The 72089-nt window shown below is 43.7% G+C and overlaps 1 protein-coding gene across 1 annotated transcript; it reads right to left on the bottom strand.

Moving 5' to 3' along the window:
• Positions 1-13103: 13103 nt before the first annotated feature.
• On the bottom strand, positions 13104-39649 carry ISX (intestine specific homeobox). Its single transcript, XM_050900058.1, has 5 exons — positions 39478-39649; positions 31473-31715; positions 18731-18882; positions 14021-14137; positions 13104-13340 (listed from the first exon to the last, which is right to left on the bottom strand). Exons 1-5 carry the CDS (start codon positions 39647-39649, stop codon positions 13104-13106), a joined length of 921 nt encoding a protein of 306 aa, XP_050756015.1.
• Positions 39650-72089: the final 32440 nt, after the last annotated feature.

Below are 72089 nucleotides of genomic sequence, written 5' to 3'. Positions count from 1 at the left end.
GCTGAAGCAGTGCTGTGTAAGAAGGCACAGGGGAGTGAGTGGTAGTCCACGGCCGATGTGCCGTGCATCTCTGGGGAGCCCAGGCGCTTGGAAAACGCTGTCTCCCATTTTCAAGGATCCTTGCCCGTGTAGTGGTGCCAGAGTGAGATCACTGGGAAGGGAACCCAGCATCCAGATTGTGTAAAATGCTTCCAAGTTTGTGTAGGTGGTTGGCTTTCTTGGTGAACGTGGACTTCCTTTCTGTAGGAAAGAGCTGGTGCAGGGAAACTCCTCCCAACATCCCCACCATTCCCTCTCCCAGCCTGGAGCTTGGCTCTCTGGTGAAAGGCTTCCTTGAACAGGGGGATGATGTCCCATGAAAGTGAATACAAACCTGTTACGAAGAAGAAGTTAATAGACCAGAGTACAGCCGGTTACTTCTCCTTGGAGCACATGCAGAGTAACTTGTAACCCTGTAGTATCTGTATACCAGCTACTCATCTCTTGAGCACGGTGGTTGCTGGCGTTCCTTTTCCTAAGCTTATCTAGATGATTTCTTCTGAATCTTCACCTATGAGCAGGATGCAGGTGACCAGCCTGGGGGTTGAGAAACAAGATCCTTTGTTTCTCAAGGAAAAGGACTTTGGTTTCTGTTCAGAAGTTGGTGTAGTCTGGACACCACCAGAAGATTTTCTGCTTGCGTTGTATTTAGGCAGCAAAACTCATAATTGTCAACAGAGAAACTCTGAGGCCTGCCTGACCTTCCCAGAGTTTTTTCAAGTCGATCTTTATTGGCCCATACGTAGATCTCAAAATTGATGGCCTGTGCAGGGAGAGATTTTATTCAGTTCAAGTACAGGCAAGAGGGGAGTAAGAAAGGATGTATGTGTGACATAGGCACGCACAGGCAGTGTCCAGGGAGCCGTCTGTGGGCCACCTGAGCCAAGGGGAGGATACTTTTGCTCAGGTGCAGCTCCTGGGCGAGTGTGCCCAAGTAGCTTGCAGGCTGAACCTGGCTGGTGTCTCGCCAGGTTATTGCTCTGCATTGGCCAAAACTAAGCGTACCTCGACTGTCACGCTAGCTTACCGTGAGGTGACATTCAGCACGACCGGTGCCTGTGCTCCATGCTGCGTAAAAATGTCGGCATGCCATTTGGCTATTTCGGAGCTGCAGGAACAGGTCCTGTCCCTGGGAGATGTAATCTATTTGATTTATTTAGCACCTGTGCTCCTGCTTTTAATTTTTTTACACTGGAAACTTGTAATGAGTTTAGTGAGTTAAAATCAGATTTTCAAGGGTGGCTCTTCACTGCCAGCAAAAGAGAAAAAAATTCATCAAGAGTTTCTTGTCTACTGCTAGAAAATACTTTCCATCACCCCTAGGGAACTGTGCCTACTGGAAACTGTGAGTGATTCTGGAAGCAGCAGGCAGGCAAATCACTTATTTTATTAGCTATATTTTGCAGCCCAGTATGTTTGCACAGTAAATAATATTTTGCATAAAGTCAATGGCTGATGTTGTGCTTTTTATCATGGACTGCTGCTTTTTACAGCTGCTCTTTTAAGTGTCAGCACCGAGCATTTGTTGGTGTCATCATCTGCACTTTACATTGCTATGTGCGGCGATATAACTGTTCCAAAGCTTTGTACTGTGACAGGGGTGTCACAGTTATTTGGTAGAGATCGAACCACACTTTGAACATTTTTCACTCTTTGCTTGGCCACATTTATGGCGTTTGTAAATTCTGTGTGATTTTATGGCATTTGCAAAATAGCGTCATTTTATGGCAGTTGGGAAGTGCTGTGGACTACACTGGTTTCAGTGGGAGAGTTTTCCAGTGCCACCAAGGGATAAAAACCACACCCAAAGTTTCTAAGCATAGCAGAAAACTCTTTTGAGGACAGCAGCAATTTAAGTGTTTTCTGCCTTTGGCATGTAAGTGATTATTCTTTTTGTGGTAAACAGTATTTGCTGCTTTGCATGATATGTATAAGAAAAGAGTGCAGCAAGAAAACCCCCGTAGTTAAGAATTTTAATAAAGCAGAACCTCAAGGAAATTATATATTTATAATCACACACATATGTAAAGGAGTAATCATGTTCCAAGGCTGCCAAGTCCCTTACGTCAATAATGGTACAATTTAGCTCTGTGCGAAGGGCCAGAGAAGGGGCTTTGAGGCTTGTCTCTGCTTAGTACCCACCACGTTAATTTGTCCCGCTTTGCAGGATGTTAATGCTCCTGTTTGTCAGAATTAAACAGGAGTGTCATTAAATACTGCAGTCATTTTTATTCTTTGCAGCTGTGTAACCTTCAATAACTATGGACAACTCCCCCCACCTCACCTCCCCTTCTTGCAGGCTGCACGCTTAGCTGTAATTGGAGAAAAATCCGGAGAGGGGATGGCGGTGAGGTTTGTTAGAGCTGCTAATTAGCTGATGCCATCACATCAGAATTACAATCCAATTCCTTGGAGGACTCCAGAACCTCTCCTCCCCAGCTCTGAGACACTTGCCAAATTTACCCTCAGAAAACAGGGGCAGATGATTAGTGCTGACACCCTCCAGGTCTCTCACTGAACAGCCTGGCACAGGGTGGTTGGTTGAAGGGCCTTGGCTGGAATGAAAGAGTTTTCTTTCAAGGTTGGTTTTTTTTTTTTTATTAAAAAGATTCCCAGACTAATTCAACTGAATGTGAAATTTGATGAGGGAAATTTCCTCTCCAGAGCTTCTCATTTTGGGAGGAAGGGAAAAACAACAGCAGCTCTGCTGATGATAAAATTCAATTAGAGTTGAACTACCATTGATTGTTTTGATTTCATTTGTGTTTATCTTTTAATTAAGCTATCCTCATCTGATTTTTAATTTTTTTAAAAATATTTTTTTGTCCTCTTTCTTTACGTGTGATTCAGGAGCAGGTGTTCTGTGAGCCTGAATGAAAAGGTATAGTGCTACATCCCTTATTTACCATGCTGGATGGTGAAGACAGCCTTCTAAGAAGAGAAGTATTGTTAAGATATATATGTTATACTGAGGACAGTATCCAGACCATGCCTGATATGGGCATTGCAGAGCCATAGCTTTGTGGCCACATCTGGGCTGCCTGAATTAGGTAGTCTCCCTATAGACTCTATGCAGAGATTTAGGCATGCTTGAAGTCCAAAAGTCCCTGCCACTTAAACACGGTACATAATCCGTCTCAGAGGTGGGAGCAGCCGACATTGCTGAGGGTATCTGCTACCACCAGCACTGAGGGTGTGATCTTTGCCACCGCTGCAACTCCCAGGCAAAAAGCCACAGCTGGACCTCAGACCTATTGGTTATAGCTTTTATTCACCAGGATGTGCGCCCTAAGTTTTCTCTGCCTGGAGGAAGGTGGGATGCACAGCTCTGGTATGGGGGAAGAGGGTAATCCCTTTTCAGGCTGGGTCATGGTGCAGGCAGGAATGCAAAGGCTGTGGGGCCAGAAGGACAGCAAACATCAAAGAGCCCAACCAGGACCAAGTGGTCAGGGTAGTCTGCTGGGAGAAGCAGGACCGGCGTTTGTCTCCCTGATCAGCATCCTCCCCATGGAAAACGAAGGCACAAGATTAATTTTGTTTCTAGTAAATACTTATCCTGAGTAAGAACCAGTTATTGCATAACAGTGCGATAAAACATTTCCTGGGCTAGTGCTGTGTGCTGCAACAGATCCTGCAAAAGCTGAGAAGACCTGGCTTCCCAGAAGAGGAGGAACTTATTTTCATAACCCCTTCAGCATTATCGTTCATTGTAACATGAGTACAAATTTAACTTTATTAAAGCAGCATTTCTAAGGTAGCTCAGCTAAACACAGAAAATATGAGACGTCACCACGCGCTGTTGTTTTCATAAGGATAGCAGCTTTAATATTAGAGAGCAATAAATTGCCTGGAATTATATTAAGTCCTGGAACGCTCTGCTAATGCTGGTCTGCACTTGAGTAACCCCCAGTGCAACATCGACGGGCTGTAGTTTTGTTCAGTGAGTAGGTGTTAGAGGTTTTTTCGCAGCATATACCAATCTCTGGTTCTGCCAGAGACGATGGATGTTTTCCTGTTTTCCTGTTGATAACAACAGGGACTGAACCAGACTCCCACAGCCAGACTCACCATCCTTCCTGGAGCCATCCTTAGCACCCAGTTACAATGAGCTGAACAAAGGATTTTTACAAGGTATAGATCAGAAGGCAGTGTTTGCCACGTAGCACGCTACTTGTTTTGTGACTGGTCATAGGAGATTACTTGTTTTATGTGTAGTTTGTGGGTTTCAAGAGCCAGCAAAGGCTCGTGACACCTGGGGACCATTTTGGATATTTGGGGGTTGAAGATGGATTTGCTTTTTGCATAAGACACCTTGCATCCACTTCAGACTTCAGCCAGTCCTCAAAGAGTCTGGGTGAAAAGTGGGTGGACTGTGACTACCCAGGGAGGCAGGTGCTTGTGCAGGATGAGGAGATATTCTGATTTTCTGTTCTGAAATAGGCATAGGGAGGAGGCTGTGACTGAGTGTTTTGCACAGAGGAGGAGAAGAATAGTCTCGGTCATGGAGAGATGGGTGGGGTGGGTGGGTCACCGTTCTGGTGGCTGGGGAGACACCACAACAGTCTCACTGGACACAACTCTCACAATTTGACATCTCAAGATGATGCCAAGGACAGAGAGGCTGCCATTGAGAAATGACAGCGTGTCGGGTTGTTTGCTTGAGCTGGATGAATGCACAGGAATAACTTGATGCACACAACACAACGTGGAATAGCACATGCTGAAAACATCCAGTGCTGATCATCTGAGCACTCTCTGGTACTGGGCTGGGTGTTCATTTGGGGTTTGATCCAGTGTGGCTGTTTTTGTGTTCTTTCACTCCCAGTTTCTATAAAATAAGCAGTTTTATCAGTGGAATTTATCTTTTGGCCCAGTAGACTCTAAACAGTTTCATTCAAGAAATGCACATATACATATACACCCACATTTAAAGACACACATAAACTCATCAGATATAGCTATCTATATATTATTCTATTGCTGCCTTTTAGTAATGTATGATATAATTAGATAATATACCTCCTAGTCTGGTCAAGTTTTTTCCATCAGTCAATGAGAGTTTATAGCTCTCTGCTCTGCATGGCACAAAGGATTCTTACCCTCCTCATCACTCACGCCTCTCCAGTGATGCTCCGCACAACACCACAGGCAAAAGCTGAGTAAAGAAAAAGCTATCAAGGTAGCTAAATCAGGCACTGAAAAGGGTAGGAAACCCCAAAAGGGTGGAGTGAATCCTCAGCTCTGCCCCCTTTTGTGCTTGCATTGTGACAGAGTTCTCAATTAAACCATTGCACAATGCTTTTTTCCCTGCGGGATCAGACTTCATTGAATGCACAGGATGGAAAGACTTACTGAAAAACAGGCCTTAGGTAGGACGTGTTTTATTCTCTTTATTATTAATCGTGAGCTTTCAGGCCTTAGCTGCTGCCTGCTCTGGTGTTAGAAGTATTCCCAGCCCACCAGGCTTTCTGCAGTGCTCCACCTTGGGGGTGTCTGAGCCCCACAGACTCAGGTCTTGCAAGGGTATGCCATCCCTATATTGCAGACAGGAACTAGGGCACAGGCTGGCAAAGGCTGGGAGCACTCCTGAGCTTGGCATGCCACTGTCAGATTTTGGGGATCTTATTTTTGCAGGCAGGCAGTGCCAAATAGTGCTGTAGTGTGATCCAGCCAAGCCAGGCATGTGGAAAAGGAGCCTTGCATGAGTGACACCTGCAGTTCAAGCCATTAGTTGAGCATCCCATAGGAACAGGTAAGGCCAAACCTGCCCCTCACCCCACCTCAGATCAGCTCTTTGTCCCTGTGCAGTCCACTGCTACCCACCCATCCTGGCTCCATGAACCTGCTGGCATCACCTCCGGTCACACCTCCCTGGCTCCCCAGCAGAGTCTCCTCACCTGGCCAGCCTCTTCTGCCTATGCCAGTCCTTGTCCTATTTTCCCTTTCCAGCCACAACCCCTCCGTGCCATCCCACTTTCCCTGGGGAACGTGCTCCTGCTATTAGGCTTGAGGAGGTTGCTCCACTGTCCTGATCCTGCGATTGAGGTGGTGGGGCATTCAGAAACCAGGGGGAAAGGGTCTGGTGGCTATCATGAGAGTCTGGGCCACGTGTTGTTCACAGCCAGCCAAGAACTGAGCTTGTGAGGGAAGTCGTGCTGAGACGTCAGAATAAGCATTGCTAGGGAGCACCAACTCCACAAGGAATGTAATTGCTATAATCTGAAGGACACAGAATAAACCTGTGCAAACTGATACTTTTCAAAGACTGATACTTTGGCCATATGACAGTAGTTGGTAACAATGATGGCAAAGAGCACGATTAACAGAAAAGGCCACCTCCATGCCAGATTTCAAGCTCCTGCTCCAAGTGCTGTTCTCAAAACGGTACCAGAATTTTGCCACCATGAGCAAAAGAGCACACTTTCCCCAGCCTCAAGGACTGAATTGCTTAGATTTAAGACATCGGCTGAGGCAGACAGATAACACAGAAAAATGTTAAATTTTGAAAGTTAAAATTTGTTAAAATTCAAAGTGTCTGAGAGCAGGGGAATTGCACTGAGGAGTGCTGTAAAATGCCATCAATAAAAGATTGCCCAAACACCTGTGACACAGGCTGAGATTTAAGACCCCCTGGTGGGGACCTGCTTTTCCTGAAGTATAAGAAGGATAACCCTGCGAATCATATGGTAGACCCTGAACACCAGATGCCTATCCACTGCTCCTCCAGGCAAACGAAGGAGAAAGACTCTCCTGAGTAGCTCCCTACACCATCAACCATTTCATGGCAGTGAGGAGGTGCTTTGCACTGTCTGGTGCCCCTAAAAGAGTGCACACCTATTCCTGCCTGGGAAATCCTGGCAGCATTGTACAGGACAGCCGTAAGTTCAGAGCAGCAAAAAGAGATTAGCCAAGGGAATAAAGCAAAAGTAGCAGAAGCATTTGTTCTGTTAATGCGTGGGGGAGACAAAAGAAAGGAGAGGGGGAATAGCAAGGCTTCAGAGAGTGGAAAATCAGTGGCAGGCAAGGTTGATATTGCTGAGAGCCCTAAACGTTTTCCTAGCTTCAGCAGTCACAAACAAAGCAAAGGGTACCGTCCCAGAGTCAGGAACGTGCTTCCTGCAGAGAAAGAAAGAAAAGTGTTAAATTGGCTTTTCCTGTTGTTGAAGAGCAGACGAAATGGCTCTTTTCTGCTATTGGAAGCGTTCAAAACCATTAAAAGCTGACAAGGCCTGGGGTCTGTAAGGCTGTAAATAGCTGCATCTATATTTAATTGAAGATGATGAAGGATTCAGTGAATTTCTGTCCTGTAAGCTCGACATCAGCCGTGTGACAAAGACGAGGAACGCAATGGCAAAGAATGTGACTATGAGAGTTTTGAAATACAGAAAAAGGGGCAGCTGCTATGAATTCCTGGCTGCTATGAATTCCTGGCACGCAGTTGCTGGCTGGTACTCTTTAATTCTTTAACAGGCTGCAGATCGTTCAGGTGGCCAACACGTACCGCTTGATATGCTGGTCCCAGAAAGGGTCGCAGCGCCAATGCAAGCTACCCCTTGAGGGGACATCCTCTCCTTGAAATGCCTATGAAAATGGCTGTCAGAGTAATGAATCATTTGCTACTTTGAGACACAGATTTTTTTTTCTTTGAGCTGATTAAAAAAACAATCTGTTTGGATTTCCTTTTAAAGCATTTTACCTAAACCCACCTTGTGGCTTTGACATCAGTTTCATTTTTGATCAAACTCCAGAGTCCTTTCAGAAGGTCCAGCTCTGAAGAGCTGGAATGAAAGGCGTTTTCCCTTCCCGCCCTCTCCATTCTGCTGGGCTTCAGGAGGTCAGAGTGTGAGTTTTTATTGCTAGCCACTTGAAAAGAAAATTCGTCTGTGCAGGTATCTTTGGATAGACACTGTAAATGATGGATTTCAGCAAAAGCAAGAACATGTCATGGAAGTGGGTAAAAACTGGCCCAGGAACAGAGCGGGTTTGCATGAAGACACAAGCAAGGACTAAGTGCTACAAGAGGCCTTCTTGGAAGAGCCAAGCTCTCCTGGTTGAATAAAAGCCCACCTGAATTATTTCACTGACCATTATATTTTGAATTAAGCCCTTATTTACACCCAATCTTTTTGGTTGATCTCTCTGAGATGCACATATGTGGGCTCATTTGGTCCCTGAGCTAGAAAGGATAGCATTTTCTCATAACACAAAAATACACCAAACTACCAAGGGGCAAAAAGGGGCCAGAGCAAGAAAATAGAAGTAGGCACTTAGGTGAGACCTGTAGTCCAGGCTAAGGGGAGACGTGAGATAACAGAGGAAGTGCAGTCACTTAGAAAAGTCAGGTCAGAGCACAGAGCGGAAAAAGGACTGAGAGCTTGGTCAACAAGCATGAAGAACCAGATGTTTGGCTGCTTTAAATCACAGCTTTTTTTGACCTGAGGTCTAGTGTGTACCTGTTTGGAATTGTAGAGCAGGCAGCACCCTCTCTGCACGTTCTCTTTCTGACTGTGATCAGAGCGTGTAGTAATCGCAGGGAAAAAAAAAAAAAGAAAAAAGAAACCTTTAAAAGTAAACAACCCCCTCCAAACCCCAGCTCTCTTTTCTGGCCACCCCCACAAAACAACAGCAGCAAAAATAACAGAAAAGCTTTCTAGAGGCCCCTGGGCTCTCTTACTGTGGTACAGTTAAAAGCCATCCAATCTGGAAACTCCAGTTAAGAGTAAAAAATACCCCCCAAATGAGCTTTTGGTCAGAAGAGCAATCATTGCACACATGTCTTCTTGCTCTGCCCACTGGTGTACATTTCAGTCTGATATGCAGCAAGTTTTCCACATTAAATTGTCTAAATAAGAGTCAGGTAGCCTCATCATCCATTTTTCCTGTGGGATCCTTTTTAAGCCCAGATTTCCTCCTGTACAGGCGTGCCCTCTTCCCCTTCGGCAGCACAGGGCCCGTTCTCCCAGGTAGCTGATATGTGGGCAAAGCTGGTCCCAACCCTGCCAACTTGCTGCGCTCCCCATCCCCTTCTCCCCGATGTGTATTTACCACCCCCTTTGGACTTTGTCCCAGTCTCCGCCCTCTTGATTGGTGCTAATTTACGTCGGTTCTCGGACCTTGGTCGTCCATCTAATTGTTTTTAATCCAATTGAGAATTTTGCCCTCAATATCAGTGTCCCAGAGAGATTTACAGGGAAAGATTAAGGACACCAGATAGCTAGGTGAGCTAAAGAACAAGCCAGGGCGGTCTGAGGGCTCAGAGGTGTCTGCGATGTGCAAACATCATCGGCAGGATCGTGCCTTACTCGTGCCAAAGAGGACTAATTTCCCTGAAATCGGTGGCCTGCCTCACTAAGAAAAGTCAGTGTGAAAATGGAAATCAGGGCCATAAGCCGGAGGGAGGAATTGTTCAGGTTACAACGGGGTTTATGGGGGATTAAAGGATGAAACTGTCATATAGAAAAAGTAAGCAGAGTGTCACAGAGAGCTGTGAGACTGCAGAGGGGTCTCCCCTGAGGGGGCTGTAAGCCCTGTCATTTGAGTCACTAGAAATCAGGTGAGGCAAAACCTCTAAGCATCTACCATAAATAATGACCCTTCATTTTTGTCAGGGACTAGGACAAGATGGGGCTCTCCCGTCACTTGTTTCCGAGATGCTATTAGGCTAATGTGACCTGATCCAGTGGACTGCGGCAACAGCCTTTCATGATGTCCATTGATGGGGAGCACATAGCTCCACGCTGTCGCCTCTCATTGCCGCTGCCTTGGAGAAGTGATTCAGATCCGCCGAGGGAACAAAATGTTACCATGACCGGATTTGAGCCTGAGCTCTCTGCCAGGCCCTTTGGATAGAGATGACAACCACACGTTTTTGTTTGAGAAGTGGGATGAGTCTGCTGAGAGGTGGTCAGGGTGTTTCTGGCTGGGACAAGTGTAGCACATGTGCTGGGAGATCAGATGGACTGGTTCATTCCGAGGCAGCATAGCCGGAGCCATACACCGGTGGTGAGAAATCGGATTCCTTTTTTTCCCAGCCACCTGCTCAGGGAATACCAAAGACTATTACTCTGAAGTTAGGATGAAACTACGACTGCATTTCTATACACAGGTCTTGCTAGTGTGTGGTCAGCTTCCTCGAATGACTTGTTCCTCTAGCAACCCTTTGGCAGGTTTAAAATACATTTAAGCCCGAAGCAATCCTATATGTCTGAAGGACTGTGGAGTTTAGGGTGTCCTAAAGACTAGTGTGCCCAACCTGGGATTTTCTGGAAACATCAGAGTATAAAACAGTGCAAAAATAGCATCCTGAGGACCAGCACAGCCATGAAACCAGTGGACTTTCTTACTTCTTGCTTTGAAGATAGGTAGGGGGTGCAGACGAAGGGAAAGATGCCACTATTAGATGAGATGGGATGAAAACTGGAAGACTAGAAGATGCTGGGGTTTAACAAGATGCCAATGCCAGAAACTGCCCCACTCTGTGCTAATTTGTTCTGGCTGCACCTCAGAATAAAATTATGAAATTGGTGAAAAACAAGGTAATGTTACTAAGTCTCTGGGATTTGACCAGCTGAATATGGATGGAGATGCTACACATATCCTGAAACGCAGATTTGCTGTTCAGTGGGAAATTCTGAAACTTCATAAATAAACAAGAAAACCCAAGCAAAATTGTTCTACATCAAAACAAACCCTCCTAGTATTGAACCTGCTAGCAAAGAAGTAATTCTAAGGCTTTGATTTTTCAAAATGAAGTTGATGAGGTTTGCTCAGCAGCTCTGCTTCTCACCTCTCCAGTCCAAAACAGGGCTTCTAGAGGACCTCAGAGGCATGAAGCAGAGCTTCCAGATTCTGGGCAGACATCATGATGTGTAGGAGCCCTGGTCATGGAGTTATCAGACAGACATGTGGAGTGGACAGAAAGTAAGCAATAACCCTGGAAAGCTGCTTGGTTTCTATTAAAAGACTGGTGAAATTCAAACACTGCATATCCTGACCAAGAAAAATTGTCACATTATGATCATCCCGGAATCCTCCTCTATGCTACACAAATATTCCCACAGGATAAGCTGTCCCAGTGCAATTGCTGGCTTGCAGCCCTGGTCTACTTGTGCAAAGAGTCATGCCCCCTTAGCTTTAGATGATTACAATGCCAGTTTCTGTATTCAAGGTAATCATTGCATAGGGAAAATTCATGCCCTGGAAACTGCACTGATGCGTGGACTTCACCTAACCTAGAAACCTTAGTGTGATCACTTTTCCTTCTTTAAAGAGAGCCCAGGGTGCTTAATTCAGGTGTGTGTGGCTGCAATGCAGTCACCTAAAGTTGCATGAGGTAAACACCATAGCTAATTCCTGTTGATTTTAATCAGTTAGGTGCTTAAACCCCGTTGTTGGAGCTTAAGTTTAGCCCTGTATCTGAATGGACTGTCCTTCAGATGACAGATAAGATGACAGGGATGAAGAGGCTATAGAGTAAAGATCCGAGCAGGTGTGGGAAAAAGGTCTTGTGTAAGACCTACAGGAGGAAGGACACAGTATATCTGACTTCTGCTGAATAGTTGTGGCCTGGAGAAATGGAACCCACATAGGGTAGGATTTATCTTTTCCCTACAACAGTCAGCTACTCCCTAGCTTACAGGTCTCCCAAACCTGAAGTACGGGGAAAGCTGGTACCAGCCAGACAACAAGAAAGCTATTGACTCACTGTGATCCACTATGTAACTAACAATTAGCAGCTAGAAGAAGGCTGAAGACCTGGCAGCTGCAGTCTGGCCGGAGGGATTTCTTAAGTAAGCAACCTATTCAGAATCATTAACCTACCTGCACTCCCACGTGCACAGAACAGCCTCCCCAGCAAGCCGTTGGGTCACGATTTGCTTTGCTTTTGGACTCTGTCATGAATGGCCACCCTTACAAGTGATATGTCTGGGAGGGAGACCACATTTTCATGGCTTTGCTCAGTAGCTTCCCCGTCAGTGTGCAATATGTGCTGTGTCTGCAAGACAGAAGATGGTGCAACCCTTTAAACAGTGCTTGCCAACAGTGCTTCCCATGAAAGTCAGTGGAGACATTAGTGGAAGCAGGATTGGACCCTGAATAAGCAGGGGGAAAAAAAGCACCATATGTTGGAAGGAGATGAATATTATGTAAATAATAAGGCATACAGACATTTTGTAAGTGGGCAGGCCGATCTCATTATTGATCTACAATTAAACCAAACTGTGGGGTCATACCATCCTATTATGTCTAGCAGATTAAACTCAGGCTGTCTCTTTTTGTTATTGTTTCTAATGGGGTTTGGAGCTTTCTTAATTCAGGTCAAAAAATGAGAGGCTTCCTCATAAGCATTTTAATTAACCAGTTGAAGAATTCTCTTGCCCCCAGAGACTCACAGTACCAAATCCAGAGCTCAGCACTGCTACCCCTGTCAGACTGTCATATTTCAGCTCAAATTGTGTTTGTGCCCCTTTATTCAAGTCAAAAACACAGACAGCAAATCAAACCCACCCCCCTCCCTCATTGACTACTGGAAAAAAAGAAGTATCTTGAAAGTTTGATTTTTGACCTAAACATGTTCTTTGCACCCCCCAGCGCATGAGGACCATAACGTATGAGGAAAGCGACCTAAACCTGCAGAGGAAAGCCCTTTTGGCTGGACCCTGGGGCTATGCACACCTCGTCGCAGGCATCTTGCCTGCCCCAAGCCACTGGTGCAATAGGGTCATCCAGCATTGTCTCAGGGCTGAGTAAAACCCCAGTCCTTTTGCAGGGCTGCTCGGTGCACTGTCCCCCCAGGGAGAGGCTCTCAGTTGAGCGGCTGAGTTTCTACAGAGCATGCTGCTCCTCAGGCAGATGGGGAGTTCTTTCCTGGTCCATGGTGGCTCTCGCCCACGTTCGCTAGGCTGTGGCGACTCGTGGTGGCACTCCTGCAGCAAGCCGACCCTGCACCACAGGCCACCCATCGTCCCGGCAGGCTTGTTCAAGGAGAGGAACCGCACGCCCCCAAAATGGTCATGGGTGAGAAAAGCATGCCCCCAAAGTCCCCCACTCCCCCAGATCCTCCTCTATGTGGAGCTGGCGCAGATACTGCTCCTTTCCAACTTGTGGGGTAGCGGCGTGCCATAAGGGGGGAGGACATTGAAGAACAAGTACGGTTTTGGGAAGGGCAGCAGCTCCAAGCGGTGGGGGATGAAGGAGAGCGTGCTGGGCAGCCAGGCAGTTGTCAGCTGCCCTTGCAGCGGTGAGTAGTATCCCACGGCAGGGATGGTAGCAGCGAGCTTTCTTGGCATCAAGCTAGGAGCCTTTCAAGAATAAAAATGCAGTCTCAGGTGAATCAATACAGACTTTTAGTTAGATACAATTTACGATCAACCTTATTTGTCTCCCTGGTGCTCAGTAATTAAGAATAAAAGTTTAGAAGAATAGACCCCCCTAAAACCCAGTGGTGTGCTGTCACCCAGGGAGCAAGGCAAAATACCCTTTGTTCTAGCCATGGAAAAACTCCTGACAGGGAAACAGCCTGTGTGCCAGCCTAGATAATATTAACTGTCCTGGACTTGGCAAGGACATAGGTCAAGGGCAAAAAGCGCTGGTCAGCCTAACAAGGCTGGACGTTGTAAAGAGATACTGTCTATAAAGAAACGTGGCTTTGTGGCTGCAAATGTCATATTTCTTTCTGTTCAGAAAATTTGTGATGGTAAAGATATTTTGAATCAAAGTATGATTTACAGGGAAGTGATTTAGAAGTAAAATGGGGAAGGATCATCGTGCAGGAGACACCTCATGGCCTATTTACAAAACAGGTTTAATTTCATGAAGAAATGTGTTATTTGACCATATTTGCTGGGATTTCTCTTCATCATATTGCCATTTTTGTCTTTCCCAGTCCTCCTTCTCTGGGATATTCCCATGTGAAGAGGCGACCTGGTGAAGGATAGCTATCTCTCCCTCAGTGGCTTTATACATAGCCTCCGATACTCACTGTGATATCTGACTTGGGAGCAGGAATGAAATCAACTTCTGTCAGATGCTGAAGGCCACCAAAGTTGCCAAATTTTTCATGTTTCCTCCACTTTGCTCGCTGGTTCTGGAACCAGATCTGGATACAGGCAAGAAAGAAAAGGCACAGAAATGAACAGGAGATGAAGGAGGAACTGCTCACATCCAACTACTTTCCCTACTCTCTAAGTGAGCATCAGAAAACATTGACCTCCAGCTCAGCAGAACCAGGGGCTGAATCTAAAGGAAAACATTGGGTTCGACATAGCACCTTTCACACTTTGCATACCATGTGGGATATCTGGGCTATCATGACAGCCTCTTTTCTCTTGCAGCTCACAGAAGAGCTAGGATCTCCCTGTTCAAGGAAAGACAATGTCACAGGGTGCAGGAGGTCTTCCAGGGCTCTCCTGGGAAAGCAGATCCTTTCATGGTCAAAGCTTTGCAGCAGTCAAGGCACATGGCATTCTGTTTTCCCTAGGAGGTGTGATTTGTTGCATAACAGGGCTCTTTCACCCTGTTCCCAAGTGAATAAACTGGGAAAAGACCTACCTAGATGTTTTGCTGGGCTGCAATAAAAATGTGTCACCAGTGGAGTTGTAGTAACAGAGTTCTTCCTATATTTAGCTGGTAACATTTTGAAATTCACATAAGGGACCTAAGCAAAAGACCCAAGGGGATGAAACCTTCTAAATCACTCAGCAGTCTGAGTATGTTTTCTGCCATCTCTTTTGCACTGGAAAACAGACAACTAGTTTTCTCAGGGGAGTTTCTTTCATCTATCAGCTGATTTGACCAGTCTGGCTTCTGGCTGAGGCACACAAGTATTTATTGTGCAGCCACAGTAGTGCATCTTGCTGCATTACTGTGAAAAGTTGAATCCCCCTTCCGTTGTAGTTTCTAGCTGGCTTACGAACTTGCTGTTCGAATGTAAGCAAGTGGTTCACATGAACGCAAGGTGTTAGTGATCGAAACGGGATGTTACTGGATGTAAATATGCATGTATTTTAAACCAAATAATGAGCAGCTCAGTTATTTCTGCATCTCTTGCCCAGGAAGTAATGGGAATGTCAGGAGCCCTCTACTATATTGTTGATAGTTAGCAGTATCTGAGGTTACTGAAAGGACAGTTTTGTTTATCTGGGTTTGCATTTGTTTGAGAACTGCTTAGTCTGTATGAACTGCTCCATTCCCTTTCTACCATGCAGGCATTATATGGTGAAACAACACCATAAAAATTACTCTTCTTTAACACCGACAAAGTGATTGAGGGCAGAGGGGGGACTGAAACAAAAATTCAACCTCTGAAGTGCTCCTTCCAAAGTCTGCACATGGGATAAAGTCCTCACTTCAGGGATATTTTTTTTTTAATAAAGGCAAAGATGTGTTCACAGAGCAAACTGCTCTTTTTTGCCCAAACAGCTCTCCAACACCTTTACCCCTAAAAAGATTTCTCAATGCCCACCCTGAATTTCTTTCATTGGGATTTAAACCTATTTCTCCATACTCTGTCTACCACAGATACCAAGCTACTGATATAATTTATTCTCTTCACGCTACTAACTTTCATTTTTCCAGTGTTCCTGAGCTATGGCACTGAGACAGAGCATAATATTCCCATGTGTGTTCACAGAAGTCACACCAGTGCTAAAGCCAGCAACAAGTGCCTCCTTAATCCTGCCTGAGATTTCACAAAAGACTCGTTTGCCCTCTCAGTTATCAGCAGGTTGTCCAAGGAAACAAGGACTAAAACAGAGTGCAGAGGGAGGGTGGTGTGCCCCATGTTGTAGGAATGGCCTCCATTTGTTGCTCTGTAAGATTGTCCATTTGTAGTTCTCTTGCAGACACATGACCAATGATCCAGAGCTTGCTGTACTAAAGCGTCAGCCTTTTCATTATTTTCCAGTCTCCTAATCTTCTTACCATTTCATAGCACTATCATGAAAGATTTTACTGATTATGTAGTTCAAATTCACCTTTGTGTCAGTAAATGGTTCTTATGCGGGACCACCTTTGAAATGTCCTCATTTGCAATCAGACACCTGTTGCAGACCTAGCGTTTTGTCTACTAGCACATGCCATTTGATCTGCTCTGTTTTCTTAATCCAAGCAGGGTGTAGGACCAAGGCAAGGTCCTTACAGTGACATGCCATCAATGTTATTACCTTTATCAACCAAATACATAGAATCATAGAATCATAGAACCACAGAACCATAGACTGGTTTGGGCTGGAAGGGACCTTTTAAAGATTATCTAGTCCAACCCCTGTGCTTTGGGCAGGGACATCTTTCACTAGATCAGGTTGCTCAAAACCCTGTCCAGCCTGACTTTGAACACTTCCAATGATGGGACATCCACAACTTCCCTGTGCAACCTGTGCCAGTGTCTTGCCACCCTCATCATAAAGAATTTCTTCCTTATATCCAATCTAAATCTACCCTCTTTCAGTTTAAAACTGTCACCAATAATCTCATCGTAAAAAGATGTTTGACATCTATTTTCCATAAAACAGTGTTGATAAGCATTATATATATTACCCTTTCTTTAATTCTTCATTAACAGAGACTCATATTGACTTTATCACTGTTTTGCCAAAAATCAATGTTTGGCTGACAGGCCAGTCATTATCTGGTTGTCCTGTTTACTCTTTAAATACTGACACAACATTAGATTCCTTCAAGGCCCCTGGAATGTCTCTTGTGCTCCAGGACTGATTAAATATCAACACTGATGACCCAAAGTGCTTCTCAAGCAGTTTTTTAAGAACTACTGGAGGTAAGTCACCTAGATGTCTGGATTTAAAAATATCTGTCTGTAGCAGCTGCTGTTCAACATATTGTCCTTATGGAAAGTGTTTCATCATCATTGTGTTATACTACCACCTTACCCGACATATTTCCAAGGATAGAGCGGAAATTATGACTGAACATCTTTGCCATTTCTGCATTATCCTTGACAGTCCCACTGTTTCTATAAAGTAACAGATCAATATAATTGTTCACTTTTTTTTTTAATTCTTAATGGACTTTTATTGAATTTCTGATGATCCTTAGTTCTTCTGACGAAAGCTTTGGCCTGTATCCCTCTGCTTTGCTTATTCATTTTTTATAATTTCTTGTTTCTAATGTTTACTTATCCAGCATTCTTCGTTTTGTGTTGCATGTAGGCATGTACACATGCAGGGATATAATTCTATGTATCCACTTAAACTGTTTCACAGCAATCATACCTTTGTTTCTTGATTGGAGGACACAAGCTTTTACACAGTTATGAAATGTTTTACCTGGTTACCCAATGGTTGCTCACTTTTTTTTTCCCAGTTAAATTATCTCTCTGAGGTGATTTGACTTATACTGCTTTTAGCTTTGTCAAACTATTATTTCAAAGTACCAAGAGCATATACGAATTCTCTGCACTCTTGTTTTGTTTATGTGTGACAAATGCAATCAATCAATCAAAATTGTAACAACTTGTAACTTGTACGTAAGTTACCACTAATTTTTAGTTCTGTGGCCGGTTTTCCCTTTATCAGCCAAGATGAGGTCAAACGCAGAATTTCCTGTGTCATGTGTAACACTGTCTGAATTGGGAATTTGCCATCTGCAATTCATACACGAGGGGCTTTTTATTTCCTTTGTGTACATCTCAGGTTGATGTTTCCCGTGATAACTCTGTTTTATTTTCCCCGCTACAGATTATAAATAATTTTTCAAACAGAAGGTTGTCCTGTTCTTTCATGTGATTTGCTGTTCTGTTGGGAACACTGACTAGTAGCCCAGCTTGTGCTTTATACCATTGGAAATGCATTGTGGGTGCACTGATATTGCTAATGGGCATATTACTGCTATGCTGCTCCCATTCTCCCTGTCACCTAACTATGAAGCAATATCATCATGGTTAGTCGATAGTCCCAGGCATGTCATAGTCAATAAACTGCTCTGTGTTGAACTTTGATTGTTAGAGTGGGATATGTGCATAGAACTACACTGATGACTCCAGCATTATGGCAAGTATGGAAACTGCCTCGTGCAAAAATCATCACAACAGTGCCTGGTAAACAACACCAAATTCCAATACACAGTGGTATGTATATTTTAATGTAGCAGATTTCATATGCAGTAAACATTTGGGGTCAATTTTGAGCTCAGTCAGCAAGACTACATTACAGCTGGGGGGAACTGGATTAGTTTCCGTGCACTGAAATTACAGCCAGGGCATTTATAGCCTGTGATATCAAAATACAGAACAGTAAGAAAGCATTTTCATTTGGGCAGTTATTTTCACTTTTTTTGAGACCCTGTAGAAGATGGATGTGGGTGACAGTTTGTACTAGATGAACATTAGTCTATAAAAGGTTGATAAATGATTAATAAATATTTTCATAAATGGCTGCTCTGTCGCTACAGAGTTCAACAGGTTGCTCATAACCATCTGTAACTCCTATTTGCTATGCATTTAGTATGCTTAGTGCTCCTGTTAACCCTTTGATTAATCCCATTTGGTTAGTCCCAGCTCGGTGACAAATACTTTTTCCCCTATTTGTAAAAGGAGAACAGTGATACTGACCCCTCTGTAAGGTGACAGAGAGGCCACATATTTCATTAGTGTTGTTACCCAGGCATAAACTATTAAGAATGTACTCTGAATAAAGAATTGGTGCAGTAAGCATAGCCTTTTGGAGACACAATGTACCTGAACTCTGGCTTCTGGGAGGTTTATCTTTGCTGCCAGTTGATTGCGAATATGGACATCCGGGTAGTGAGTCACTTGGAAAATCTTCTCCAGTTCCTGGAGCTGCTCAGCTGTGAACGTTGTCCGGATTCTCCGTTTCCCTTTCCTCTCAACTGTGCAAACAAGGAAAGGTGTATCACATTTTGTAGGAAAAGGCCACAGGGCCACAAGAAGATTCAGAGATCCAGCAATTTCTGTAAATTGCTATGCAGCTGGGATGGCACCTCCAACACCTTCTAGAGATGTACTTACCATAGGTGACTGTCTCCTGACCCAGCAGTGAATATGAATGAACTCCTTTATCATTCAAGGAGTGAGTCAAAAGTGCCCATTTGCAGTGCTAATTCCATGGATCCACTGCATGTCAACAGCTACAAAACCCTGTGTATTTTAACCACACTAGCCCTGCAATGGGTTTGTTGTCAAAGTCCTTTAGCATTGGACCAACCGTTGATCCCTTTTTTTCCTGTCACATGCACACATCTGTTGCTAATTTATAATCCCTTATTAACTATTTGTGAAGAAATCCTTAATGTAAACAGCATGAAAGAGTAGATACTCCATTTTGTCTTGGTGATGTTCTCGTGCCTGTAACGAATCACCATCTTTCTTTCAGCTCATAAATTTTCCAGCCCTATCCTTTCCTGTCATACTGGTCTTACTAAGCTTTCCTCAAGCTCTGAGGTATTATTTTATTCTATTATTCACTCTATCGATTTTGATGAATTTTCTCCTCCTGTATGCCAGCAAGATCAAAGAGTACCCAGAATGCGTGAACACTCTGGAGGGAAGTCAACCATTCCAGACTGACTGACCGCTGCTCTCTTCCCATACCATTCCTTCAGCAGTATTTAGGGATAGCCAGCAGTTTCACTGCAGTGTGACGGTGGCATTAGAAATGTTACCTTACAAGGAAAAGTCATGGTATTCTCCTGACTGCACCGTTGTGGTGTGGGGGCTTTCTAAACAAGCTTAACTTTAAGAACTACAAGGCCTTAAAACCCATGGAGCAGCATATGGGGAACTTTGGGTGCCGTGAATTCCTAAGGGGACTCTTAGACTGCTCCATTCCTTCACCTGCTGTGGTGTGACCACACTAAGGACTTCCCTCAGCACTCCTACACTGTTTTGAAAATGCCCTCCTCCACCAAGGTATTTTATTTAGATCATGAACTCTGTATGCCACTTGGTGTAAGTTAGAATAAGGTCTAGGTTGCTCTGAAATGATGCTGAAGGGGTGATGTCTTGCAAGGAGGAGGAGAAAGGAGCAGCAGAAGTGAGCTCTAAGGCAGCTGATCTGCAGAATGTGGAGTTCAGCCTCATCCCAAGGCTGGAATCCTCTCTGATGCACAAATAGAGTATCTTCCAGCTGACATTGAACGACCAGCGCAAAAAGCCATGCCCTAAGCGTTGTGAGTCACAGGGTTTTTTCTACTGAGCTTGGAAAACTGCAGCCTGATAGGAGCATAAAAATTCTAATATCACTGGTGACTATGATGAGCTTGCTACTCAATGACCTGAAGTAATTGGCAATGACACCATGTTGCTCAAGAAAATGACCTTTTTGAACAACTGCTTTTGGTCTTCCATGGTCTGATGACAACTACCAATTCATATTATGTAACTATACACTTCCTAATGGGAACAATTAACCAGAGAAGGTTAGCTTAGTCCCTCAAAGAGAGTTTGTACTTTTTTTTCCCCTTTTGTTCCACCATTAGCATAAACTTTTCCTTTTGGGGGCTAAAGCAGTGAAAAAGGTAACTAAACGCCTTGACCAATATAAATTGGGCTCTGTGCCAACCAGAAAATGACATTTTTCATTCTGTAATCAAAACTTTATTATGACTCTGTTGACACAGAAAATAAGGAATAAAAAATTCTATCCATACACTTGGTAGGAAGATGCCTAGGACATGATAGCTGGGGACCAGTAAGTGAATATATTCCATTGTGAATATATTCATCTTTTCTAAACCCTTTGGGTACTTTGAAAGGAAACCAGTCATGCAAGAATAACTGAGGAGTGTCATTTATCATAAACACTGTCAATACTCCCATATCTCAGAAACAGCCTAATAAAGCTGATGTCCAACACAGTTAAATCCATATCATTAAACTTTTCACCGGCCTATCAAAGTACTACTCATTAGACTGCAGTGCTGGCTTCAGCCCCAGGAGAAAAATGTTATTTACATTGAATCTTGCTGGCACTATTGGGGCAGAGATCTGAAATGAGAAATATTTTTGTGCATTTATGCTGAAGATAACAATGGGCACCCTCTTCTAAGAAGCCCTGATTACAAAGTTGCATCTACATGAACTTTCCCAAAAGATGCCTGTAAGGGGGATTTATTGCTATGTGGAATAAAAGAGAAATATCAGTGCTGAGAATATGAATCTCAGGACACTATGTCCCCTGTAGATATGATAGAGCTAACAGTTCATAATGGTGTCTCTTGTCTGGAAGATTTTCACCTCACACTTCTTTCTGGGGGCTGGCCTCCATATCCTTCTGGGAGATACTGCAGACAGGTAAGATTGAGTACCAAGTACCAAGCTCCTATTTTGTCAAGCACATCATGTTCTGTCATACAGTAATGAATCTCTCTGCTGTATTTGTATCATTACAATATATGGTATTTATATTTCTCTAGCACAGGGCAAATCATGTAGCAGATCCTGACAAGTGAAGTTTGCCCTGACCTTGTCATGGTCTCAGAAATTTGAGGCCTCCCTGAGATGTCCTGTACATCTCCCTGAACAATGAGCTGAGCTCCTGCCTCTGTCCAGGGTAGAAGACTGGCTCCACAAACATGGGAGAAGCTGCAGTCTACCTGCAGCTTTTCCAGAGTGGAGCAAGAGATCCAAGCTCAAACTGTGACCACCTCCTTTTTCCTGTGGTCCCAACTGTACATAAACATCTGGCATGCTGGCAGGGTTCTTATCCTGCCAGGTTTTGTATGCCCAGGCAGTCTATGTACCTTCTAGCAATCAGAAAGCCTTCAGGAGAAAGAGGACAAAACTGCCTACCTCCTGGAAGATTTCTGAATCAGCAAAAAAACCCCCAATGTACTTTTTAAAAAAAAGTATTGGATTAATGAACTGAAATATAATTTCATGACTGTGCAAAGCAAGAAAGAAACTGTCTACATTTTAAAACCTAAGATGTCACATCGAATAATAATAAAAAAAAGGTGTATTTTAGTATTCCGTCAGAATACAGCTAATAATGATTTAGTGCAGTATAAACACTTCTGTCTCATACATTAACCGGACTCTGCAGAATTGGGATGACTGAACTGGACCATGATGGGATTGAAGTGAATACCAAAGACCAGCTGGATCAGACCTCATCGCAGCAGGCACCATACAAACAGCAATCATTAGTTCTTGCCTGTAAGCACATATGATGACAGCTATCATCTCCTCTTCGTAATGGAAAATCAAAGCTAAGGCAAGACTTTTAGTGCCCAAACCAGAGACTACTACCTGAGCTAGAAAGGAATGGTTTACATTATAAGACCATGCTAGCTGTAGGACTTCTCTGTAAAGAGTACGTTGATACATACCAGAGACAGAGATGGTAAAGTGGATATCTGTCCTTGGCTACCAGCTTAAGAAGTTGTGGGTACTGGCAGGACACTTGGTACAGAGTTCATTGGATTAATCAACCTAGATGATAGACTCAAGAAATCAGCTGTTACAAGCAATGCAATACCATCTCTACAGGGCTGAGGTGTGGAACAAACTCAGTAGTGAAGATCATGAGTCTAGAAGGAGCTGCAAAGTCTACCCTACAAAGAATATACGAGAATGAGAAGACAAAGGCTGTGTGCAGCTGGTGTATGTTTGGGAAGAAACTTTTAGTTGAGCTGAGACATCTTATGGCACCTGAGAGCTGGATCCCTTGCCTTGAACCACACAGTATTTTAAACTGTGCTGGAGATGGGATGGGGAATGGATCTGCCAGATGATAATCTCTTACTGGATTCTGTCCCACTGGCAGCTAAGAAGTGTCCAGGACTAGAGAGCATGGCTTCAGAGAGAATAGGCTTGTGAGTTTCTGGTGTCTCATATCAGCTTCTTTGGTACAAAAATGACCCAGATAACTTGGGGATGGGCAAAAGAAACTCCCTATCAGTTCACTCTTACATCCTCCACATTTTTGCTTCTTGAAAGGTGAACTGTTTTACAGATGAGACACTTACGTAAGGGAAGGGCCTACACAGTGCTCAGAAGTGTCAGTCCTACTGAAACCAGATTTTTCAAAGCTGAAACTCATCAGATTAAACAAAATACAATAACATGAGGTCAGCTATGGGCCAGTAGAGACTGAAGGACAGGCTTTGATTTCAACTGGAAATGAAATTAAATTGCTAACAAAATAGACTTCTGTGAACTAATCAAGGCTTTTGCCAGTAAGAAATCTAGAAGAGTGCATTTTTTTCTGTAAGTAATCAGTCATTCTATTTTTTTTTAAAACTATATAAAAAATACAAAATATCTGGAACTCTATGTTAACATTTTCTCTTGCAAGACGAAACTTTCTCTGACTGTAGCTTTGATACTTCCCTTTGCCTTGGGACCTTAGCTTAGAGATCCCATAGCAAACAACAGCATTCAGAATTACAGTCTAATAAAGAATGTGGGCGGAGGATATAAGACTAGAAAGTGTTGGAAGTGTAACATTGGCTTTACAAACGTGGCTCTAGAGTCTCTGGGGAAATAAGACTCTGTCTGAGTTTCCTGAGCTATTTTCTATGTAAAAGCTGGGGATATTCAAGTGTGCTTTTCTGCTCTGGGAAAGTCATTTGCAGGTTAGCTGACTGCTGAAACCAAGCCTGAAAATACCAGGCAGCTAAATATGTCAGCATTTGCAGATGCTTAGAGATACAGCTGTCTATACATTGCCTTACTGTTGACATTGGAAGGGCCAGATTCTCCACACTGATGAAGCAGTATAGCTCCTTTAAATTCAGTAACAGGCTCCATTTGTCCTCTGTAGATCTGGTTTTATTACTAGGTCAGACTTGGAGCAAGTTGAAACATTTGAACTTTGTAGAAATAGAGGTTCTTCTTGAAGGTGCTCAGTGAAAGGATGAGATCAATGGGTACAAGTTGCAGCAAGGAAAATTCTGATTACATAATAGGAAAAAATGTTTTCACCATGAAGGTAGTCTGACGTGGGCCTGGAGAGGTTGAAAAGTCTCAGTGCTTGGAGATACTCTAAACTTGACTGGACAAAGGCCTAAGCAACCTGATTTAGACTGGCCCTGCTTAGAGTTGGGGTTGGACAAGATGGTCTCCAGAGGTCCCCCCCAACTTATTTCATTATGGGATCTCTGGCCTCCAAGTATACACATGGACTGAAGCCCCCCCATCATTCCTTTCCTAAAGAGTAAGGGAATTTAAGGCTTTAGTACTATGCACAGCTCAAGGAGTCTGATTTGCAATTGCTTATTTACACAGTTTTAGCTTAGTGTATTACGGCTTACTTCCACTATCCAGTATAACACAGTTACAAGATATTAGAGGTATGAGCAAATCAATACTGAAAACTATTGCTTGTACCTGAGTTTGCTAAGTAAAAGATGTGCAGCTGCAGCAATGCCATACTTGGGCAAATTCATTCTGGGCTATAGTCTGTAGTAGGCAAATAGCCTATGGTACACCTTGCACTGCTGTTTCTCAGCTGCCCTGCATACCTGAACCGGCTAGATAAATGCTGCCTCAGGGAGATCTCTGCAATTGCATCTCCCTTTTGCACTTAGCCCATTGGCAGGCTAAGACTGGATCAAGCCTACTTGGTCTCATTAGAAGGGTGCATACACTGGAGGGATAAGGAACTAAAAACCCAAGAGAAGGGCTGGAAGTCAGTGCTGGCACATATTTGCTTTGGAGTATGTAATCTAGGTGATGAAAACTGGTGGGATCAGTTTATCTTGCTGCAATCCTCTTTGTCGTTCCTGGACAGACACCCTCTCACAGTATGCGATAACCAGATCCAAAGATTTTGCTGCTTCTTTGACAAGAAGAGAGAAAGCAGTTACATAAGCAAGCAAGTGGCTTTAGCTACATATCCTCAGAAATATATTTTTCTCTGTGTAACAAAGTTGACTGCATTATTTGTTTCTCAGAAAGAAACTCAGGAGCGTTGAAAAAGAGCCTCATTATGTCTGGTTAAGTTCTGTTTTTCCCTTTTAGCCTCTTTAAAAGAAGTTCCTCTCTCTCTTCTTTTTAATTCAACCAATTACAGATATGTGGGTCTCACAGCTGGTTCCTTCTCATGGCTTTTCTGAACATTGTTCTCTTGTGGTGACATTCTGCTTGTGGCAGCCAAGCCCATAGCAAAAAAACCAATTGCAACTCTATCAAAGAGTTATTATAGAGTGCTGATGGCATCAGGAGAAAATGTGTTTGTCTGTGTACAGAGATGTGCCCATGGCAGTCCCTCTGCTAGTTAAAGAGGTGGCTCACGGCTTTCAAAAGAGCTTGCGCTGCAATATTTAGGTGGGAGTATGGCAGTGTGGCTAATCTTTATTAAAGTGTTTTTTCAGCCTTTGTTAAGAAGGACTGGCATAGCCAGCGAGACTGATCCTAATTGGGTAGGTACAACGTGCTCCGGATAGAGCCTCCCGCTAGCAAAACGCAGCATTTAGCATCCAGCTGCTGGCCGTTCAGGCATTGCCAAAGTTAAGACAGAGCAGCACGACTTGAACTTTTAAAGGCTTGAGTTCCTCCCTTCAGTCCACAACTCCTTGACAGAGAGTTGCTTCCACCCTGGTGCAGAGTACAGTACCTAATCACCTGACAGCAAGGCTGAAATGCAGAGAGGTACAGACTTCAGGCAGCATGAGCAGGAATGATGAAAATACCAGGCTAGAAGCCTGTTTAAGCAGGCTGTATGGCGGTGGCCAGGGGAGTTTCTTAGTCTGCTTGTCAGAGGAGTTGGCAAGGAGTAGATGGTATGTATGAAACCATTCATGTGGACAGTTCGTTGTGGAGGATGGTGCTCACCATCAACCTGAGCCCCTGGTGAATTTAACCCTTCCCATCTGCCAGCAAAATGATGATGGTGTTTACAAATGCTGCTGCCCTGAAATGGTGTTATGTGTAACTCTGGCACAGCCAGTGGTCAGCGAAATATCTGGAGGAAGAAGCATGCAGGCCATGGTTTGAGGGACCCCAACTGACAGGGGTGTGTGTTAGTTTCTGTCACCTGATATCAGTTCTGTACCTAGGCTAAATGGCCTGCACCTTCATGAACTCCTTCAGGTCAAAGTGGATTTGAGGTAGGTATATGTGTAGTTGCCCCATTCAGCTAAATCTCAAGCTTGAAATGTACTTTCTGTGAATATTCAGCCATTGTCAAACTTAACCTTAAAAGCAGTGGCCAGCCTAATCCAAAAACAGTTCTTACCAAGGAAAACAGGTTCCCCACCACTCTCCCCACACTCTCTGGTCAACCACCTTTGTCAGAAATCAGCCATTTGCCCATGGAGAAAGCTGAGCTTCTTGCAGGTTGCACAGACAGCCTGTTTTCTACTTTATTCCTGCTCTTTGTGGTTATTTGTACCTGCAAACCTTTAGAAATCAATCAGGCATGCTTGTTTACATCCCTCCTTCAGAGTCTGTGCTCCTTCCAAGAAAGCATATTTCCATCATTATTTTGGTATATAGTCTCTGCTGTCTCCCATTTCAGCATAAAGCACTTGCTAATACAGTAGGTAAAAGGCCTGTCCTCAATTTCAAAGAACAGTAATTAAAAGTACCAAATCCTGGGGATGTAATGAAAAGTTCTCAGACAATTTAGGAGAAGCAATAAGTACTTGTAAGACCTTTGAAATAAACTTATATCAAGATGTGCCATCAACTTTACAATTGGTCACATTACACAGATTTGACAAGCAGGAACAAATTAACCTCTTGGTCCTGTGTAATGTACCCTTTGGATCCAAAATTCCTAGGAAAGAAGGAGCTGCTTGAGGAAAGCATTGAATGCTAACATTTGCTTTAACTAAAAAAATGCCAAAAACATGAAGAAACAATACAAACAGAATTTATGATAGTCCCCCAACTGCTGACAGCTTTGCTTTCTTCAGTGCCTACTTGTATCAGTGAGACTTCTATGTGAACAGATTCTGAAGGGTGGGAGTAAAGGATTCAGGTTTCATGCCTTTCATTTAATATCCAGGGTGTGATTATAAACAGTCAGTCTTCAAAGAGGGAGAAAAACAAAGTACCAGCCTTCAACAATGCCTCAGGTAAACCCACCAAAACAAGGTCAATGGTCTGCTGCATTTCTAAATGTATATAGGAATACTGCACTTCAGAGACACAGGGCTGCAGGAACTATTCATGCTGATAAACAGAAGACTGGTAAGACAGCTAATGGCAGCCAAATTATATATTTAGGCATTTATTTTTTCCTCCTGCTTTTCCTTTTCATTTAGAATTGCTTCCTTTTGTTCTGCAGCGCAATGGGATGCTTGTGCCCTTTCTCGCAGTCCCATTGGCGCATTCTGGGCAGCCGATATTTATCTGGGATTGTGATTATACAGTGCTTCATTGTCTCTTGGGTGTTTTATAAATGCATTAAGATAAGTCAGCATATTGGGGAAAAGACTGTTCTGTGAGAGATAAACCATGCTGTTTCACAGGGGTACATGGATTTGACCATATTGTCCACAAATGAACAGTACAAATGAATTTATGGCTTCAGAGAAAACATAAACACTAAGCTAAAGATGCCTGCAACTGGCATCAGTACAGAGGGGACATGACTTGTACTGGAAGCTCTCCAGAACTGAGATCATCCCTGTATTTCCTGTTGTCTTTATGATAATTGCCACCAGAATTTGTCAATATGCTTTGGGATCAAAGATGCTATCATAATAATAAAACAATTAGATTAATAAAAAGATCCCTGAGCTCTCAGTCAGCGATGTGCTGCGGACTTCTGCTATGGAAATATTTGGGTGATGTTGACTCATTATGGCAGCCTCCTCTACAGTGAATAATGAAGACATGAGCTGCAGGAAATAGCATAATCTAGTTTTTCTCATGGCCTGAAATCCCCAGTTTCTGGTGGAATTAGAAGCCAACTCCATTTATTGAAGCCTGATCTACCTTGTACTTGAATTATTGCCCAGAGAAGAAATCCCACAAGACCGGGCATCTTCCAGTGTCTTAAGGTGATGCTGCTATCTGGCTTCTCCAAGGCACTGACTGCTCCCTCGCTGGAGCAGAGGACTGGAACCATTAGCCATGTGCAATGCTGGGCACACTCATCCACTGCCTTTGGATGTAAATAGTTACGGCGCACACACACACACACAAATGTATACAATCAGACCCAGCACGTGTAAAAGACATTGCAAAAGAATTGCCCATGAGGATCCAAACTAGGCTGGGATCTTGTATGTGGCAGTCTCCAGCAGGAGCTGCCATAGGTCAGGCAGGCAGGGGGACATGTAATTCTCTCAGGCTCTAGTGCTCGGCTGTCCTGAACTGGTTAAGTCCCAAGGGTGTCACAGAGAGCACAGAGAAGGAATTAAAAGGAAAGTAGGAGCTCAGTATTTAACTTGGGCATTTATATGGCATGTTGCTGTGATGCTGACCGACAGCCACAAGAGCTTGCCCTGCTTGTTCTTAAGTTTTGAAGACCCTGGCAGCGATGGTGGTTGCACATAGCAGAATGGCAGCAATTAATCATTTCACAGAGAGCTAGCCCAAGCAGAGTCTGTACCCACAGCTCCAAAGTAAGGCCTCTCTCAGAATGCTCTCCTTCTAAAATGCATTTTATCAGTGCTGCTTCCCAAGAACCAGGTTTTCTGAAAAAGTTCTGCTGAGCTTTTCGTGCAGAAGGCCGCAGGTGAAAGCACCCAACATTCAGAACAAAGGCTTCCAAATTCAAATGGGGGCTTAGCAAAACTAAATGCCACTGTCAGCATGTCTCTAGCATATGAGGGCTTTTCTCTTTTTTTGCTTACAACGCAGCCTCCAAGTTCAAAGTGCAAGAGGCATTGCTTCCTGTAAATTGTTTGTGATAAGGGCATAAATCTATTTAGTTTAAATGACAGTGCATTTCTAAACCGCCTAGTCGCAGAAGCCATTTCGTGGGAAAAGCAAATTTTTAGGCACACTACAGTGTTACAGGGTTTCCTGGAAATATGCTCCAAATTCACACTCAGGGTCACAGTCAGGATGCTCCTGCTATCTCAGATCACCTGCCCATGAAGGTCATATTGTCATAGCCTCCTCATCATCTTTCTCCTCCTATGCAAAAAAGCACCAGACAAACCCCAGCCTTCCCACCTGCAAGGTGATTGTATAGCACGCTTGATTTCTTCCGCTCCTTGACAACTATACAGATGTATATGCTTAGTCAGAGCCTAGTGCTCTTCCTCACAAATTATGCAGGTGTTTTATATAGATAGAGGCGGGCTGTGAGAAAGAGGTGAGGGAATGCCCAGCCAAGGACTTCTGATATCTTTCACATCAGAAAGCTCTCCTGCTGCAGAGGTTGGTGCCATTCCCCTGGGCCCTTGTAGGCATCCTTGGTGTGGGTGTGAGGGAAGTCCTGGGAACACCTCCATGGCATATGCTATGGGCTTTTAGCACTGCCCGGTTGCCTTGTTAGAGGACCCATAACCGGCCTATAGCTACTACAGCAAAAGTCTGTCTGAAGCACTGCAGAGTTGATAGGCATGGAAACAGAATTTAATTTGCTATCAGCTCGAGCTGCAAGGATTACAGACTGCTTCCAGGGATGCTGCAGTCTACCTCTCCTGCAGGCACTGTTGCTGACCTCGTCTGGGAAAGGTGACTCCAGCCACAGCCAGAGGCAGGAGAAAAAGAGCCTCCAGCTCTTACCCCCCTAAAGTAAAGTGGAAGACGGAGGCTGAAGCTTATGATGCTGGAAAGGATTTTAAACCCAGGCCTCCAGCTCTCTGCTAAGAATGACACAGTGTGAACTGTTTCTGAAACATCATTGTTTGTGCACCGCGGGGAAAATGCCAATCCAGTGTTTTAGGATCCTCCCCCCTCCTTCAGTCAGCTTCTATCACAGGCTCAGCAACTGCGGGAACCAGTAGCCTAGAAAATGGCAGATCATTAAACCTCTGCTTGGTTTCAAAACCCCACTGCCACCAGGGAACAGAGGGATTTTGTTTAAAATGCCTTTAAAACATGAGTTGTCATTGAAAGGGCCTGCCTAGCTTGGCTCAGTTTTGTGCAGATAATTACATGCTTTCCTCCCCTGCTTTGCTGATGAGGCTGGTACCGACCACTGTGCTGGTCAATGAGGCTAAGTGCTGAGTTGGGACAGCCGCCTCCCTCCTCTGTCACCCTGGGAAAGCCACCTCCCAGATCCAGTGTGATCCTTGTGGCTGGGGACTCCCCCCCCGCATGAAATGTACTCCTTTTTAGCAGTCACAGGCAACTCCGAGTGTCGGATACATATAGCCCTGGCTCTTCTGCAAGGAGGCAACGTGATTTTGCCCTGCTGCCATCAGCTGCGTGCAGCTTACAGGGCAGAGGTAAGCTAAAATATGCAGTTATCTTACAAGGTTTCTCTCTGCATCAAGACAGATGACGTCTCATGCAGGAGGGGGAGGTGACAGCAGCTTGTCACAAGACTCATGTATACCATAGCAGCAGCAGCAGGAATAAGGCTTTTCTTTCAAATGTATTTCACAGAAAGAAATGTTTCCTCTGCCAACTTGCAGAGTATGGGCCGAGGAAGATGTGTGGATCTCAGTGAAGCCAGCTGAGTAACCCTGCATCTGCGGTCACACAAGCCTATTAGGAGTCTTCAAACGACTTAATTGAAATTGCTTTTTTTTTTCTTTCAGAAAGGAGTTAATAATAACAAACTATGCAGGAAACACCTTACTGCTGCTACTGAGAAACTGTTTTCTGGTGTGTAGTATGATAGTCTGTATTAACCTTTCCTAAAACTCAAAGAACTTAAAGCAGTTTTTGTCACATGCTACTAATAAATTGCAGTATGTCTGTTAGGAACTTGTCTTGTTCAGGTACCCTGCATCCTGCTTAGCTTAAAGTCGCTGTGCAACATATTGGCAAAGTATATTTGTATCGTCCTTTGCTTTGGCTAAGAGATAGACTGCTGTTTACAAGTGCTCACAACTAACGAAATTAGCAGACCTACCAACATGGCCAGGCTTGAAAATTGTGCCTGACGCATCCTGCATGCCAGACCTCTTGCACATCAACAGTTTGCCTGTGCGCATGCTGATGACCTCTTCATCACCTGTACGGTGGGTCCAAGGTGTACAGAACACATCGAGCTGATTCAGCATGTTCAGCAGCCTTGCTCCCTGCGTTGTGCAACGCCCATTTACCAGGAAACGGGCGTTGCACAACCCAGGGAGCAAGGCTGCCGAACATGGTAACTCCGTAGATTGCCACCCCAAGGAGGAGGGCAATAAACACCCAAAACAGTCCCTATTACTAAAATTGGTAGGGTTGGCAGGCCTGAGCTAGATCTTTAGCTCAAAGGGTGGGTCTCCATGTTTTTGATGGCGAGACTGAAGAACCATCCCTGTGACTCAGCCAGGAGCTTAGCAGTAGAAATATTTGTGATGTCTGTTGCTAGGTATTGCCATGTACGTAATTGTAAGATAACAGCTGTGTTTTTGGGTACTCTGGAAGAAAGTTTGGATATAGAGGCACTCACCATGAAGTGGATGGTCCACTGGGAAATCGCATAGCTGATCTTCCTCTTCCTCGTGTTTTCTTTTGCCTTCCAGGTGTTCACATCCTGTGCCCTCACCCAGGAGGGAAGCTGGGCTGTCAGTAGTTCTCCTGCAGTGAGCTGCCTGCACTTTCTTTGCCCTGGCCATGGGTGTAGCACACGTGGCAGGGAGAAGCATTTTGGCTGAAGGTAAGTCACAGTCTAACCGACTCCTGCTGCTGGGATCTGTGAAGGACACAGCACAAGACGGCTTTGAATAAAGCAACTGTCATTCAGCGCACCTTCCAGTTTGTGTGAAAAAAAGAAGCATGGGTGTGGTTTAGATACTTTGCCATTCAAACCTGATCATATTTAAAACGGCCTTAATCCTTCTGTGCTGTGCATCAATGCCAAGATGACTCCACGTTGCAGGAGCATGATCCTGGTGAATTTAACCCCAAAATCTAGCCTGTTCTCTGCTTCCTTCCACCTTAAAACTTTGAATGGTCCTTGTGGGAGATTTTCAAAAAAGGACTGTAGAAGTAAGGAGACACAACCAAATGATCAAGAAAGCTCAGCTTCCCTGTCATTATTCAAATAGGTGGCTGCCTTTTCTGAAGAACTCAGAAGTACAGTAGATGTGGAGCTGCTCTAAAAATCTGTCAGCAAGATCACCGTGGAATTTGCTGGATGCCAAATGCTTTTAAAAATCTGGTCCTTTCTTAAATGTCCCTGTAGGTACATCTACCCTATAGGAAGATGGGCCAGAGAATAGGCTAAAGGTCAGTGTCTTCCTCAATTCAGGTCCATTTGTCCTTTCTTCGACATCTGGGCTGCCTGCTGCTCAGATTTAGGCATTGGATAATTCTAAAGGCAGCCTTTGCCCAGTCTGTCAACATTTCCCATCTGCCTTTGTGACAGGTGACACTGATGATATCTAGGAAGGTACTGACAGCCAACTCATCTTCATGAAATCACCTGCACGCTCTTGTTGACAGGACAAACATAAGAGAAGTGCGTATTGGCCCATTTTCATGAAGTGCAGCCATAAGGTTAGCTTAGATTTGAGCATGGGCGTTATAAACAATCTCAGTGGGAGCTGAAGGTAACCTCAGCAGCAACCAGTGGTGACATATGCTAGGACACCTGACCCTGAATGGTGATGAAATTCGTCACAGAAGCCACGAGCTTTCTTCTGCCACGGTGTTGCCTTAGTACACCATCATCTCTGCCTGTAGCAGAGGCACTGCAAAGATCTTTCAGATTAGTTTTCTGCCCTCATGAATGTAGTATGAGTCCTTACGCTTCCTTATAAAGGTAAGCGGACCTTGCAAAGCCATGCACTGAATTATAATGTGCTGGGAAGCCTCGTGGTTCAAGGCAGTGGGCTGTCTGGCTGTTAGCATCCCAAGAGAGGTATACCAAATACTCCCATTCTCTTACCCACTCTTTTCTACATTAAAGCCTCACCATAAGCCCCAATTCTGAGTGCTTTATGTGCTGCCTTTGGTAGATGCAATCAAGGCTCAGGCTTGACTCTCCAGAGACAAGATAACTGGGTGTGTGCTGCTTTGATGGCAAACCTAGAATTTGATCTAGTTTTCCTCCGTGCCTGGATTTCTTTGCTTGGAAAGGCAGAGTAAGAGACAACACATAAGGATAATGGACCCATTGGGGAATTTAGGTTCCATGGTTAGCATGACCCTGAAGTAAATGTGACAGCACAGGTTTGTCTTCTATTACCACCAAAGAACATTAAAATCTTAATGCAATAATGGACTGCACTCCTGAGCAGTCACCCACATCTAGGCTCTGGGGTTTGCAGCACCTGTGGCTATTCCCCTCTCCCCTCTCATATCTAAATAGCAGCAGGTGTGAACCCCGGCAGGTTGTACTGGAAGAAACTCCATTTTTTAACATATATTTTACTTCTGGTGCAGTATCTAGCATTGGCAAAGCATCTAATTTTTTAGACTTGTCAGAGTTTTATTTTCTGAACAAATAACAAGTTCTATTTGTAACCAGCCTTGGAGCAATGGTAATTATAACATCTGGAGACAAAGTGCCCAATTCTGCCCTCAGTAAAAGCCCACACAATAGGAATTTTACAGAGGGCTGACACTAATATGAAGAAAATGCAGTTACAAGAGCTCTGGAAATTAGCCAAAGCCTCATGTCAATAAAGGATGATTGTTCTAATGTTATCTTTTCAAATTACCACCAATCTTTGGGTAAACTTCTAAACACAATTGCATGTGTCCAGCCATGCTGACCTTAAAAATGTGGTATGAGGTCCACCTCTGTGTTTGAGGTATATTGTGCAAAATAGGACTCATTTAATTCCTTTAGGATCAACTAGGTTTGAGTTTTCTGGTGAGAAAACAGGTGAGGTTTTGAACAATATTTGCGGGACAAAGGAGAAGGATAGACCTGAGAGCGGTCACTAGCATGGAGCTGGGGTTAAATGATTTGCTCAAGAACTCAGAGGATATCTGTGTCGGCATAGGTTCTTAGCCCAGGATTTCTATCTCAATCCCCCATCCCTAAATTAAGGACTAGTTGCACTCCCTTGCTAGATGGGATGCTGCAAAAATTAATATGTTAAGAACTGATGGTGCTTATATCCTACAGTAATGAAGAACATAAGGGTACCTGAGCAAGGTGCTTTTATGGGCAGTGATTAAAGTTTTCTAAGAATGGCACTGGCATTTTCTAAATTATAGAAGACTTTTCACATGTCTTCATTCTTCATACACAACTTTCCTCCCCAGAATTTTTCTCTGAGGTGCTCACATACCCCAGTGATGAGCACAACTTATGTATGAGTGTGGACAGAATAATTATAGGCTGAAGAAGAGAAAACAGGGAGGGAATGGAAGACTGTCCTAGGCAGATGGGAAAATACCCATGTCTCTGTGAACTGGCGAAAAGAAGTGGGAGGATCTGTTGTCTGAGATCAAAGAACCAAGTTAGAGTGACATGAATCTTAAAGAGAGGCTGGAAAAATCAAGGAAGTTTTCTGGAGGATAAGATTGAAGGTAGGTGATACTGAGTTTAAAGCACATATCTGAGAGTTAGGAGCCCCAAGGTATAGTCCTGTTTACATTGCAACCTTCTCTGGTGCTTGTTGTCCTGAACAAGCAAGGAAACTGTCTGAAGTGGTAGCTCTTCAGGCCAGCCAGTATATTTTGGTGCATATTCATGTGACCCCAGCAGGGAGCTCTGAAAAATACCTACAAATTGGCATGGGGTAGAATTTCCTCCAGCAAATGCAGTTTTCTTTTCTTTTTTTTTCAGGGATGGCAATGACATTTCAGCCTGGCACAACATGAGATATTTGTTACTGTCATGCACAGAAATGACTTTGAGTTGTGGCTTAAAACGGTCTTTTTGGCTTGACTTTCAATTGCGTAGGAAAGGATGGGAAATTTCAGGCAAGATAGTAAGATTTCTTTTTGGAAGCAGGAGGTTATTTCAGATGGCCTAAGTTCCATTTAAGCCTTTTTGTGTAATCACTGGAGAGAGACAGACCTGTTGTAGGCATAAGGCTTATGATTTTAGGGTCTTACTAAGGCTGCGAACAGGGAAGAGTCTGTCACTGAGAAGTGCAAGCAGCTTTTTATTGTGCTGGTTTTTTTCTCTTGCTTCTATACCTTTTTTTTTTTAGGTGGATTGTTTTCCCTTGTAATAGGTGGGGTGAATTGGTGATATTGGCCAGGTGGTATCTGTTCAGTTATATTCCTTCAGCTGTTTCCTCTTTTGCAATAAAGCTGGGTGGAGTGTTGCTAAGCGTGAAGTAAACAATCACCATATTGACATTTTGTGTGTTGTATTCCTATTAATTTGCATATCCTTAACATAACAGAGGCATAACAGAGGCAAAATGACAAAACTACTGTATCTGTTACTGCTTTTACTATTAATTTCCCACATGTAACATCCTCATCCCAAGCTCTTCTTGACTTGATAAAGGATCTCATGTTGGTGGAACCTCACTAGCAGAAACTGGGGGAGTAATGAACAGTTATTTCAGATGTACTTTCAAGCACATTGAAATCAAGTTCCCAGGGATTTCGGAAGAAGGATTTCTTCTGTAATAGGCCTGCTAGTCTTCTCTGTTTAAAATGAAAGAGTTGGCACTAGAGAGGAGATCAGCACTTGCTGGGTGTTTATTTGTGTCCGTTGCAAAGGCCATGGTTACCCTTTCTAGGCACTGTGACAAAAAGAAGAGAGGGAAAGCATAGACTGAATACTAAAATGCCTTCTTGTTTACTATTCCTTTTTTAACTTGGTAAGAGTCTTTCAAAAATTCAAAAATTTCAGTAGGCTTCAGAACAACAGCTGCAGTTCCAGGTCATCTAGTAGTTGCGTTTGTACAGTAAACTCACAAATGGCTAATACTGCAACTGGGAAATCACACATTCCTGGGAAGACTGCATACTCCTTATTCCAAGTCCCACTGGAATTACACTCACAAAAACCTGTGAACTTAGGAGTCAGGCCCAGAGACCTTCTCATACTTGATAAATTCCTGCCCCAGCTTTCCATGAGAGGTTGGCACTGTACATCACAACATCTTTTTCGTCCAAGAATCATAGAATAATTTAGTTTAGAAGCAACTTCCAGAAGTCATCTGGTCCAGCACCCCTGGGTTTTCTTGGGAAAGGACTCCAGGGTAAGCTTTGTCTATGATGTCCCTCATTTCTGACATTCTGCATCTTCTGGTCCTCTGGCCCTACCCATCTCCTCAGCTCTTAATGGCTAGATTTAGACTTCAGGAGAAGTGGGATCTTGGTACCTAGACTACTTAGATCAGCAAATGACCTGGATGATAATTTCTGGCCTGGGTATTTACCTTATGGTAGCCACGAGTATGTGTGTGGTGCCAGTTCTTGCTCTCATATGGATCATGTCTTGGCTCAGATATATACCGTATGGGATGTGGGAAATGTTCTTAAAATCCATAATAAGATATAACTCAGCCCTGACCTGTAGTACTTCCTTCTTTGCTGCTGCTGAACTGTTCTGGGAAAGCAGCTGGATTTGTGTCCCATCCTGGAATTTCCAAGTTCCCTAGCTCATTTCAGTTCACTGACCTTGGCCAGAACTGAGCCAAATTAGATATGGCTGACTATTTACACAACTTTTTTAATGCCAGTGTTATATGGCATGGAGTTGAATGACTTTGATGAAATACAGCAATTATCCCAAGATGTACAGCATAGGGTATTGCACTTCTGAAATAAATAAACCTTATCTGCAAAAATCAGCAGTTCTGCTGGGAAAGCAAAGGGTAATAAGCTTAGGTATCTCTTTGGTGTTAGTAAGAAACCAACAGTGAAAAAGCTTCATTTTCATTCTCTTTTTTAAACATCCTTGATCAATTGCAAAAGCAATGTGCAACAATATTTTGGAATATCTTTACAGCTTTCCTGTTTTCCCAGCTCCAGTGACAGTTAAGTGAATCTTCATGTGTACATACTATTTTCATTAGTTAACATTTTACATTGCCTTAAGGATATTAATCCAATCTTGCTTTCTAGCAGGGGAGAGAAGAGTCGCTATATTCTCTTCCTACAGCTACAGTCTCTCTCTGGCTAGGTGATGAAGTGAAGTCAAAGGCAAGGCCTGGCTGTTCTGCCTGCATTGCTTCCAAGGTGAAAAACTGACTGTACTTTCAGGTAGAGCAATTTGGGATGAGACAGTACTGGCAGTGCAGTAATGCAATCCTAGGAACCCACCATGTCCTGCATACAGATTTGTCAGACCTTGTGCTTGGAGCGGCACGCTTAGCCGAGGCACGCAGTGAAACAGGGCTTCAACATATTGATCGTGAAACAGACTTAATATAAAAAGGTCCTGTCTCTGCCACACTTCTCTGTTCCCAGAGAATAGTCTCATGTTGTTAAAACACAGTTCTATGGTCCATGTTACGAACAGCACTGACTTAATTTTCAGTGGTGTTATCTGTCTCACTTTGGATCCAGTGGCACAAAGTGACTGCCATGGGCCCTCTGGAAAGAACTTTCAGCTCACAAAAACTCAGTCCCACAGACCTCACACCAGCATTTCCCCCCCTTCGCAACCTGGCACCTGGGCTGCTTTGGCACATGGGCCCCATTACACTTGCACCAGCATTAGATATGTCCTTGTCCACCCCTACAAACTACCAAGCTCTCACTTGTTTCAGGACTGTATTTAAAACGTGGCCTGGGTCTGCTGTTGTTCAGGTCTGATCTGCACTGGCAGCTTTAGGAAGCCTCTAAATGCTGCAGTCGTCCAACAGTACCAGTGGTGAAACAGCCAAGCAACACTAGCCATGGCCTTCAGCAACCTCGTCTATCTTTGAAGCTGCCCTTTCTTTAGGCAGCAGGCTGGACTTCCAGATGACCTCGAGAGGTCCCATCCAACCTCAGTTATCCTATGGTTCTGTGAAAATTCAGCAGCACGCTGTCCCTCTTCCCCATACACAGGTTTCCGATGAAAGCCGCAGGTACTGGCACAAAGGCAGCGGTTGTGTACTCAGCCCCAGTGCTTGGGGCTCCCATGGCTATGAGATGTGTTGTGGGCTGGCTCTGCCCCATGGTCAGGAAACAAGCTTTGTACAGAGTGAAGTTACCCTGTGTCAGAGGTGAACAAGAAAGTGCAAATCTTGTGCAAAGCATGGCTGAGAGGCAGCGTTAGTGGGACTGGGCTCGAGCCCAACTGCTGACTAACATTACACTAGTGAGTGTGGTGCTCACTTTACTGTAGTTTCCTTCCGATTTAGGTCTTGTTTTCTTTACAGTCCAGGTCAGTATCCAGTTTGGACATAAAAAGAGCTGAAAATATGCGAATAAGCAATGGTTACTTGGACTGCCAGGTTTTTGGAAAAAGACTCTCTCCCTTACTACTGGGTGGTTCATCCAGTGTCCTGGGAAATGGGGTCCTGATCCATGAAAGGATCTCTCTGTGTTACAAAAAATAAAGTGTAGCATTAAGCTTTGTTGAAAGCAGTTGAGTGACAGGTGAGTGAAAATTTTCTGTCAAAACTACAGGTCATTTTTCAGTTAAGTGGATGTGTTTGTATACATAAAACTTCTCCTTTTCATAGAAGATGTAGATTAAAAAGAAGAAGAAATACTAAATCCAGAAAATGTTGGCCATTGGTCTTTGTTTAAGGAAAAAAAGAGAGAATATCTATGGGGGTAAAAGTTCACTCAAGGCCAAAGTAACTAAACTGAGGAAACTGAAGTCAAAAAGGCTAATGCACTTGCTAGTTTGCTAAGATCGAAGTCATGCTAGTTTTCTACTAGCTGGTTTTATTTAGTTAATGAAAGGACCTAGTGTCCATGATGATAAGGAGAAATGATTAAACACAAATGCTTTCTCTTTTCTTGTTCCAGCAATTGACTTCTAACACTCCTTAGCTACCATTACCCTTACAGATAATTTCTCCTGCTTGAGGATGCGTGGTCGGATTTATCAGAAAATGGTACTGATATGAGGTTTGGCTGTAATTCCAGACAACAGTCAGCTCTTGATCTAAGTGAAACTCCAGCAACTTTATTAATTGCAGCAGTTTTAGGCTAGCTTCCTGAGTTTGAATGCCTGTCCTTCCTTATGACAGGTGATTCTTTTTTTTTTTTTTTTTAATAACAAGGGTATAGTTTTTTAAAGGGAAACACCAGGATGTTGTATTTGTTTACAAGCACTTCTCACTGTTACTGATGAGAGCTACCTGCAATAACTGTTCAGGTTGCATACCCACCTCTCCAATGACACTGGGGCTTCATAATGTACGAAATCCCACCAAAGGCTGGCAGCAGAGTCCAGTCTACTGCGAGGTTGAAAGCCAATTATTTTTTAAGATTATTTCTGTACATATAATGAATGATTTGTACCTGATTAGGGAAATCCCAGATTCCTACAAAAGCTCAAGAATAAAAATTCTACATAATCAAACGGTACAGCTTCAGGGGTTAAAAAGAAAGGAGCATTTTCATTAAGTGTTTTCACTGGTACTTACCAAAGGCCAGTGGTGACCCTGCTTTTAGGGCTGGAGGTCTCTCAGTGTAGTTACTTCTGTTCCTGGTTTCACTGCTTACGGCGGTGCTGGCAGAAGGTTTCTTTAAGATTTCCTCAATGGAAAAGGACAGGCTGGGCTTCCCCTGGCCGGCACACACCTGGCGGTCTGTCATCTTCCTGCCAACGTGGCCACGGGGCAGAGAGTCCTCTCCTGCTCTCCCGGCTCTTGGTGCACCCCAAGAAACATGCAGCTGGGAAAGCACGCGTCGCTCCCCACCCATGCCCGGCCGACCTGCAGGAGCGCCGGAAGGAGAAACAAAGGCGACCCACGAGTGAGCACACGCGCCTGCTCTTCTCTGCCGATCAGCTTGGGACCAAGACCTGTGCTCCCGTGTCTGGGGAAGACAGCATTAGAAGTGGGGGTGAAAAGTCTTACCAACCCCACCCACTGCCAAACATCCCCCAGCCGGTGCAGATTTACGGAGCTCTGAACAATCACACGGCCATCCCAGGAGGAGGTGTGCTCCTTGCAGACCCGGGAGAAAAATGCCCTGGGAAGGGTTGCTTCTTGTTGGTAAATCCTGTTTGTGGGGCAGTTATCCTCTTTTTCTGCTTTCAGTCTGAAATCTGTGACAAGCTCACTGGATTTGTACTATTATGGAGTTAAGAAAATAATCGGCAGGATGAATACTTGTCCCTCGTGCCATTTACTAGCAAGAGAGACAGCCTGTAAACTTCTCTCACATAGAAGGAGGTGTCACACTTAGAAACCTCCCTCACCAGCAATTCCCAGGTTATTCTTCAGCCATCCCCCTCAGCCATCAGCTTTGGTTCAGATTCTCTTTTCTTCTACTTTGGAAACCCTTTGAACTTTCCAAACAGCTGCTTTTCAACCTCATCCCATCTTATCAGTCACAAGAGAAAAAGAGATGGCCCTTGCAACATGCTTAGGAATAGGAATTAGTGCCCTCTACCCCCCACCTATACTCCTAAAGACAAAACATTATTTTCTTTCTCTCCTGAGCTATGAGGCAAGCTAGCTTGATAATCATCCCACTAGTCACTTGTGCCTCCCAGTCAGGCGTCCACTGCATGGGGAGAAGATTTCCCGGATAATGCAGATGAATACTAGCAATTCCTCTCCTGAGCCACTTCTATCTTCTCGTTAATTTTTATTTTGGGAAGAATGTGTGGTTAGATACACTCCCATTCCTTCCCTCTCCCTGCCCCCACTGGCATTTCTTGCCGCCTTCTGGGATTGCCCCTCACCTTTTAAATTGTTATGGTTGTGTCTCCCTCTCCTGCTGGTTCTCCTCTGCACCTTCCTTATCGGGCTCTTATAATTGTATTGGCAGGCCCTACCTTATTTGTCCAATGAACTGACAATTCTTGAGCTGATATCCCATCATATGACCTCTTCATGGAGCAGAGACCAAAATTACTGTGTAACCAGGGGGCAATAAACCACACCTGATAAGATGAAAGGCTTTCAGCTTTTCCCAGATTTGAGATACTGGAAAAGCAGTGGGGGCGGTGGGAAAAAGAACAATGAAGGAGGTAAAAAATAGTGCAGAATATTTAATTATCTGATTTTATTAATCAAGCTTCTCCCCAGGTGACAGGGTAGACAAGCGAGTGTCTTTCACACTGACGAAATGCATGGGGTAGAGAGTGGGAAGTGCTTTTCTTTGTTCCCTTTGCATCCCTCTGCCCAGTGGCTCAATGGAGCTGTTTGTGTAAAGGAGAATCTCGTGCCTTCCTGGTTGTGTGATGAGGTGGCAGCTGTTGCGTGGGTGCAAAAGGTCTTGTGGCCCTCTCCGTGAGCGGAGGACAGCTTGCTGTTTCAATTGATGCACGTAGGGGGATGCCACTCTGGCCAAGCTGTCCTCTCCTGCTTTGCTACCGGTGCCTGTAATTCTGGCTGGGCACACAAAGAGGGATGTCTTCCCCTTCTCTGCTTAGGCAGAATGAGAAAGTGGGTAATTTATGGGCTGAGAAGAGGTGAACGTGTCATCTGTATGCAGAAGGAAGGAAAAGAGATGCTCTGAATCTACAACCTGGATGAAAACTGCTTATTTAATAACAGAGTTCCCCTTTTTCCTCGTGATTCCTGATTCAAAACCCATGAAAAAGCACAAGGAGAAACCTGGTGCATTCTTTTACAAATGCCTTACTTTCCCTACTCAGCTTGCCTAAGGCACTAAAAAAGGGGCCACTCTTCTTGCTTTTACTGGCATCCTATAGAGCAATGGCTTCAAATCCTACTCACTTCCAAGAGGTCATGAGTTGAATATCCTTGACCCAGCCTTCAGTGTATTAATTTAGCATATATGACAATGTCTGGACTCTGATGTTTACTGTGCTACCTTTTATCTGAAAGCTTTCAGGCACAGAGCAACCAGCTCTAGGGACCAGGAACCTCTGTTTTTTAAGCCTCCCCTGCTGTCCATTTTTCCAAAGGCTCTATGTAGGTGCAGGAGTGAAGCCGATGGATTTGTCTGCTTCAGTCGCCAAGTGAAGACCAAGAAACGACACATTTTCCTTTGCTGTGGAAAGCTTTGGCTTTGGTTTGTTATTAAAGCCTCTTTGTGTTCAAGGGGCTAATTTCTTGCTGCAGGGGGAGGAGGATGAGAATTTCACGGGAAAGTCTGATAGGTCCCAACACTCCTTATGAGACGACTCATCTCTTCGGAGGTCACTGGCTGGGTAAATTAGCCTTGAGACTCTCAGGGCAAAAACTACACCTCCTATCCCTCCTCTTTGCTCTAGCTCCATTTTTCCTGAGTTAAATACACACCGTTTTGAAAGGAAGAAACGTAGCCTTCTGGCAGTTATGTCTCTATGAACGCTCACACCAGCTCCCAAAGAAATACATGAGCCTCTGCGTTAAAAATTTTCTGAGGAAAAGAGAGCTGAGACAGGCACACTCCAACTTTTCATCTCAGTGAAATACCTTTATTCAATGATCACACTGACAACATGTACCAAGTGAAACCAGAGTATCTCCGTATTCAGAGAGTATGTGCTGCCTGTCTCCACCACCACCAACTTGCTCTGGGTAGGCACCTGCTGAGACAATGCTGTAGTCCCATGTCACAAAATCAAACCGTGCATGTTTGTATAACTATTCTGTCTTAGTCTGCAACTGTAAACGTCCCTGCTGCTTGCAGGGACAAGCTGATTTTCTCTGTGTTTAAATGAGATGCGCACATGCAAATTTACAACTTGAAAGCTTCCTTGTGAAGGCTTTATTTTTGTTCTGTCTTATTGTATTGTTCTTTTTATTAAAACTGAAGGCAATGCCAACTAAGAAATATATTTTTGTTCTTCTATATAGAAAAACACAACAAGCACTAAAGTAGGAAATAGGATGAATAAGTGACAACTCTTGAAAAGGGATTAGAAAGCAGCAGTGTAATGATGCATAAATCCCATGTTTTGCATACAAAAGTTTCTTCAGAAAAAAATGCAGATTTGATATCAAAATGTTTAAGTAATACCAAAAGACTTGAACGTATTAATCTTTTTTTAATACAAAAATGGAAAAATAGTGATAAATACTATTTCATTAACTAAAAAAAAATACTTTCTTTGGAATGACTGCTAGTTTGGAATTTCTTTGCTTTGTGTTATGTTGAAATAAAGATGAGTAGCAAAAAATAGAAGCTTGAAATGCAAATGAACATTTTGCAAATTAAAATAGTGCAGTTGACCCCCTTTTTCAAATGATTGAGTTGCTGAAATGTAACAAATTATTTATGTTCAAAACAAGAAATGATTTACTTTTAAATTACCAAAGAACGAGGAAGTTATTCTTCTGCCAAGTTCTAATATGATGGCTTTTGTAGGGTAGTTTGGGGATATTTTTACATTTCTGCTTGACCTGGAAATGCAGATGCCTCTCATTTGTTACAATTATTGTGCTACCTGTCTAATTTAGTCTATAAATTCCTTGAGGCAGGAAACACATCTTCCCCTGGGGTTGCTGAGCTCTGAAGGCAACTCTTTATACCAGAAGGCAGCTGTCTAGAACAAAATCATGCCATGTTGATTTTCTCAACTTGTCCTGCCTGTGCCAGGCAAATCTAGAGGTCCACAAAGCCTGTGAGGTTTTTAAAATATGGTGTGCTTTCAGAAAGTGAAAAATCCTGGATGTGCGGACTCGAAATCAACTTGGGATCAATACTTGCGAGTTTTTTGTCCTATATTGCCTGTCTTGAAGAGGAAGAAGAATTGTATTTATGCTGTCAGTCAGGAAGCATGACCATTCCTGCCCCACTGGTCTCTTCTCTGGATAAAGACGATAATGGGACCATATTCCACCCGATGCCTCTGAAACATCTCCTTTAAGCTCCCACTTTTGTATATGACTCAGAGTCAGAGCTGTCCAGTGTTTATGCACAGCATGGATGCTGCAGCTCACAACACCTCACCCCCGAGGGCTTGTGCTCAGTCAGCTGTTCAGAGCAAGTCTACGAGCTCAGGCAGCCAGAGGCATCGGTGCATAGGTGCGCTGACAGTTGCCAGCGATGGTGCAGCTGCAAATTGCCCACATCACCTCTGGAGCCTCATGTCCTTGTAGGTCGTCTTCCAACCTTTACACCTTACTGGACTCTGACAATCTCCCCAGTGACAGCTGAGCTGCTCTCATGTTCTCAAAGTTCAACAGCTGGCAATGATCTAGCAGAAAGCCCATGCAGCCTGCCTTCTGGAGTCCTTTTAACCTCAGATTTATTAGCCCTGTTTTCTCCGTAGATTTCTCAACAAGCTCATAAATTAGAAATATTAATAAAAGGGACACTCTAGGTTTGAACTGATAACGTTTATTATGGGTTTTTTATGGCCCAATTATTATCAATTGACATTTAAAATGGCATCATAATCTATCAAGGTGAAATGGACTCAGAAAGATATTTCTCCCAGGCCAAAAATAATAACAGCAGCAGCAGTAGGGCTGCAAGAGAGGAAGCACACAAACAGCTTGAGTCCAGGTCACTGATTACATAGTTTGGAGGTGGTTTTTAGCAACTCCACCCTCTGTTTAATCCATTCTTGCATTTCCTAATGCTGCTTCTCCCCTGCCAGGCCCCTCAAGCCCTTTGTAGAGGTTTTTCCATCAAAAATCTTTGGTTAATCCATGATGGGGAGCCTGGCTCTTTGCTTCGAGCAGAGCAGGAGCTGTTATATGTGGGAAGGGCTGGAGAGATCAAAGGTTGTCCTTTTCATAGCAATTCAGGCCTCTGAGCAGCAATTGCCATGGAGAACTGTCCCGCATGGCTATAAACTGGCTTTGATCCGTCTGCTGTTTGGCTGACGGAAAGTTAAAAATAAAGAAGGAATGTGCTTAAAGTAGCCCATCCTTGCAAACATGGGAAGAACAACAATTCTCTCCCCACCTACTGAAGAAGGCTACTGAGGCTACATGTACAGAAATAAAAATAATTCTCCAGGGGAAAAAAAAAAAAGCTCCAGGAATCGATAACAGAGTAAAACAGAAAGTCCATGACCTCTAGCTCATTATTTCAAATTGGTTGCAGTTTGGTAGTGAATAAATGTCTGTAGTGATGCATGAAAATGAACTTCCCATGTCCCAGAACAGTTCTTCATCACCCAGATGTGGAGAAGGCACTGAATCCTCCCATGAATCACTAACGCTATGCTGGACTGCTGTTGTTTTGTAGCAGTACCTGCAATTAAAGAATTAGGCCTTCACTGCATTTTCCATTATGGAAATGCCCAGCAGAAGATCATCTTTTAAACAGTGCCATGGCAAGCTCTCTCATTTGCCAATGGGGAGGAGACTGGCGCTTCCAAATGGGCAATTCAAGCTATCCTCAGGTAAGTGCCTGAGAGAGGTGTTCCTAACCTCCCTCAGGAGGCACTTGTCTCTCTACATTTTCAAGAGAGAAAGCCTCAAGAAGTAGTTTAGATTAATTATCTAAAGGTTAGGTGCCTAGAGTACGGTAACAGCACCTGCCCCCCGAATCGACCATGCAATGCACAGATTGGGAGTGTGAGACTGACCTTTTTTGTCCTGTGTTGTTAACCACATGTGCACGGGACTGTTTTGTTTTGGTAGGCAGCTTTTTTCAATGTGCTCATATGGAAAAAAGCACACACAAAGCGAGCCTAGCAGTAGGCAGAATTCAGTGAGGTTGAGCTGACCACCTTGGCTGTATGGGAAATGTTTATGCTATACTAATGGGGTGGAGCTGCCAGCTATTGTCTCATTCCTCCGAAGATTGGTCTAGGGTCATTCACCTCCTGGATACAGTTTCATGGGAAGCAGCCTTCTCGTGCTGGGAGTGTTTTGAGATTTCAAGAGATACTCCTACACCAAATCAGAACAAAAAGTCAAACTCTCAAGGACTCAAAAAAAAAGGTTTTTTTTTTCAGTTCATTAGCCTCAGCTCAATAAAAACATTTCATTTTGATCATAAGAAAATGTTTTGTCTTGCTGTTGAACTTTCAATTATTTTTTCACCATAATTAATTTATTTTTAAATAAAGAAGTAATCTCAAACATGGAAAACCAACCTTTTAAAAACAATTGGAATAACATGTTTCAAGAATTCAAAGAATTTTCGTAATCTTTTTTTTTTTTTAAATGAATAGTGAATCCAAACAACACCAGCCTGGTGGTGTAGTGCTCTGTGTGTGCAGAACAAATGCATGTGTTTGTTTGCCACTGACCCAGTTTCCTGGTCTCCTAGATGCAACTGGAAAATCAGGTGTTTGCCAAAAAACATTCAGGAAAATTTATATTATGTATGCTTTTCCTAAGGCTGCTGTCTGTGCTGATTAACAGGAGGCATAGTTAACTACCTAGTCATATTATATTGTAAAACCCACTTTTTTCAAAGACTTTTCCTCTGTTTCCATAGCTATTTTTCTCAAATCCAGCAGTCCAGTCCGTGAGGTATCCTGGAAAGCAGTTATTGCATAGATAATTTATGTGGGAATAAAGAAATTTTATATTGCATGCGTAACAGAGTTTTATCTGTCTGGGATGGTCACAGATTTCAGTGTGTACAAGTTTGCCAACCTTATCTTTCTCTAAAATTGCTTTGATTTCCACAAGAAAAAAGCATTACTGTGTCATAAAGTTCCCAATTGGCTCTGACACTCTGCATGGATTTTAACCAGTCAACACCTTTCACGTGATAGGCTTTGCAAACAGTATTGTGAAACAGTGCTTTACTTACCAGTAATTAATTCAATGTTCAGGCTGATAGAGCCAGTATTAGGTGATCACTGCTTGAACCCTTTCTGCCTCTCAAAGCCAAGCAGGAGAGGGCAGTGTATCCTGTGGGACAGCACACCGGGGCTGCAACAGCCCAAGTCAGGAAGTGAAAATCGTCTTGCATCCTTGTCTTCCACTTTAAGTCGAGTCATCCCCATGGTGAAAAGATGTCACAGAATGCGAAGTGATACTCTTATCCACCTGATTTCCATGCAAAGATGCTCCTGCAGTTACTTGACACAGTAAACCCCATGATTTACAAGCCAAGAACAACCTTGATTTTTTGCATATATGGGCTTCTGCAGCTTTGCAGGGTGGGAAAGAATTAGAGAAATAGAATAGAATAGAATAGAATAGAATAGAATAGAATAGAATAGAATAGAATAGAATAGAACAGAACAGAACAGGATAGGATAGGACAGGACAGGATAGGATAGGATAGGATAGGATAGACTGTTTCAGGTGGAAGGGACCTACAACGATCATCTAGTCCAACTGCTTGACCTTTCAGGGCTGACCAAGTTAAAGCATGTTATTAAGGGCATTGTCCAAATGCCTCTTAAACACTGACAGGCTTGGGGCATCGACCACCTCTCTAGGAAGCCTGTTCCAGTGTTTGACCACCCTCTCAGTAAAGAAATGCTTCCTAATGTCCAGTCTAAACCTCCCCTGGCTCAGCTTTGAACCATTCCCACGTGTCCGATCACTGGATACCAGGGAGAAGAGATCAGCACCTCCCTCTCCACTTGCCCTCCTCAGAAAGCTGTAGAGAGCATACAATATCTATAAAGCAAGCCAGTAAGTTAAAATCAGTTAAAGGCTGGTCACTAAAGCCCTTTTTTTCAGGTGACTTATTCTAGAAAGCACAAGAGAAGCTGAGACTTGTCCTGTCTTCTTTAAACTTCAGACTTCCCAGCACCTAGACATGCAGTTTTAAAGAAATTAATAATGGGAAAAGTGACAATCATTCATACTTTTTCCTGTTAAATACCCCAAACCTTACTTATCCCACAAAGTGTAGGGAATGAACTGATCCTGATCCAGGCCCTGCTGGGCCAAACAGCCTCTTGCCTGACGAGACCATAAGTATTATTTCAGGATAAGCTGGGAGCTGGGATAGTTTGTGTTATCGAATTTCTGTGTAGGTCCTGAACAGGAATGGCAGGACGGCATAAAGATGTGTCTTCAGAGCCATACAAAGGGAGTCCCAAGAGGAGAATAAATTCTTTGTTGACAGAGGAGTGAGAGCAGTAGACCAAATGTCTTGATAGCAGAAGAAGGCACTGGGCAGGACCAAGATACATCAGCAGAGCAGACTGGGAGATACTATCCTTGCAACCTGTCCTGTCAACACATCATCTTCGTCAGTGCTAAAATTCAGGTCAAACTCCATGGAGAGAGACTAAAAGACATTGCACTGTAGTGATTCATTAGTTCTGCTTACAAAACCTGGGGAAAATGTCACTTCCAAATTTAGACGATACATCGAAATTTCAACCTCTGCCAGGGACAGTCATGTCAGGCTGGCCAGATGGCAGAATGGCAAAACAAGCAAACAGTCCACTGAGGCCCTGCAAAGTCTTGTGAGAGCACAAGATATCTGTACAGACTAGAGAAGGAAAAATATCACCTGCAGGCACACAAAGGAGATGTTCATCCACTTACTGAGGAGATATGAGCCCCTCTTGCCTGGCAGTGCTCTCCTCTCCTGAGCCAGCCCTCTCCCAGGCTCCTTCCCTCCACTTCAGTAGCATTGGAACTTTCCCCGTCGTCTCCCTGGGGATCCTGAGAAAATGATGAAGTGCACAATATTCCTAGGCTTTCAGCATTTTGTTTTGTTTAATGGGCTCCAGTGGGAGCTCCTATTAATCCACTCTAGAGAGAAGAGCTTTTTTGTTGTTGTTGCTGCTGTTGTTGTTTGCCCCCTTCTGCCTGAGGCAGGTCATGAATTATGTGCCTGATGTTCTTCCTCACTCCTGGACTTCCCTGTGATGTCCCACGGGGGCCCATTAAGAGCTTCCTTGCTGCATCCCTCCAGAGAAAGGCCAAGTGCTGAAGTGGCAGAGGCAGGGGAAGAGAGAGGCTCTTGTGGCTCACAGAATTACAGGATCTCTGGAGGGGAGCAGCAAGTCACCATTAGAGTTTGGATAAGGGCAGGACATCTCCAAAGCTACTTGGGCACGTGGGGGTCTCCTGGGGGCGTTGAGTTGCATACTGGAATAAATTGTCGGATTACAGGGCAAAAGTATGGTTTGGGAGTTTTTCCTTCTTAAGTTGCTCTCTGAGTCATGGTATTTCCACTCATGTAGTGGCACGAGAATTCCGACTTCAGGGAAATGGACACTTCTGACCTGCAGCTGACTGCAAGTCCTTCTGTGGTCTGGCACACAAACTACACACACTCGAGCCAAAGTTTAACTCCAGCTGCTAAAGCTGCCTATGCCTTTGGGGCAGAAAAGCCCTAGTTTGGTTCCCCTGGGTGACATCTAACATAGCCGATTTCATGCATTTCAAATAAATTTCCTGCAAGAAGCCATCCCATGTTTTTATAACCACAGACATTTTAAACATATTTCTGTATTTTCTGATGTGCCGCTGCCACAGGCTGTGAAAATTGTTTGGGCTATATAGTTGTTTTTTTTCTCTTTTCCCTTGCAGTTTTTAGTCAGAAAGCAACCTTTCTGTAGTTGTGTGCCAACCTGGCCACTCTTCAAGTGCACTGTCTGCTTTTTGTCCATAAAATCACATACCGGAAAGTCCGTCTAAAGAACATTATTAGCTGAGGCTGCAGAGTCAAGTAGTGGAAAGCTAAGGCAATGCCAGACTTGAGATTGCTTCTGCTCATACATTAAGAGACAGATGCATTAGGACATACTAAAAGCTTTTGTAGATGGTGGGACTCCTGCAGAAGGTGGGAGGATCTGTCTCACAGGCAAGACTGATGAATTACCTGAAAAGTGACTCATTTGCATGAACTCTTTCTTCCTCAGCTGTGGCTCCCAGCCCCCTTCCCTCTGCTCATTTTGGTCCATTGTCTGTGTCCTCTGCAACTCCCAGTAGGTACTAAAATCACGGTGGCTGTGGCACATGCCATGGCACTAAGCTGCAGACGGGAAGAGGAGGAGGAGGCAGAAGATGAGGATTGCCTGGTTCAGACAGCCTCTGAGAGGGACGAAAGGGCATTTTGCAGCCCAGAAGGCAAGAGACAGGAGCTGCTAGGTAGGTCACCTGTCTCTGGTTTCTTCCGGGCTCATTCAGCCTCCTTTGGTGATGAGCTGTCAGTCACTGGTGAGGCACTGAAAAGGGCTACAAAAGTAGTGCTATTTTCTGATCCAGTAAACATTTCCATGGCTCACTCTGAGGAGACAATGAAAATTTACCCCCGCCACACGTCAACAGAGTGCAGAGCAGCTGAGCTGTGCATGGCCAAAGCAAGGCACTGAGAAGCCCCCTTGCATAGCCAAAGAGAAATCTGGTCAAGGATGGGTGAGGGCTGTTAGGGGCAGCTGGTGCAGGGTCTCTCCCTCTCCCCCCACCCCTGCCTACACTAGTGGTAATGTAACAGGGCAGTGAGTTTCCTTTCTGACTGAATACTGAAGCTTATTCGCAGTTTAGGTTGCCAAAAATAAAACTAATTGGCTGAAATGTTCCATTTAGTTGTATTATTAAGGGAGTAAGTTTTGAAAAATGAAAACATTTTCAGATTGTCAGTGCGCTTTTTATGAAATTCATGAAAACAGCATTTTTAAAAATGAAAAATCTTTTCTGTCTTCTTTATTTATTTAGGAAAAAAAAAAGTAGTCCCTGTAATTTCCCTTTAGCTTTAGGTACAGCCCTTCCCTCTGCTGGACGCTGACAGAAGATTCAAGCAGATGTTGCTCTATCCGTGACATGCAGGTTGCCATTTCCAGCTTTCCTTTGTGGCCAGGAGGGCTAAAAGCATTTCTCAATAATGAAAACAGAGATGTTGTCATCAAAGCAGAGCTGGAGCCCCAGGCACATGCCTGTGCATTAATCTGTCCTGGGTATCATGTAGATTTGTTCCTCTGGCTCTGCAAAGGCAGGTACAGCCTTGTATGTGCTTTATCCACAGGAAGTTCCCTGCAGACACAACATACTAATTGCCATCCCTATACCATTGACATGGCTAGGTGAATACACAAGACAGTCACTGTCAGCTTTGGTCGTTTTTTTGTAAATATTTTTCTAAATTTTGTTTACATGCTAGTACACTAATGGTAGAGGTGAGATGAGGTTAAGAATCAGTTTACAATTACCCGTCACTTCCTATTTCAAATAATAATTTTCTTTTACTCCTTTGAGGAACTATGAAGAATATGGAGTGCAAACTCACATTATTTTTACATCTCCAAATCTGTCACCTTTAAATCAGTGCTCAATTAACAATACATGTAATCTGTCACTTGACTAACAATAGTGACACAGGAAGTACGTCTAGATCCCATTTCATATTCTGGCATTGGTTATTTAGAAATTGTACTAGATAAACAAAACACTACTGCCAAGGAATTTGAATGCCACATTCAAGCATCCTCCTGCTTATACCTGAAGATCTATAGTTTCACTTAAACATTTAAAAAAAGTTGAAACATTGTGTGTTCAGTGCCCAACTTGGTTCCCATAAAAGTTAAATAAAAAGTTCCTTTGATTGAAATGGTGGCTGGATCAAGCTTGCAGCATGTCTGTGCTTTTTCATTAATACCCAAGTATTAGAACTACCAAATGCATCTGAAATATTAATTTTCCGAGACTGTATTTTGAATTCAAGAGTTCTGAAGATGCACATTTTGGACTTGGGTCTTATAGTTTATAATAGAAATACCACATTCCAATAAGAATCCACCTCAGGCATAACAAGCTAAATGGCTAAATATTCAGTTGGCTCCACCTTAATACATCACAGCTATACAGCAGTAAAAAATGGGACCATGCAGCACGATGCAGATGTCCTCTTTGGATGTGGAAATAGTGTAGCTGTTCATGTGGAGCATCCACAGGTGACTCTGCACAGTTAATATCCAGTCTGGATAACGGGCATACAGAGAATCAAGGAGAGCTGCAGCATAATCTTTTTATTTCCTGCTTTACCCTCAAAAAAGACAGTCTCTGCCTTCCACAAAAATCTTTCCATTAAGAACTTTTCACCATGTGTAACTGAGCTAATCAAATCCAGGATACTTCAGTCCAAAGAGAGTGCAAGCGTCCTTAGTCTGTGGAACCTGCCAGACTCCACTTTTTTATAACAAAGATTAATCCAGCTTGCATATCTCTTCTATTTGCAGCTGGAGCAGGGAGAAAGATGGGGAAACAACATTTTAAACCTCATGTACAAGCTGGTTGCTTAACCTGACTCGTGCCTGCCCAGGTTGCGGTTGCTCTTTAGTGCTAATGGTCAGCTTCTCCTCCCCCTTTTGTCTCCACAGTGAATTGTTGACAAATCTTCCTGGTGACATTTTAGAAGACCAAATACACAGAGAGTGTTTTGACGACACAGAGAGAGAGGGAGTTTGCACAGGCTTGTGTCTGTGATGAGGAAGCCGTGATGAGAGCAGCTTGAGAGTATTTTTATTTGCTTCCTGAGAGAGAAAGAGAATGACAACAAGCATTTGCTTAGCCACCTTCTGCATGACAAAACATGACCAACAAGTGATCTGTGTATTTTTTATGATCCATGCAGTCAAGATTCCTGCCTGGGGTGCTGGCTGAGTATCCCTGGACCACAGCTCGAGTACTGGACTTCAAGTACACTAGAGACCTTTACATGTGGAGGAAACAAGGTTAATGCACTTTCTGCATTGCTCGTATAGACTTAGTTCATGGCTGAGAAAAGCACTAGGGTTTGGCTCACACTAATACAGTGCAGTGGGAGCATTTGGAGGAACACAGACAAAAGGAGTGAAGCCATTTGCAATTTGTGCAATGCACCTGATTCATGTGTTGGCTGGCCTGGAATATTGATCAGGTGAGGTTTTGCTTTTTGGCTTACAATTACAACTGTTACAAAGCTTTCTGATCAAGGATGATTTAATGCCTCATTTGGCACCTGAAGTTTCACCCAGGCCAAACAGCACATGTACTAGGTCAGAGGAAAAGGGAATGGCTCTGTGTCTTCACAGGCCCTCCTTCACATTATGGCTGCATTCAGCCTTGCAGTGGGTCCTCTCCATGCAAAGTCCAAGCATGTAGCCTTCAGACCAATAGCCTGCAGTCACAAATAAAGGTTGGAAGCTGTGGGCTTGGAAACATACTCCAAAGTGACACAATTTTCTACTAATGTGGGGACTGCAGTCATATTATTCACTGAGTTTGCAGTCTGTGTTTGTTTAATTCTCTGAAATGTAGCTTCCACCTGGACTTCTCAAGGCACTAGACTGAGTTTACAGCTCACCTCTCCTTTAGCACCTAAGAACCTCCTTGTGCTAGATGCTGCAAAAGTATAGAACAAGGAGACACTTCTGTGTGTAAGATGAGAGGTGCCCAATTAATGCAATGATCTTATGAAAACAAAAATGTTACAAAAAATCTTGTTATGTCTTCATGCTGCCCTTGGTGGAATGGTCTGTACTGAGATGAGCTAAACCATGGCTGTAGTTTAAGCATCTGTATCTGAACTTCCTTCTAGGTGCATGAGGGCGTGTCAGCACCATGAAATGCAGAGATGTACGGGCTAGTTTCAAACATGCCAGTTCCTCCGGGTAGGATTGTGCTGAACTTTGCTGTACTGAGATGCTGCTTCTAAGACCCCTGGAACTATCTCAGTTAACACAGAGTCCCAAAGAGGCTACTTAGTCCTGTTTCGTGGCGTGAGCCTGATGAAGTAGTTATCTTTTACAGCACTGGCTTTTACATCAACACACAGTGCTGCCCAGAGTGAGGGAGATGAGCCCTCCATTTTCAGTGCCCGCTCCCTGAGGAAGTGAAGAATTAACTAGAAAGCTACTTCTTTCTCGGATTTTCTCAGTCTGCACTGAACAGCACAGACAGCTAATCTGCCAGCAGTTAGCAGCATGCTAACAAAAGCACTGAGCTCTGAGTTACGGCAGATAAGTTCCCAGGTGAAAAGTACTACCCTGGCAGGGTCCTGGACTCCCTGTTCATTAGCTATTCCTCTTCAAGAGTTTCAGTTTAATTTTCTTCTCCCACCTCCCTTTGGGGAAGATGTGAACAGAACAGAAAACAGGATTTCCCCCCCCCCCCCCCCCCCCCCCCGTAAAAACATTCATCTCCCGCTGTTGTTGGGACCCACATAAATTCTAAAGCGCTGTGACAGTGCCATGGCTTGGGAAGGACTATGGCAGTGAGTGCAGCAGAGAATGACTGACACTGCTAGCAGGCATCTGGGACTGTAGCACTAACAAACTCCTGCCCAAAAGCTTCAAACTTCAAGCTCCGGAGTGCTTCCTGCACTGTCCGTGCAATCTTGGAGGTTTATCATGCAGCCACCCCTCAGCCGCAGGCCTGGCAGCCTCCCCGCCTCCTTCCTGCCGAGTAGTCTGTCTCCTGCTCGCTCCGTAAGTAACGCGGAGACGCCGCGGCGGTGCCCATGCCGAACCGGCTGAGGGTCCCGCCGGGCAGCCATGCCGGCCGGCCGCCGCCAGAGGGAGCCGTGCGCACGGCCGGGCCGGTGCTTTGCCGATGGGCTGGTCCGCCTCAAGCCGCGCCGACAAGGGCACCGAGGGCTGGGCGGGAGCGGAGGGCTGCGCCCGCGCCAGGGGCGGGAGGAGCTTCTTCGGGGGGCCTGGGCGGGAACAAACTATAACGCTGCCCTTCACCTCCCTCCACTGGGCTGGGACTAGGAGGCCTGGCTCTGCGGATGGGCAAAGGGAGTTTTAGTATGGGGAGAAGTTGTGAATGAGCATGGGTTTCTAGAAGGAGCAGGGGAAAGCCACATGGCCTGGGTACCCCCGAGATACAGGGCAGTTTGGAGACTGTCAGTTTAGAGAACTTAGAAGGTAGGAGCAGTTTCACAGAAGAGGGAGGTTGTTGCTGTGGTCCCACAGGGACAGCATACCTCTAAATACTCTCTTTGGAAAAGAGGTGAATAGTGAATTGGCAGAGCCAGCTGCTGACATCACGTTATTTACAGCAGTCAAAGCTAAAACTGTTTGTGAAGGCTTGCAGAAGGAGCTGGAGCAACTGAGTGATTGGGTAATAAAATGGCAGATGAAATTCAGTGTCAATAAATGCAAAGTAATGCACATGGAGGAAAACAACCTTAACTATACGTTCACAGTGATGGACTCTAAATGAGCTATTACCACTCAGAAGACAGATTTGGGAATCATTACACATAATTCTTCAAAAACATCAGCTCAAAGCTAGCAGTGGTCAAAAAGACAAATGGAATATTAGAAATTATTAGGAAAGAAATAGAGAACATGATAAAAGACAGACTTTTTGTTACCATGCAAACCTATGCTGTGCTCACATCTTGAATGCTGTCTGCAGTTCTGGTCTCCTGGCAGAATAAAAAAGAATATGAGGTACGTTAGAAAATACAGAACTAGAAACTTCATGAAGAAGATGGCAAGGTTCACTGGAGAGAGGAAACAATTTATTAGACAGCAGGTTTAAAAGAAGCACCGTAAGTATTCAAGAGACAACGGCACTGTGGAACTCATTGCCACAGGAAATTTTGAAAACCCAAATGTAATGAAATCAAAACAATAACAACAATTAAATAAAGCTGTTGGCATTAGGCCAAATAAAGGTTGTATTTTTTAAGTGATGTAGACACAACTATAAGCTCAGGAAATAACATAGTTTGTAGCTGCTGGAAAGCCATATGGGGATGGGGATAATCACTCTATCCCAGCCTTGCTTCTAACACTTTTTTTTTTATCTGTTGGACTGCACAAACCTTTGCTTTTAACCAGCAAGGCCATACTTATATCATTATGCTAAAGATAAAGAAATATTTTGGTCCCAAGGAAAATCAATGGTAGAATTTATTGATTTAAAGAACAGGGAAATCAGTTCTGCCTCTAGCTGGGTCGTGTCTCGCTGTGCAAGGTGTTGCATTGATTGAAGTGAGACTGCTGGCACAGCATGAACAGCTTATAACAGGTAGCTTTGAGCTACCCAGAAAGTAGGAGTGACTATGAGTGGGATTCATTTCAGCTAACTTTAGCTGGTGTTGAGAACTAGGTGCTTATTCTTTAGGCAACTGAGGTACTTCTTCCTGTCACAGTGTTTTCACGGTACCAGGTTTGCCAGAGGAAACAAGGACAAAATACGTATCATGTTCCCAGGAAAAAAGGCAACTAAAACATCAGGAACATAAGTCACCTTGCCTGCTCTTCAGCACCTGAAAGAGGAAATGAAGATGATGGCGTTTGGACACCTTGGGGTAAAGACATGAGCTGAGAACTTAATTTCCCTGAGGAAAATAAATGTGATACTGTTTGCCTTTGGGATGTAACAGAGTACCCATACTTTTCAAGTGTCTCAGCAACAGAACGAGTAATCAAAATCCAGAAACAGTATTTGCATTAGAAGCGTAAATATTTCTGTTTGGTGCAGGATTATTGAATAGGGATCCCACTTCAGGTCATTAGTGAACTGCTGCAGAGCTGTAACTGCTTTGTCTAGCCAGGGTTTCATCCCCTCCTGTCGGAGAAAGACCTTCTGCCAGTGAGGAAGCATCACTCCTCAGAACTGGGTCCTGACTACTGGAGCAGGCATGTTTTAGATTCATAGTAGGCAAAACCATTGCAGAAGGCAATACAAATGAAAGAATACTTTAAGCTGTATGTTTTAGGAAGGCAGGAAGGAGGGGACTAGGTTTGGAGGAATCTGTTCCAGGGATATAGATTATCTCTCTCTTTTAAAATTTTTTTTTTTTAAATTGCTTATGTAGCAGCTGGTCTCCAGTTCTTCCCCTGTGCACTTTCTGTTTTCAAGAGAAAAGCTTTATGGATCAGAGACTTGAGCAGTAATGAAAACCTAGTACATTTGTTCCAGAAATAATTAAAAAAATTGAAGACACCATTTTAAAATCCTGAAAATTTCATGGTTTAGGAACATTCCTCTCATTCTCTCCAGATCTCAATCCTTATATACCTTCTTTTTTAAATGGTCAATCACTGAAATTTTTCTGTGGAAAAGAAATATGTATATGCACTTATGTATGTATTTATCAGCAGAGAGAAAAATAAAGGGCTAATCATCTTTTCAGGGGTGGGTACATAGGGCCTGCCAGTCAGCTGGTTTCTTTGGTATACACAATTAATTCATATTAATTATCATGTATTGCAGTGGTGCTTAGCAGCTGCCACTGAAATTGAAGCTCCCTTGTGCTGTATCTGCACAAACACTAAGGAAGAGTCCTAGCCTTGAAGCTGTCAGTGCTTAACTAGACAAGAGAAGCCACGGCAAGAAAGAGGAGACGTCTCCCCTGTTTAATTTCTCTGACTATCCTCGTAATTTCTAAAGGAACATTTACCCAAAGCAGTGCTTGGTTAGAGATCCCTGACCAAGCTAGTGCCTTGAAATGTCCCAGGGCAGCACTGTGCAGAGAGCCTAGAACAAGCCCCAGATCCAGAAAAGGCTCACAGATGAGGTGCTGTGCCTGTACCGGCATCTCTCCTCTGACCCAGGTTGGTGCGGGAGAGCTGACAGGCTGGTGTGGCTTCCACCTCCACAGCAGATCTGTGGACCATTGTCAGAAGAGCCATCACTCATCTTGCCTTCAGTGACAAATGCACCTAAAGTGGCTTAGCTGAGGGCACACAGAGGGGCAGCACTAGAATAAATTGCAGACCTGCCTAAATCTTCCAAATGAAGAGCTCCCAGTCCAGCAAACCTTACCACAAGTGTGGTCACATCTAATTCCATGCTCTTTACTATACTGTGCACGGCACATCGTCTCCGGGAAGAAATCATATATTTTTCCAGTGTACATCAGTTTTGGCTACACCTACTGTTTCAATATAGTTTCTGGGTACCACCTTTTATTTGTTAAAAAAAAAGAAAAGAGTTGCCATTAGCACTCAGTGTTATTTCAATATGATGGTAATGCATGCTTTAAAAATGCATAGGTAGATTAGATATTTAACATTCAGTCAGAGTTCTGGCACAGTCTGAGGGCATGAACTGTAGCCAAGAATATATGGATTCTTAAAACTGTTTCCTGTGCTAAATCTCAGCATCAGCCTGTCCATAAGTAATGAGGAGAAGGATGATGTAAAATAATGGTATTGTTAAAATACTGTCACCTCTCCCTCCCCCACATTTTTTAAAGATATATATTGCAAAAAATTCATAATGCACCTGGCCATCTTTCTCATGTCTTTCTTTCTTCCTCATCCTGATGGAATCAGTGCTCTATATTACTCCTTAGATTCAAGAGATTATGGCAATCTTCTCTGTTTTTTCATTAGTTGAGCTGATTCTGTGCAAAAGCTGTTTAAGATTCATGAGTAATTTTGCCTCTGCAAAGAATAGGAATGCAGCTGAGGAAAAAAAAAAAGGAGAGGTTTCCAATATTCTAATCTGACCATGGGAAACTGATGAGAAATATACACACAATTAACTTGAAATAAAATGCAACAATTTCTTCCTTCAAGACTGTCCCCACAAACTGAGGTGTGCCTGCTTACTGCATCCAAACCATTTGCATCCTCCTCCTTGTGCAGGCTGATGTTGCACAGGCATACTCCTGCTTTGCTGCGTCTCTGCAGAGCCATAAGCTCCCAACAATTATCACAGATTTTCCTCAATCTGGGAACCTTGAGGTCCATGGTTTCTGTGGCCAGACCCCATTGCTTGAGGCCAAAGTTCCTTATTTTCTCATACCAGAAGGTTTGCAGACAGGGCAAATCAGATTCTGTTGGTCGTTGATCCTGAGAAGCTGGAGAGAGACAAATCCCCTCTCCGTCCACAGATCAGCTACATACGCCATCGTGCCTGGGGCATGCTGTATGGGTGCCTGAACAACCCACCAGACCCTGGCAAAGGGTAAACTTGGGCTCAGATAATTCGTAGGCTCCACATCTGTCTGTAGTTCCCACTTCACACCTCTCAGTGGATGCAGGGATCATTTTAACTGAGTAATTTTAGGCTGATTGTCATAGATCTCACAGGAAGAAAAGCAGAACTAGTAACAGGATCCCTGCTCCAGTGGGCTTATCATGCTTAGAGGTGCCAGTTACAGCAGTCCAATGTAGTGCAGTTCAGTACAATGGCTTTGTGCCTCCTCATCCTCCAGACAGTTAAGGAGACTGATGTGAATGATTTGCATACCCTGGATCTGCTCAGGAGACCACCACTCCAGGTTCTGTGTAATGTCAGCTCTTCCACACTGGGATCTGTTTGTCAAAAGTGTTTGCAAATAACACCCATCTTCCTTCCCTCCTGGCCTTCCCATCCTGTTTCTGCAAGGTACTTGGAGCAGGAGCATGGCATTGAACAAGAGATAGTCTGAAGAATTACCTTCAGGCTTATGTTTAGGCACACGCGCTTCATTACTTTCTTGGATCAGGGTCTTAGCACCCTGCAGTCACCAAGTGAACAACCCTAATGTGAAGCCAGTGCCAACTTTGAGTGGCTAAGCAACAGAACTGGCACTTTGTATTGATGCTATCTTCTTCATTAAGAAAGATGATTCAAATATCATTATTTCTTGAAAAGCATCCAGCCTGTGAAAAGATTCAGACACTGTTGATCAAGTTACCATGGATTTCTTTTGAGACATTCAAGCTATTAAGAGCAGGAATGTTTTGTCTGAAATGCTATACAGAAACCTACTGACAGAAATAATCACTTGCTAGCTGTTACCTTTCATCTTTTGTACACGAGTAGAAGTTTACCATGTTCCTAATTACAGTGAATTAGATGAATTTGTCCTAGCAAATCAAGCCATTCAGAGTGTGAATATTTTCTGGAAAGGGAAGAGCAAAAAAGACTTCAAATAGTACGTCCAGAAGAAAAGGTTGTGAAGATGGGCAGACATGAGTCATAAAGGAGGCATACTGCAGGTGTCCTTCATACCTCTGCTTAATGTTTTTTTCTACTTGTACAAAGGAAATTAGTAACATTGTACACAGACAGCAGAACGTCTTCATTTGAGGACATAATTTATTGGAGCTTCTTAAAGAACTACTCATTATTTCATATAATGGGGACAGAAGCCTTCGAGGCACCCTGGAACATGCAGGTTCTATTGACCACAAGAAGATCATTTCTACTCTCTAATCCCTCTCTAGAAAGCTTTCAAGATGAACTCTGTAACACAACTGTGACCATACAAATAATTTTTTTCACTACCAGTTGCAAAACAAAACAAAGAAGGATTGATCTAAAAAAATGTATATGGCCTTTTGTTCTGATTTACAGAAAGGTTTTTTCACAAATTTTAGTAGTGTAGAGTTGAGTGGGATGTGACCACAATCTAAGAAAGCGGGGAAAGAGGAGCAGCCGCTCCCCACCCTGTGGCTAAGAGTATACATGGCATCTAGTACATGCTGTAAGCAGAGCTATAGCTCCATCAATCCTTCTCCCTATAAGTCTATCCCTGATGTAACAGCAAGGAAAAATTGGGCAAAAATAATATTTACTTTCACCTTAAGGTCCCACACCATTGTAAGGGTAGTGGAAATAAGAATCAGCATCTCTACACATAAAAGTGCTACTTACTACTATAAGCTTTTGCCCTGTCTTCCTCAGGGTTACAAGGAGTAACTGTGCCTGGTAGCACAATTGCAGAATCTCTCTCTGAAGCTGTCTGAGGTTTCAAATTGTTTAAATCCTTCCTCAGGTTATGAGAAAAGTTAACACAAATATCTCCTCTTTAATTTTTAATCCAGAGGACACTGAAACTGAGAGAAGCCCAGATTCCGCTCACCTCTCTGAACGCAGCTAGCTCTGGGGCAGAATACAGTCACTTTTTAACAGTCTCTGTCACAGCTGCATAATTGGCTGGGGCAGGACAGGAGGTGACTGAAAACTTAAGAATAGGTCCTTGGTGGATGCTCCCTCCCCCTCTGTGTACTAGGGAAGAATCTGTAAATTCACTGCAATTCCTTGGGAATCAAACAGCTGCAGAGGACAAGCTGAGGAGGAGAAAAAAGTGTCACATTACTGTACCTCACAAAGGAGACTTTGAGATTCATTATTTAATCTCTTATGTTCCCACTGGGACTCAGGGAGGATTATGACCTGTCCTCACTGAGAGCAAGGTGACTTTAGTTAATACTTTCTTGATTTGGTTTCTCACAGACTGCGCTCCCTCTCACACCCCAGCTCTCCAGCCTGATCTGCTGATTTGGATGGGGATTCCCAACTTCTCTGCAGCTGAGCTTCACTTGATGAGAAAGTTGCTGGTATGCTTCATGCATTGCTGGGCAAAGCTCCCCAAAGACAGGGATGAGGAGATTGGGCTGTCTCTCGCACGGGTGCTACTATTTTGTCACGTCACACTTTTGACACGTTAGTATTATTAGCAAACACTACAAGGCAGCATCTTCAAACAGCTGGGGTTGGGCAAAGGGGAGAGAGGGGAAAGTCAGCCTGAATCATCTCCTAAATGAGAAGGGCTACAAGATTTGCTGTTCAGAGCCACTGACCGAAAGAGAACATGTGTTGCAGTTGCAAATGCTGCATCCCCAAACATAGTACAACCAGTGCTTCTGGGACGAGTCAAGCTTTCTGGGTTATGTGTGCCATCCAGGTAATGCTGCCACATTTCTGACTGGGATTTCCTGGACAGGAACACACCACACATGAGGAGCTAGACACTCCCTGGTTGCATCACAGCTGCTAAGTGCATATCTTGGAGGCAGCAAATCCACTTCTTTCTGGACTGATTGTGCTAAGCAATGATACTTGACTAGCAACGTTTGTCTGAATCCCTGAAAAATATCAAATAAACAAGGATCTCAAAGGTCACTGGTACATCATTTACAGGTAGAGGAATAAAGAATGTGCTCCAGGTACTGTGGATGGATGGCAGCCGTACTTGAACAACGTATTTCCATTCATGGCAGGTGAGACACCTCAGATCATGGGAGAAGCTGGAAAACCAAACATACAGGATGGCATGAGATCAGCAGGTCCGACCTATGGGAGTGACCAGTGCAGATAGTCCTGCTTTTTTTTTTTTTCCCAGCATCACAAAAGGATTAATTGGGTCTGAACTGGTACTTCACCTTTGATCTGCACCTCAGCTTCTTAGTTCTCTTCATCAGCTCCCTGGCTGCTGCTGGCTGGCCATTCATCCTTGCCTTCCTGCCCAAAGACTGGTGCCTCTCAGGCTACAGTCACTACTGGCACCTCCTATTTAAACTGATTAAACTAACCTGGATGAATTTACTTGGCACAAACGAAGGAATGCTGACACAAACTGCTGTGCAGGCTGGTTGTGTTGGGTTTGTGTGGTGGGGTTTTGGTAGCGGGGGAGGGGCTACAGGGGTGGCTCCTGTGAGAAGCTGCTAGAAGCTTCCCAGCTCCAAGTCGGACCCACCTCTGGCCAAGGCCGAGCGCATCAGCGACAGTGGTAGCGCCTCTGTGATAGCATATTTAAAAAGGGAAAAAGACTGCTAAAGAGGAGCTGCAGTGAAGAGAGGAGTGGGATGTGAGAGAAACAACCATGCAGACACCGAGGTCAGTGAAGAAGGAGAGGGAGGAGGTGCGCCGGAGCAGAGATTCCCCTGCAGCCCATGGTGAGAGGGCAGGCTGTCCCCCTGCAGCCCATGGAGGTTAATGGCGGAGCAGAGATTCCCCTGCAGCCCGTGGAGGACCCCACGCCGGAGCAGGTGGCTGGGCCCGGAGAAGGCCGTGACTCCGTGGGAAAGCCCACGCTGGAGCAGTTCGTGGAGGACTGCAGCCTGTGGAAAGGACTCGCATTGGAGAAGCTCGTGGAGGGCTGACCCCTGTGAGAGGGACCCCACGCTGGCGCAAGGGAAGAGTGTGAGGAGTCCTCCTCCTGAGGAGGAAGGAGCAGCAGAAACATGTGATGAACTGACCGCAACCCCCATTCCTGTCCCCCTGTGCCGCTGGAGGGGTAGAAGGTAAAGGAATCGGGAGCAAAGCTGCCCTGGGAAGAAGGGAGGGGTGGGGGCAAGGTGTGTTTTTAAGATACGGTTCTATTTCTCATTATCCTACTCTGATTTGATTGGTAACAAATTAAATTGATTTCTTTTTCCCCAAGTTGAGTCTTTTTTGCCCATGACCATAATTGGTGAGCGATCCCTCCCTGTCCTTGTCTCGACTCAGGAGCCTTTTGTTGTATTTTCTCCTCCCCATCCCACCAGCAGGGACACACTGAGCGAGCGGCTGTGTGGTGCTTTGTTGCCGGCTAGGCCTAAACCACAACACTGGTTCAAAAGGGTGCTTAACACTAGGGGAGAGAAGGGGTGGGAAGAGGAGGACAGGGGACACAACAGATGAGCAGCTGCAGTGGTAACATCCAGCAGCGCAGCTGGATCTGAAGGAGGATGTTTGTCCACAGCCTCTGAAAGCAATTAAACGGGAGCCTTGGGTGGTCTGACACATCTGAGAGTAGAAGTGCTACTTATTTCATTAACTAAATAGGGATTTGGATATTTGTCCTTATTTCCAGATTGTAACATTCATGGGCTTGTGTGTGCTGTGTAAGTGTTGAAGATTTGGCTGCTTAAATTACTGGTAGCAGCTCCTCCATTAAATGCTGTGTATCACATGAGAAGACAATGATGCTGATTTCTAAGGTGAAGTAGCGGGAAGGGTAGTTCTGCTGCGACTTCCATCAATCCATGAGGTGCCTTTTGTTCCAAATCAGGCTGTCTAAACTCAAAATGACACAAAATTTCTGAAGAATTCAGCTTTGGAACCTGCTTTTTTCTGGTTTCTGCATTATCCTTGCTTTCCTAAGGTGCCCTGTGACTGCTGTATTCAAGAATACTCATGTCAGGGCATCCTGGGACTGTGTGAAGTGCTGCAGCCTAAGATAGTTGTCCTTCAAACACTTCTATACACATTGAACTGTACTATGATGAATTGTTTCTTCACTATCTATGATACCTGAGTGCATAGTCCCCTATCCAGGTTTGTGAATTTTTTATTATTTTCTTTTTATATTATTTCCTTTAGGGAAGTGCAAAAGTTTGGAAAATACTGCTTAGGACTGGAGAACATTACTTCGGTTGTCTTTTAGAAAATAATAATTTACCAAAATCAAAGTATTTTTTTAGGATGCGTCAATTTCATCTACATCACTTTGTGTGAAATTATCTCAGCACGATGGAAATGTTTTGGTTAAGCATTATCAAAAGAACTTTTAGCTCTAGTCTAATAGCTAGGTTACACCATTTTGGCTTTTAATATTGAAAGTTCATCTCAGCCTACCATACAAAATTGAAATGTTATGGCCAAAATGGCACTATTTATATATAAATATGAACCTCTTCCAGTTTACCTGCAGCTGCGGTTACACTGTCCAAGGTGGATCTGGAGACACTTTTCCCAGAAGGGAACACTCAAAATAACTGCACCGGCTGAACGTCCTGCCACTGGTTTGAACTCTGATGTCAGACCCTGACCAATGGATCACATCTAAAATATACCAGACCAAGATATGCAAGACAATTACTTGCAGGTTCCTTAATACCCTTGAAAAGGGAATATTAATTTCCTGCTGGTCAATGCGGACATCTCTGCTGTTTCTTCAAAGTTGCTATCTATGATATTTTCAGCGTGGTGTCTGGTCCCACCAAGATCCAGTTCTTCCACAGCTTCAGGCATGGTGAAGTGGGTAGCCTTTACCCAGTCCTGCAGGCACCCATGGGAAGCTTTATTGGAAAGTGGTTAAGCAGTCTCCTTACAGCATGTAGCAAGACTTGCTGGAGGCCTGTAGAGAGCTTGACCATGCACAGAAACTTATCCTCCCACTGCCTCCAATGCCTGTGACCATGTCTGTCTTCCCCCAAGCACAAGGCCAAAGGGCCAATGCCATACATCCTTTTGAAAATTAAAAATAGGCAGTTATCTAGAATTACAACATTCTAGGCCATTTTTGTAATTTACAGTGCAGCTATAGTAAATTATTTAATTGTGTGGCACCTCTTTGCCCCTCACAGCAAGCACATAACACTTACTAGCTTCAATAGGAGTTATGTGCACATAACTATGCAAGAAATGAATATACCCTTTTGATTACAATAAGGATATAAGCAGCAGGAGTCCATTATGATTAGCAGTAAAATGAAGAATTTTTCATAAATCATAAATGTTACTTTATAATTTCCATTTCTCCTTATCCTTTTTCTCTGTGTGCATCTACAAATTTATATTTTGTCCTAATTCAGTCACTTTGCAATTGTCCCAAAAGCTGTTATTCATTATAACCCAAAATGAATTTGCTGAATCTTTCTTTTTTAATTTGCAAAGGATCAATTATACCAACAAGAAAATAATAAAAAAAAAAGACTAAGAACAACAGGTGTATTAAAATCACTCAATAATATTTGCCTGAATTGACTTTCTGCTTCTCTACCCTAGGGCGAGATCTGACTTGAATGTCATTTTGCATCCTTGCAAAGTCTGCCACATCCTAAAGTCCTCATACTCCTAAATGGCAAGAGAGGCGCCGTGAGTATCACCTTAGCCATTCCAAAGCAGTACAAGGTCTAGTGGGGAGGAAAAAAATACTACTGGCAGCTGTACTCTTACAGCTGCTACCACAGTATCTGCCTAAAGTGGTACAGTGTGACTTTTTTTCTTTTGGTTGTGAACCTCTGTTCTGAAAAGGTATTTTCCCTGCTATCCTGTCGCCTAGCAGTGATTCTGGGAGGCCACGGTTTGCATAACATAAGTGAGGGATGCAGCTCCCGTGCAGGCAGGGTGTGAGATCCCTGGTGCCCATGAAAGCTTTGAGGCAACGTTGGAAGAAAGGTGCAATGGTTTTGAGGTGAGGGTGGGACTGGGGCTGTCTCTTTAGGTAAAACTGTGCATCCGTGCCTGTTGGAGGTAGGACAGTGGACTAGGCAGACTGCAGTTCTACTGTGTCAGCTCCTGTATTTCACACATATCTGAATGAAATTGCAATTCAGGCCAGTGCATATGCTGTGCAAATGGCCAGGAATTACATCCTTCTTTGACATTACAGAAGACATTTATGCTGAGAGAACAGGGAATCAAAAATCAACAGAGAAAAATCTTTGGCACTTCAGGTGGAGTTACATATCTCAACAAAGAAGGTAGCATTTCTCTTGTGACATACAAAGCAAATGAAGGCAAGTTGTGTTTCCCAGGAACAGATTTAGAATTATATCCTCTGGTACTGTGTACTGGCCAGTCATTAGAAAGGACTGTTAAGCTTGTTGCCATTTCTGTTGTTTTTCCATAGCTGCTTTGGTCCTGTCTGAGAAATTGTATCTGGCAGAAGCCGGAGTTTGTGTGTGATTCTGGAAAGTGGCCATCCTGTGTTTCCAAAGGACCAAGCTTTCCTATGGAACAGATGTCCTGACACAAGGGATCACACTGTACCTTCCATTAAAAATTAAAAAAGATTTCCTACCAAATGCTGTACGGGTTCATAGCAAGTAGCAGGCACAACATCAACTTGAAATAGGGGAGCTGTCATGACCAGAGGGCTAAAAGGCATGTTCAGCTACATGTATACAGACATACAGATATAACCTCAAGATACCACAATGAGCCAAATCCTGCTGTGATTAGCTGTGGCTGTGACACGTGTAACCAACATATCTATCCACATATTGCTGCCACTTTGCACTATTTATCCTGTCACCCCAAGTGTTCTCCGTAAGATTGACCACTTCCCATTCAGTTGGTAGGAGGTTTTCCACTGACTTAAGCAGGTGTTAATTAAGTCTTGTGACTAAAGAAAATAATTTAGCTGAAACAGCTAACAGCATTAAAAAAAAAAAAAATTAATTCAGTTTGAGCACTAACCAGATGGAGTTTGGTGTGAGGATGAATATTTGCTTTCTGTGGTGGTGTGGGCTTCTTCCTGAGAGGTGGAATGGTAGCTTGCTTTCTGGAGTTTAAGGCACTGGCTTTTTGCTTTGCTGTTAGAGTTGTTCTTCCAAAGAAGCTTTTGCAAGACAACAGAGACCTGTGCCCAAGTTGAAGAATATGGTTTGTGATGATGGGGTCTCTCATTTAGCATAGGAAAAGGTGTGAGAAACTCCTTTACATTTATCACTTTGAAATTCTTGCAAGATTATAGCAGAATGATCCTGCTGTAAAACCAAGTAAGCCAATGCCTTATCGGTTCTTCCAACACTTGCAAACACTAATACCTTTATGCTTCTTGTGCTTCAAAAGTGAATGGAAAAAAGCCCTGAATTTTTATCATGTTCCTTCATATTTGGTTACTTTTTTCTTCCTAGAAGTCTTAAAAGCCTAGAATCAAGCCACTAGATGCAAAATGATATGTTATTTGTATATTTATAAAACCATATTACCAGGTATTAAAGTGACAACTAGCTCTATATTTAAGATGGCAAAATGGTTTTTATTATAAAACTGTATTTTCCAATAGTTGTAGCTTGAGAAACATCCCCCTTCTAGGCTAAAATTTGCCATGCTTGGTGGATAGTTTTGAAAAGCTTACATATAAAGTATTCAGACCATTTTCAAGTGAGAATGAGAAGCAGAATATATTTCTCCCAATGTATCTTGTGACCCTTTTCAACAACTCATATGGGCAAAATGGCTGACAGCTGAAAACTGTGATTTGCCATGGAAATAGCTATGCCTAAGTCGCAATGCCCAGCCTTATTGTGAAGGAAATTGATTTTTATTTAACTGAGATATGAATGTTTGAAAATCCCATATCAACCATGCACTGTAAAGGCTTTTTCTTCTTTTTTTTTCCTAATTTTGCCTTACAACCCTGATCTTGGAAAGTCTTAAACAAATGCTTAACTTTGCATGCTCTGAGCAGTTCCCTTGGCTCCAACAAAATGACCACAATACATACAGCCTGTGTGGGGAGCAGGTTTTTACAAAATAGGGTTACACGCTTATTTTTTTTATTACTGACATACCCTGTAACTAATCTCAATGCATAATAACGTGGCTACATTTCAAATGCTTTAACAACTTAAAACAAGTTTGAAGGACCCAGACTCCCAGCAAAAGAAGCACTCTTCTTAGGGTGTACGCACTTCTCTCCTACTGCTGTGATCTATAGGAAATATACACAAGGCAGGGAAGAAAAATGCTCCTGAATTTTATTCTGATCTTTTTTTGTGATTGGACTTCATAGCTTTCTGTAATTTATGGCCTCTGTTTGCTGCACTGTGAACAAGGGTGCAATCTAAAATGCGGGAGCTGGAAAGCCGTAGTTCAGGATGCAGGCTGGCTTCACTAAGCAGCCATCCCTCTCCTTGTTCCTGAAGAAGCATTTGGCAGTTGATCAAAAGATGAACATCTGCAATTCCTACGCTAGAGCTGGAACAGTGAGCTTTTGGCAAGCCTGGTTAAAACACTAACAAAAAGGGGTCCAATCCCACAGCTATTAAAGGTGATAGGGAAGCTGCCTACCACAGGAAAAAGGCTGGGAAACTCTTTCTACTGGGCTTCGCCTTCCAGTCTCTGAGCAACTCTTGCAGGCATCTGCAAAAGGAGGTGGAGACAAGAGACAGTACGTTAGCCACAGACATTGAAAGGTAGCTAGTAAGCAAGGATTTGCTTAACAGAGCACAGTTGAAGACATTATGTATGATTGACACAATATGAATGACATTAGTACATACTTTTTAGAAGAGCTCTAGAAGCACATATCAGAGGGTCTGTCGAAGCACTGCCACTCAGTCAGGGAATCTGAGCAAAGGAAAAGCATGTATGGTTTCCATACATGCTCTGTCCTCTGCTGTTGTATGGCACTTCCTTTAACAACGATGGACTTGCCTAGAGGCATTGGAGCCAGACGTTTGCCATCTGGGTATCTCCACAATGCAGCAGTGCATTGAGATGCAACCTCCAGTTTGAAGGCATTCAAGTCATACAAATATGACCAAGCTAATAAGCTCTGCCTCGGGAAACTGTTATCTAACGTTTCAACAACTGTTTAGGGTGAAATGCCAAACCCAGATATTCTCCCCGCCCAGGCAAATGGTCTGATCAGTGGAGTAGAGAGCAACAGTCCCTTGTACTTTCTTGCTGTCTGACATGATGATCGACCATTCCCATCCGCCTCGTGGCCCATGTTGGATAAGGGTTGGGAAAGCATAAAAGATGGGCAGGTAGTTAAGTAACTCGAATGTTGAGAAAGATAGATATGAGTCTGTCTTCATTAGACAGGGAAGCAAACTCGGGTTTTCCACTAGGAAGAGAATGCCCCAAGCCCACCGCTGGATAGGGGCAAACCTTCTACTCTCCATCCTGGGAAAGAGGGAATGGGAACATCTCCCTGTAGTGCTGGGGAGAGCACTCCTACTCTGCCAAAAGACAGGAAACCCCAGGTGCTAAGCCCTGCTCAGCCACATGCTCACTACATTGCTCAGTGCCATATTCAGGTTGCTCTGACATACTGATGCCCTCTTCCCATGAGCCATAGGGTTCGTGGGCCCTTAGCACAGGTTTTGGATGCCAGTCTGAGGATACCAGCCCAAAAGTTAGGTGCTGCAGCTTCTATGACCTCTCCCAGTTCTGGCCTGTAGGGACACCAGAGCCACATGGCAGAGCTGAGCATGGAGAGCAATGTGTGAGCTATCCCATTCCTGACTCACATAACAGCTCACAGGAAGGGAGGGAGGGAGATGGGCGGGGGTCTGTGGAGATGGAGTAGGTGCATGACAGGACTGTGCTGGGCACAAATAAGGCATATTTTTCATTATTTGCAAGTGGCCATTAGTGATCCATCTCTCAGCACTTAAGTGGGAGGAAAAGAGTGAGTGCATTACAGCATGTTGGCTCTCAGCTTGCAGTGGGGGCAAGTATCAAACCAATTCCTCCTTATTACAGGCAGTCAGAGGACTCACGGGTAACAAAGCCAGCTTATCTAAACAAAGAGGCAATTGTATATTGCACACATATCATTTTATCCAGGGGCTATGATGACTCAAGCTTCCTTTCTTGCAGCTGATGGCATCATTAGAAGGTTTCTGCTCTGAATTAGAACAGGAACCCTTGAAGGAATAATAGCCTCATGATTCATAGCCTCCTGTTATTTATTTGCTCTATAAATTACTTAATCCTATTGTAGAGAGATCAGGGTGAGCCTGGGTGTAGTGCAGGGGCCGCCAACAAGCGTCAAGGCCTGGGATGGTGGACTGGCAGGGGCTTAGGCATGAACAAATGCAGGACTGCCTCTTTGGGGCAAACTTTAAGCAGGGTGGCAGCCTTGTTTAGTGCTGGGGAACTTACTACCTGCACCTTTTACTGGTGTACATTTTCCACCAACTTTGAAGAATGGTGAGATGAGTTGGCTTCACTCCAGTTGAATTTAATCACTCATAGCTCCTCTAATATTTCCTAGGCTCAGTGGGTTGTAGAAAACTGTCATTAAACATGCAAAAGCAATACTGACGTTTACTCTGCAAGGAGGGAGAGAACATATGGAATGAGCCCACGCTTCGTGCACTGCAGCACTTCAGAGACTGGATTAGCATCTCTTTTTTCAGTTGCTAGTCTGGCCTGGAAGGTTTGTTAATTGACTAGCGTTGTTAGCATGGCAAAAACATCAGTGTGTTATCCTGAATGCAGCTGCAAGCGTGATCCTAATGTAATTTTATACCTTCTGATGCTTGATTTCTAGTACGTTTCAGTAGATTATCACCAATATTTGGCTGCTGACATCACAAGTGAGGTCACACCTGTTACCAAGATGATTCTTTTTTGGTATATCTCAGTTTTTCATCACTGCAGCCTCCTCTTGCTCCCCACCAACACTCAGTGACTGTGTGATAGTGTTTGGTTTTGTGGCCTGACTTCATGCCATATAACTGGAGTCAAGAGATAAATATCACCTACAAAGGCTCCAGAAATAATAGATTTTTTTCACTGAAAATTCAGTGAAAATTTCAAATTCAATTCACAGCTTTTACATAGCAATAAATGCTTCTAGAAATGCCATTCTGAGCAAAATGAGAGTAACTTTCTTTAACCCCAGTCCTTCTATGTTTGCAACTTGATATTTCCTATTTGAAGTGAGAATGCAAGCAGTAAATAATAATTCTCTGCTACATGTATTTTGGAATTGGAGCTTAAGGCCCATTTTGCACTATAAGTGGAAAAAGATGGAAGAGGAAAAAAGTCAGTTGTAATTGGCTCATGGATTTTACAGTTTCTTAACTCTCTTTTTCTCTCTCTTTTTATAAATATATACATACATGCATGTATATTTAATATACTGAATTATTGCTCCTTCATGGCTCCCCCTACCCCTTCCAAAACTAGAGGGGGAAAAAAAAGGTGTAAGCTCAGGCATCTTGATGTTAGGAAAGCGAAAGGAGAATCCCAGGCTTGCACCGAAACTCTTCAGTTGCAACATCTTATATAGCTCTTCCTGAGCAAGGGAAAGGATGCAGGTATAGTGACAGTGCTTTTGGAGTGAGCTCTGGAACTGTATTTGATGTTAGAATTAAGTTGGAGTTGGGTAGGTTAGACTTAATCTGCATCTACAAGCTGCACTCCTCATCTGTGCAATTCCCTTAATTAGCCCTCATTTCCAGAGTGCAAGAAATTAGGGTTATTTCTTTGACAGCTGACCTAGAAATTCAGGGTCAAGTTCTCCTGCTTCTTTGTAGAGTTTTATATCGCATCCATTACTGCAGCCTCCAAGCACGTTTTCATGTTAAAAAAAGTCACTAAATCCCACATAGAGTTCATGGGGCCTCTGGCAGTTTCCTTTTTTGGGTTCAGCACTCTGCATGGATGGCTGTTCTCTTTGGAGGGAATGAGGGAATAATAGCATGAGGTGGGGAGAATAAAGGTTTTTGCATTGTTAGTGTCAGTGATGGCGGTAAAGTTGTCCCAAGGAAAGCCTAGTGACATCCCTTAGAGACTCCCAGGCTTGGGAGTGCACTTGCTCCCCACTTGAATAATTTCCACAGAGACTTTCCTTTAATCAGAGCTGTTTTGTTGTCAGTTCTCAGAGGCATTGGCTCAGAGGAGCCCAGCTGTCAGCAGGGGTCACAGATTGAAATTTGGTCCTTCATGGAGCAGGGATTCAATCCTTCAGCTTCTTTGAAAAATGAGACTTTGAATTGATGTTAGAGGCTATCTGTGAGCTAGGGAAGGGACTACAGCAGAAGCTCTGCATGCCTGCTGCAGCTTCAACCATACAGAAGGCAACATTTTGTGCTGGCTGGAATTGAGTGGCAACCTTAAACTGAGGTCCAGATATGGTTGCTTCTAATAATCCATGCCAATGCTGATAAATACATAGATTGTGTTAGCCA

The sequence above is a fragment of the Gymnogyps californianus genome, chromosome 1, assembly GCF_018139145.2.
Source record: "Gymnogyps californianus isolate 813 chromosome 1, ASM1813914v2, whole genome shotgun sequence".
Lineage (NCBI taxonomy): Eukaryota > Metazoa > Chordata > Aves > Accipitriformes > Cathartidae > Gymnogyps > Gymnogyps californianus.
Note: the sequence above shows the minus strand (reverse complement) of the source record. Positions and strands in the feature narration are given on the sequence as shown.

Bases quoted from the DNA above. Each gene is read 5' to 3' on its own strand.
- ISX (XM_050900058.1), bottom strand. From the start codon at position 39,649: ATGACAGACCGCCAGGTGTGTGCCGGCCAGGGGAAGCCCAGCCTGTCC. The intron at 14,138-18,730 runs GTACATTGTGTC...GCCTGTATCCAG, and splicing joins TCCCAGAAGCCAGAGTTCAG to ATCTGGTTCCAGAACCAGCG. The intron at 13,341-14,020 runs GTGAGTATCGGA...TATTCTTGAAAG, and splicing joins CTCCCAAGTCAGATATCACA to GCTCCTAGCTTGATGCCAAG.